At 36.7% G+C, this 72089-nt stretch overlaps 2 protein-coding genes across 2 annotated transcripts; one reads left to right on the plus strand and one right to left on the minus strand.

The window, feature by feature from the left end:
- The first annotated feature begins 6430 nt into the window (after nt 1-6430).
- UVR8 (Regulator of chromosome condensation (RCC1) family protein) lies at nt 6431-30067 on the plus strand. Its single transcript, XM_089996977.1, has 12 exons — nt 6431-6699; nt 8545-8731; nt 9974-10120; nt 11239-11320; nt 19745-19900; nt 22495-22668; nt 24474-24545; nt 26092-26163; nt 26275-26393; nt 29114-29199; nt 29280-29329; nt 29773-30067. The coding sequence occupies exons 1-12, from the start codon at nt 6612-6614 to the stop codon at nt 29857-29859; spliced, it is 1320 nt and encodes a 439-aa protein (XP_089853103.1). The 5' UTR covers nt 6431-6611; the 3' UTR covers nt 29860-30067.
- A 24325-nt stretch (nt 30068-54392) lies between these two features.
- On the minus strand, nt 54393-57166 carry LOC149847389 (amino acid permease 3-like). Its single transcript, XM_089998404.1, has 6 exons — nt 56880-57166; nt 56542-56775; nt 56321-56414; nt 55977-56191; nt 55754-55893; nt 54393-55239 (listed from the first exon to the last, which is right to left on the minus strand). The coding sequence occupies exons 1-6, from the start codon at nt 56998-57000 to the stop codon at nt 54583-54585; spliced, it is 1461 nt and encodes a 486-aa protein (XP_089854530.1). The 5' UTR covers nt 57001-57166; the 3' UTR covers nt 54393-54582.
- Nucleotides 57167-72089: the final 14923 nt, after the last annotated feature.

Genomic DNA, 72089 nt, shown 5'->3' on the forward strand with positions numbered 1-72089 from the left:
GGAACTCACCGTTGGATCGACATTGGTTTTTTGGCAGGGGTCCTTCTGGTAACCTCCTTCGGCCTGTTCGGAGATGCCCAGGTAAGCAGTACTTGTTTCCTATCTTCTTCCTCTTTTTTTGTTTTGTCTGCCGCTACAGACAAAACATGACGTTGGTTAGGCGGCAACCCATCGCGCCCACCTCCGGCAACTTCCTACGGCCTATCCGGCGATGCCCAGGTACGCAAAAGCTTTTCTCCTTTATCTTTCCTTTTTTTTATTTTTGTCTGTTGCTGCAGACAGAACACAGCGTCGGTCAAGCGGCAACTCACCGTGCCCGAGTCAGGTCGATCGGTGGTCGGTCAGGAGACAACTCACCGTGCCTGATTCGGGTTGCTCGGTGGTCAGTCAGGCGGCAACTCACCGTGCCTGATTCGGGTTGCTCGGTGGTCGGTCAGGCGGCAACTCACCGTGCCCAAGTCGGGTTGCCCAGTGGTTGCCACACATCCCTCTGACGATGAGGGGTTTTGTGGGTGAGTGATTTTTTTTTAATGGATTCAGCTTACACCCCTTTAGGTGTTTTCCTTTCGGTTTGAGCCACTTAGAAAGGGGAGAGAGGAAAGAGGGAGTCAAATCCTCGTTCTCTTAATTTTTTTTTCATTTTCTTTTCTGGCACTGCGACTAGCAAAAATTGAATGGCCTGGCGCATAGAGAGAGAGAGAGAGAGAGGGTTAGTACAACTGGGCCACCACCGATGGTGGTTTTTGTTCTCTCTACCCGAAAAAATAAAAAAAATAAAGAGGGTCGAACCCTCTTCCTTTTTTTTATGCAAATCAGGAATGCTTGGTTCGCCGATATGTCTAAATCAGAAAAATAAGAAATTGACCTCTTATTTTGATTTTTGATTTTTTTATGCATTTTTTTTTACGATGAGTCATTGCCATCACCGACGTTCAATTTCTGCGTCAACACGCCTGCACTCACAAACTGATTCCGGCACCGACAGGTATCTGTCGAACCTGCTTTTGCTCTGATACCAATGTTGGGACCAATATGCCGGAATGCAAAATTATAGCGGGATGAAGATGTCGTTGTCATACTCAAAAATCACCAGGGAGTCTGAACTCTCAACTCGTTCACAAGACTGAATGCCTTTATAATTGTAATTGTGAATGCTTGTATGATTTCTGTACTTTCTTATACCCTAAATCATAACATTTTTACTGCATTTATAATTGTGAAGAGTTCTAGTTTTGCGACACACCCCTGAAAGAAATCCCTTCGTCCCTTTCAAAGGTACATCTTTTGAATTTGAACAATGTAACAGTTAAAAAGGCCCTCCAATAGTTACCTTGTAGCCACATGGCCTTACATCACCGTCAAACAGTCATACCTGTCTCTCTCTCTGGCTGTTGGTGTCCACCGGAAGTCTGTCTTCAACCACCGGCCACCCACCAGTGGCATGAAACATTTGGTGGCCACCCTTCAAACCAAAAGAAAAAAACCCTGCAAGAAACCAACCAGCGAAGGGCAGCCACCAGATGTTAGATGACTGCAGCGGCCTGCCATTGCCAGTTCTTAGGGAGTGGCAGAGCACTCGGCCACTCGATGGCAGCTTCGGAGGAGTGGTCGAGGGAGAGACTTTGGAGAGAGAGAGAGAGAGAGAGAGAGAGAGAGAGAGAGAGAGAGAGAGAGAGAGGTCTTGCATCATCTAAGCCGTCCAATCGAACGATCCAGATGATGGTGGACCATCTTATTGTTGGACTATTACTCTTCCTTATATATATATATATATATATATATATATATATATATATATATATATATATATATATATATATATATATATATAAAGGGTAGGTGCCTGACATTTTTTTGTGCCTACCACGTAACTACCAAACTTTGGAAAGATAGTTTCGATTTTTTTTAAAAATCTAACCCTACAGATGCAGTTTACATGCTTGATTTTGTGTAAATCCACTTTTGGATCATTCGATTTCAACACCAAGTTAGGTTTTTATAATATTTAAAATTAATGATTTACAATTTTAAAAAATATTGAATGCTTTCTTAGTGAATCGATCATTCAGAATACATCTGTAGGGTCAGATTTTTTAAAAACAACCTGAAACCCCTATCCAAAGCTCAGTAGGCACAAAAGCATGCCCTTTTCTCTCTCTCTCTCTCTCTCTCTCTCTATATATATATATATATATATATATATATATATATATATATATATATATATATATATAGTTTGAATCTCACTATGCCAGTTGCTTTGACACAATCTAACCTCGCATATGATAGATGTTTTCAGCATTAACCATTTAGTAAGAATAACTCTTGGATCATGTTCTTTGGACCAAAAAAACATGTTTTTATGAGCCAAAAAAATCAATGATTTCATGGTTGTTGATTTTATACAAGTCAGATGCCGACAATTCAAGAGTCAGTTCCAGAACATGTAAATCACATTGTGTTAGATGTGAAAAACAAAATAAACAAACAAGGGAGTTCCACATCATTTGTTTGTTCGTATGTGAACAAACGATTGTAGCAAACCTTAACTTACATATATATATATATATATATATATATATATATATATATATATATATATATATATATATATATCACCGGGTAAGAATTTTCCTATGAATGGGGGGCATTCTAGTTAGTATGATCCATTTGTTAGAAATTAATGGGCATTTGTTACACTTACACTCAAGGGAAGCCTGATTTCTTTGAAAGGGCCAAAGTGCTTATTTGAGGAGAACCCATTTGGATAGGAAAGCTGTTTTTTTACATTTAGTACATGAGCCTCATCACATATTTATGATGGTGATATTTGTTTGATCGTTTTTAGGAAATATGTTTTATTTCTTATAAAAGTCCAAAGAAAGGGCATGAAACAGTAGCCTTCTAACCAGAGTTAGTTTGGATTTTTTGACAAAAATAAAGTTTTAAAATTTTTTAAAAACAACAAAAATTGCGAGTTGTAGATTTTTCAAACAGTACAAAAAACGTGTAATCAAATGATTGGAAGGCGGTTCCTAAAAATCCAACAACATAGCCTACAAATCTTTGAGTAGATTCCATAATAAATAATATATATATATATATATATATATATATATATATATATATATATATATATATATATATATATATATATATATATATATATATATATATATATATGAGTAAAGCATAGGTGCCTGAGATTAGTGCTTGATAGGGTTATAAGGTTTATTTATTTTATTTTTAAATTCTGATCTTATGTACTTGATTTTATAGGGATAAATTATTGCAGTGTTTTAATTTTGTCACATGGTTGAGTTTTTATAAGGTTTGAAAAATCAACGGTCCAAAAATCTTTGTAAAATTTTGAGGCTCCAAATATCATTTTTTCAATGAAAACATATGATCCAGGTGTCATTCCTTTTAAATCAACCATGCCCAACGCATCTATGGGGCCTTAACTGCAAAAAAAACAATACCAAAAAACCTGAAAAACCCATCAAACATATATCGCAAATACCTAAATGTTCAAGCACCTATGCTATATATATATATATTGGGCCACAATATGGTAACAATATATACTGATATTCCTAATTTGCACCATTTTTTCTCCCTCTATTATGTGTGTAACTGTCCATCCAAAGGACGCAGTAGATAATCCAGTGTCCAGTACTTTTCAAGTTTTCACTGCAAAAAACACACCCTTCTGGAGAGCATGATTGAACTGAACCAAGGGGTTTTTTAGACTGAGGACCACACCTCTGGTGTTGCCATTAATTGCTTCATTGTTCAATGTGCAGCAGCTAAAAGAAAACATCGGAATCAGGGTACACCAACATGGCAGATGGCTCACTTTTCATTGCATGACATAACCAGTGATCTGAGCCGAGCTGAAGCTCAAGCTCAAGCTCACAGCAAGCCTTAATAAATGAGCCACAAAGTAACGTGCAATACAACTATTTATTACAATTCAATTACTGTTAGATCTCAATAATTTATTTCAGTATCATTTAGTTTTAAATATTTTATTTAATCTTAATATCTAAACCTAGATTCACATTTCTATTTCTTTTTCCTCTTATTTATTTTCTTGTAATTTTTTTAAAAAAGATTAATAAAAATCAAAAGCTATCTACTTGTTTATACTCTAAACTTATTGCTTGCAAGCCAAACACTTTCACCATCTACACTCTTCATATAACATATCTTTATTATTAATTATCGACTTTACGTAGGCCGAGCCAAGCCGAAACCTCTCAAACGACGGGCTTCTTGAAAGGGTCCTCCTTAACTTACGGAAGAATTATCGAACGACAAGCTTCGCGGTGTCCAACCGCTCGCGTTCACCAGTTTGGTTATGCAACTTCCTAAGTTAGAGGAGTCCGACCACTAATCTGTTGGTTATGCCACTTCTTAAGTAAGCATTCTTAATCGCTGACTCAGGGATGGCACCTTCGCCAGCTTGCATTGTTGCTCGGTCGCTTCGCTCCCTAACTTCTTTTCTTTTTTATCCCAGGAACGAAAACCAAAGACATCGGTCGCTTCGCTCCCTAACAACTTTTATTTTTAGTCAAGGGTAAAAACAAAAGAAAAGATTGGTCGCTTCGCTCCCTAACAACTTGAGTTTTTTAGTCAAGGGTTAAAACCCAAGAAAAGATTGGTCGCTTCGCTTCCGAACTGATTGAGTTTTTTATCAAGGGAAAAACTAAAAAGATTAAATCGGTCGCTTTGCTCCCTAACTCGGAGGTAGCTTTTTTAGGCAATGGTTTTTATCATGGATAAGCACTGAAATCCGCATGCTTTCAATGGGAAATCCTGGAATTAGGATGTGCGGACTGCAACTAGGTTTCACCCCTTGCAAATAATTTTAGCTCAAAAAGGGTGCATCTATGTCCAGGCAGAACCATTGAGAACTGCGGAACGAGAAGGCAGTGCCTGACTCAAGAAAATCTTAGGGATGCCTAGCCCTAGAGAAGTATAGTCGGCCGTGTACGGTGGGTGTATCCCCTATGACCATGCATAATCTAAACTAAGCGCGACCGACGTCGGCTCCATACTCTGTCTATGGACTATGGTGGCTTTAGTTGTTCATTTCATGAGGAGTAAAACAACAAGCAACAATGCAGAAAGCACTAAATAAGGTTTCTTTTGGGTAATTCCTTTTGGGAATTCCCCAAAAAGGTTAAAGTTAGGTTTCTTTTGAGGGCATTCCTTTCGATAATTCCCTCAAAAGGGGTGCATAAGGGCTCTTTGTTGGGCATTCTCCTTTCGGGAATTCCCAACAAAGTTGCACTATTCAAAATTTCTCAAAATTTTGGTAGCTTACGCTCGGGTGCCTCGCTTCAGCTTCAATTCCCAGGCCCAAGGCCTGGGTTTTTTTGTTGACTGAGCAACGGGGGTCCTCCCCCCCGGACCCCCCACCTACTTGGCTGCACCTCAGCTCCTGCTTCCCCAGGGGTACATCAGGTGTTTCGGCTCCGCAGTCGCCCTTTCGATCCTGTCTCTAGAGATACAGGATCTTGGGCTCCGGGGAAGCTGCAGAGCGGAGGGATTAATTTATTAATTTCGAAGCGGAAGCAACAAGCAATCGCTGACTCGGGGGCTAAAACCCCTTCGTCAGCTTGCTTTGTTTTTATTTTAAACCTAAAACAAAGCCAATGCGCATGCCACCCCTTGATCGCTTATCTGCGGATAAGCTTGTTGTTGCCCGCAGATCTAACGATCTGCTCGTTTAACTCCTGTACTGCTCCCTCCTTTAGAACCTAATCGAAGGCTACGCGCCTTGCGCTCAAAAGGCCTTGATGCGCCTATTTGAGCTCCAGTCGCTTCACCTTCTTTTATGGGAAAAAAGGACATGAAATGAACAACCAAAGTCTCCTCCATACAGAGGAGGTGAGATGACTCAGGGATGGCACCTTCGTTAGCTTGCATTGTTGCTCGGTCGCTTCGCTCCCTAACTTTTTTTCTTTTTTATCCCAGGAACGAAAACCAAAGACATCGGTCGCTCCCTAACAACTTTTATTTTTAGTCAAGGGTAAAAACAAAAAAAAAGATTGGTCGCTTCGCTCCCTAACAACTTGAGTTTTTTAGTCAAGGGTATTATTTTATTTTCCGAACCTATTTTATGAGTTTTATTTTAGATTTATAACCCAAAGAAACCGCAACCGACACAAAGACCTAGTCGCGCTGGCTCAGCCTGCCATACCTACTGTTGTCATGCCGGCGGCTGGGAGCGTAAAACTCCGAAGGAGTTTGAACGAGCTCCTTATTAGTCAGACAAGAGCGGGCCGGAAAGCGGCTTGTTTGGTTTCCCGGTTTTTTTTTGTCAATGGACATGCGTGGCAATGCAGTAAAAAGAGCGGTCACAGCGACGACGACACAGTAATTTCCGACTCTGTTTCGTTCTGATTGCTCATAAATTCAGTATGGTTGGGACTGGAGAGAGAGGAACGTACGTCACATGGGGAGCTATAAATGCGGGGGTCAGCCCTGTTTTCTTGTCCGAGAGCGGAAGGGGGTGGGCTGATCGATCGCCATTCATACCGCTCAACGTCTCTGATTTCGTCTCTCTCCGGTGGTGGTGGAGTCCGCAAGTACAGTAAGGGATGGCGGAGGAGGAGGTGAGTAGCGCCAGAGGCAGGCGGAGGGTCGTCCTCATCTCCGCCGGAGCAAGCCACTCCGTCGCTCTCCTCTGTAACCTCAACCTCTCTCTCTCTCTCTTGTGGTGGCAATTGGGATTGTGTTCTTTTCGGCAGTGGTTTCGTTTCTTGTCGTTCTTTCTATGAAGTAGTTACTGAAGAAGTAGTGTTGAGGGTGTGTAGAACATATTTGCTTTTGCTTTCTTTCTTTTTTTGGGTCGCGGACTGCTCAATCAAGAGAAACGGTGGGTTTTTTTGAGAAGGTGGCGAGTTGGAATATCGTTGTTTTCTGTTTGATTTGATTTGGTGAGTTCTTGTTGGTTTCTTTGAGCTTATGGGAGCGGAAACTTATCTGGAATTGATGGCGTATTGAATAATTTGTTTGGTGGGCAGGGAAATTTGGGTGGGGATTGGTGTGTGAGATTTTCCATAGCTATCTTTGAATTCACTCTAAGATACTCTAAAATTAGTTGAGATTATCCGATTGGTGATTTCCACTTACGGTTAAGATAATGGCTAATGCTTGGATTGACTTAACATTCGGAATTTGCTTTCGAGCTGTGCCCGATTCGAGGTTCGAACCTGGGAGGAAAGTAGGTCAGAATTCAGAAGCCTGGGGTCTGTGACAGAAGTCTAGCAGATCTGCTTTGTGTACAAGTTTAGATGTTTAATGGTTAGGACTACCAACTTCAATGGGATTCTAGGTTGAAACTATCCCAAGTCCAAATGCACACTTAAGAATTTGTAGACACTAATATCGTGCTTCATTTGGATCAGAGCATTTCGCTTACAGGTTGGTTCCAGCCTGCCCGTTTTCTAGTTTCAAAGATATGGAGCCTTATTAGTGCTGGAGGAAGAAAGGAGCAGGACATGGGTAACAGTACCTAATTCGGTATGGGGCAAAGATATGAACCATATAAGTACTAGTCATATATGGAATCGACCTATATCCAGCTCGCTTTTACGTACATGCTTCATGAGCTTGGATTTGCATCTGTCTCATCTTTGGTGATTCAATGCAACCTATATCTAATCTGCTTTAAGCACCGTGCGTGGTGTCCCGTTTCAAATATGGATCTGCCGAACGTACCAACCTCTCTCTCTCTCTCTCTCTCTCTCTCTACACACACACATACATACACACACATGCACTTTTCTATTTAAGTGCATCTAGTCCACTGATTTTTGGATTAATGACATGAAATTCTCTTGTAATATTTACGAATGTTTCATTGCTAGAAGTTTTTTTTTCCCTTGCATGCTTCCAAGCCCGGGGTTTTTTATTTGCCTTTTAAGAATTTCAAAAATGTCATATAAGAACTTATGTGTACTTTGTAAGAATGCAAGGCACAATTTGAATTTTGAATTCATCTTTCATGCTCGTGTTTTGTTTTTCTATATAAATTAAGTATTTACTTAAGGAAAACAAAAATATTAATTTGATATGTGTGTGTGTGTGTGTGTGTGTGTGTGTGTGTGTGTGCTTTTTTGCCAGTGTTGGGGTGACTGACATGAACCCTCTTTTATCATGTATAAAAGTGCCATTACTAAAAGGGTTTTTCTCTCTAATGATCATCGGCCTGGTTTGGCAGCCAACCTGAGACACCTTGGCTGAATAATATGACCCTACTGTCCATTTTATTCCTAGTGATTCTTGGATTTATTTCAAGTTCAAATCAACTTGTCGTTATTGGATTTTTTTAGCAGTCCTACAATTATGACTTGGAACTTTTATTTTTCTTTTCATTGTGCTTGCTATGGTTCAAATTTTGCTCTTTCTGCACTATATGAATTAGGAAATTCATTGTCAGCTTTGTAAAAAGTCTAAGGTCTTGATCTTGTGGACAGTTTTCAGTTATTTACAACACCGATTGTAGTAAGAATAGTTTAATGATTGCAGCTGGTAATGTTGTGTGCTCTTGGGGTCGTGGTGAGGATGGTCAGTTAGGGCATGGCGATTCTGAAGATCGACTTCTCCCAACTATTCTGAGTGCACTGGACGGTCATGAAATAGAGTCCATTACTAGTGGAGCTGATCATACAACAGCCTATTCTGAATCCTTGTTGCAAGTGTACAGTTGGGGATGGTAATCATTTTGCCATTTATGATTTATTTGCTGCGTTAGTTTTTTTTTTCTTTTTCCCTACTGTGCAGTGCTATGTTACATCGGTAATTCTATTAGGCCCTTGTACCAGTGTCGTGCCTGTGCCAGTAATGGGTACTCTGGGTATTAGTCAACTAGGTTTCGAACTTAACCCATTTTATCCATCTTATGATCCAATTGATGTGTAGTCTATGCTTGACATGAAAAGTGTCTACTGCTAAATATATATTTGTTGGTCATTATTGATTAGTTAACTGTCAGATTTAATTCTTTTTCTTCTTAATTTTACAAAATCTTAGTATCTTGCATCATCCAAAGGTGCAAAAGATCATTTTATCACTTCATTCCCAACTGTGGATTGAGGTGATGAAATTTAGATGAATACTTTGTGTTTTGAGTGATGTCTTTTTGTTTTGATAGAAACCTAATTAGTTGAAATTACTGTAATGGCGTGAACTGGTGCTGCATTGATCTGTACACCTCCATTGAAGCTAAACTTCAGAGCAAGCACATGTATTTCAGAATGTTCATCTGCTTTGGAGCTCAAGACACTGCTACTATTGACAACTATCTGTAAAGTTGTACACACACACACACACACACACACACACACATATGTATGTATACTCATGTATGCATATGTTTATAGTATGCGTATACATATATTAATATATATATATATATATATATATATATATATATATATATATTTTGTAAACTATTTTTATTATTTTTTTGTTTTTTGTTTTATTTTCTATTGTAGCTAGGTCTACTAGCCGTTAGGACTAGCCTAACAGTTAGTTTGGGCTGTTCCTTGTGTATATATAAGGGATTCTCACCCCTCTTGTATGATGCTTTCTTTGAGCATTTTACTCACTTAATAAAATTAATTTTTCAAGTGCGTGTGTGCTCTCTTGTGACTGTATTCTTGTGTCCTTAGTGACTGTTGCTCTTGTGCTCTTGGTGGCGATTGTGCTTGTGCCCTTAGTGGTTCATTTGTGCACTCTTGTGCTTGTGATCATGACCTTGGTTCCAGTGGACTCATCTTATTGGTGACACTTCATTACATTATCTTCCTCCACAGCTTCTTTTCTTTTAATAATGCTTTAAGGATCTGTCATTGCAATATATATTGGCTGGGTGATGAAAGCAACAATGTGTTGTTGAATTATTTTTGTTGTGGCAGTGATGATGAATATTTGTAACTACTATTTGTGTTTGCAGGGGTGATTTTGGTAGACTCGGTCACGGTAACTCTAGTGATGTATTTATACCCCAACCTATCAAAGCATTACAGGGCTTACAAATTAAGCAAATTGCCTGTGGAGATAGTCATTGCTTGGCAGTGACTGTAAATGGTGAGGTCCAAAGGTAATCTTGCTTTACTGTCTTTCCTTCTGCTAGAGATCTTGTTACTGTTTTATGTTTCAAGCTTCTTATGTCAAAAAGCTTCTTATGCCAAATTTAGTTATACTTCGTTTTCCAGTTTTTGGAATCATGACATTTTTGAAATATAATCTTTCTTATCAGTTGCATGTTTTTCAGTTAAACATGAATCTCTAGGGTTTTTGACATGTTAAGTTGAAAGATTAAAGGTGCATATTGCAGTTCTTGCAAAGAAAACCATGCTGGCAAAGATATCTTTAGCTTCTGTATCCCCTTCTTCAACCAGTTCCTCTAGAAATTAAAATCCAAAATATTGCTTTTACCTGTATGCAAATCTAGTAATCACTCATCTGTAACCAACCTTTGTAAGCTTGTAGCCATTAATAATAAGCTTTTCCCAGTGTTAGCAACACAGTAGTTAGAAGTTAATGCTTTGCAAATGTTGTCCAGCCTTGAGTTTTTATCAAATTATTATGTTGAATATAGTGATGATATCAACAAAGCAATAGAACTCACTTTACTTTAGTGAGCACAACAAGAAATGCAAATGTAGGAAATGTAGAAATGAATAGAGGTTGAAGTTCCATTCTCAAGCACTCTCATCATCTCTTTTACTTGGGAATAAAAATCCACCATTGATTTTCAATGGTGGAGAGTAGGTGTTTGTCAGAAAGGGTGGTGGGTTAGAAAATGTTTGTTGACAATAGTGGGTGGAATTTTATTAGTCCATATTGCAATATTGCTTATTCGTAATAAATTAGATGAGCATCCAACATTGTTGTTGAGTTAGGAAACATTAGTTTGCTAATGTTTTGGCTTTTCTTAGTATAAACTTTTCCTTTTTAGGCCCTCATTCTTTATGCCTTCATACTAAAAACAGAGTATTAAAATTGCAATATGTAAAGGATTATTTTAAGGTACTGATGAATTGGGATGTTTAGCTTTCGAGTTTAGGCCTATTTTATTGTTCCATTAATATTTAGCATGAAATACTGATGGTGATACTTTCATTTTCGGCTTTTTTTATGTGTGAATAAGATCAGGTCTGGCCTCTGTGCTTCCTTTAAAGCATGGATCAAGTTCTAATTCTTTTTTTTTAACAGTTGGGGCCGTAATCAGAATGGCCAACTTGGTCTTGGTAACACGGACGACTCTCTTATTCCACAGAAAATTAAAGCCTTTGAGGTATATCATGAGAACTTCTGAATTATAATTAATCAATGACCTTTTGCTTGTTTCTAGTGTTGAGGGATAGTGATCGTAAGAAATATTATGTTGGAAAGCACATTGTTTGGTGTATGGTTTCCTGGGGCTTGTAACTTGAAAGTGGTTATAGTCATATTAGCTTTGTATCTTAAGGTCAAATTTTAGTTTGACTTGCTTCTGTTCGGTGAAAATTTTAAACTCTTCATCCTGCAAGAGCACCGGTGGATTTTGTTTTTTCTTTTTTCCTGTAGCCTAATAGCCTTCATGTTGGTGTCCTTTGATATCTTACCACTGGATATGCTCATAGGCCTTTAGCCCTCCTCTTTTCTCTAAAATAGAGGTGAGATTTTCTTTTAGACTTCAATCATGAAAATTTCAAATAACTATTTTTTGGTTGTTGTCCTACAGTCCTGCCATCATCATGGTCAGAAATCTTCTGCTTGCTGTTCAGTAAATGTCATCAGATACCTAATGCCATTGCTTTACTGTTAGATGTCATAAGAGTTTTAGTTTAGTGAAGGAATCTTTACAGGTACTTTTGGTTGTCCTGTTGTCCTTGTCATCATCATTATTACTCCTGTTCCCTTGAACTTATGTGACCACCATTCTGTCTGAAACGTTGTTCTCTCATCATCATCATCATCATCATCACAAAGTTTACTGTCTCAAAATTATGTAATTTTATTTTCAAAATATTAGAATCTCGTAGTCAAAAGCGCTAGGTGCCAAGTCCATAAAAGGCCTGGGCTGGACCTAGTTTGCTGACTAAATTCCAAAAAAAATTGTTTTAAAAATAAGAAGCTATATTAAAATGTTAAAATTAATAGAAAAATACATTTGAGAGAGAGAGAGAGAGGTGGTGGCTTATTCCTGCTTTTTGTATACAAAGTGCATAGGGAAGAACAATATTAATTTCTCCCACAGTAAGAAAATAAACAACTTTTCCTCTTTGGTATAAAAAATGGTGCTGTTCATCCCACCAACAAAAATTCTAAGAGGATCTTTCAGGCCATACTAATTTTGCCCTTATTGGAGATTTTGATCAGCTGTCCTGTTCAAATAACATTTTGCCCCTGTTCAATCTTTAAGATGTCCATCCACAATCTCTAATAGATTGTGGATGGACATCTCTTCTACAGATTGATTTGGATTATTTGTTATAGTGTATCCAAATTGACTTAAGTATCCTAATAAGAAAATTCTCATGGACCATTCTTGATCAGAAACTTAGTCCAATAAGATTTTAACACTATATTGCAAGAAAGTTACAATGTTGTGTTTTAAACATAGTCACATGTATCATTCAAGGTAATTTCTCGGTGAGGGTTTCTCTTGGAGATATTTTCAAAAAGTGATTTTTCTTGGGAAAATCTTGAAAGATTTAAAAATTAAAAAAATACAGCGAATAATAAAAAAAGACAAGAAATAATAGGTTTTGTGGTATTTTTCTGAAAAATATAAAGGAAAAATTAGAAAAAATTTAAAATATAAAAGAAACAAAAAAAGATACTTAAAATATATAAAAAAAGATGATTTTTGAAAATCTTGGGGAATATCTTTGGAAAATATCATGATATTTTTTATTCTGGCAATATTTTAAAAATCTTGAGAAAATATCAGATGACCTATGTCATAGGGACTCTGCAAAAGGGGCCTCGCACCTGCGTCAATGCGATGCGATGCAGGTGCCGCACCCAATACGGCAAACACGAGAAAAAAAAACAAAATGCCTCCATCGAAACCCTTGATTTTGTCTCCTTGATCTCGCTCCCCAAACCCTCGTCTTCCCCCTCCACTCTCGCACTCTTTTTCGTATTCCCTCTCTCTCGGTTCCCCTCTTTCCCCTTTCTCTGGTTTGGAAAATGAGAGGGAAATAGGGATAGGGGGAAACGAGAGAGAAGAGAGCGAGAGAGAAACGAAACTAGAGAGATGGAAGAAGAAGGACGAGAGAGAGAGAAGAAGAAAGAGAGGAAGTAGTGGAGAGAGAGAGGAGGAGGAGGGGGATGTGTAGCTGACTTCGTCTCTCCTTCTGTCGGTGCTGGAGGGAGAAAGAAGGCAGTGTTACCACGATGGTCAGCGATGCCTCCACCGCTACCACATACGAAAGCACCACCTACTGCAGAGCCATCCTCTCTCTCTCTCACTCATAACACCTGACACAAATCAGGTGTTATGATAAGGCCAGATTCAGATCCAGATATGTTTCTCTCTTTCTCCGAATCCGGATCAGTTTCAACCATAGCCACCAATGCTAAAAATAATTTCTCGTCGAGGGTATTTCTCGGAGAGATTTTCAAAAGTTGATAAATCTCGGGAATATCTCGGTAATATATAAATAATTAAATACTTTTTAAAAAAAAGTAAAAATACTGAAAATAGAAAAATGAAAGAAAACTAAAATAAAGACCTTAAAATAGACAAGATAAATTGATAAATGAACAACTAAGTTAGCTTTTAAAGCCATCAAAGCACAACACTTTAAATCAGATTGGGTATACAGAGCCAGGTATGTCCAAGATTATATATATATATATATAATAAAGTATGCAGAAGAATTCAAGAATGCAAATGCATTCGCTATGTCCAATACCGGACAAAAGAAACAAGCATAAGAGAGGAAATCCACTAAGGGATATACGAAAGGCCTTACAACAAGGCTACACACATAAATTAAATACTCCTTTTATTGGAGAGGAGCTCTCAAGAGCAATACAAAGATACAAGGGGGTTCCCCCTATTTATAAGCAAAGGGAGACTAAAAGGGGCTCCCAATAAAGTCGTTGGGAGCCCCCAACGACTCCATTGTGGGGCCGCTTTAGTATCTCAAACAAAGATTCTAAAAAACAAAAAAAGAAAAATAAAAAGAAATAAAACAAGTACCCCTATCGGGTACTTGTGAAAAGACCATAATACCCCTATCAGGTATTATGGTGAATATAGATGAATATATCTATATATATATATTTATAAATATATAGATGCATTATTACATATGTTTTAACACCCCCCCTCAAACTTTACGGGAGATGACCGAAAGTTTGCCAAGGAGAAATAAGAAGCGAGGAGCAGGAAGTGCTTTGGTAAAGAAATCTGCAAGTTGATATTCCAAAGTGACGTATGGTAGTGTAACTGTCCCACGAAGATATTCATCACGAACATAGTGACAGTCCATTTCAATATGTTTAGTCCTCTCATGAAAGGTGTGGTTGCTGGCAATATAGATCGCACTTTTGTTGTTGCAACAAAGCTTCGAAGCACCGGTAATTTCGTCTCCCATATCTTGAAGAAGACTTCGAAGTCACACAAGTTCCATTGTAGTAGTAGTCGTGACCCTGTACTCAGCTTCAGTGGAAGACAACGAGACTTTCTGTTGTTTCTTGCATCTCTAAGCAATTAGCGAATCTCCTAAAAAGACACAAAAGCCAGTAGTTGAGACTCGATCATTTGAGTTTCCTCCTCAGTCAGCATCAGTATAAGCAAATAAATTTAAGGAAGAGAGTGAGGATAGGAATAACCCTTTAGTTAAAGTATTTTTTTATGTAGTGAATGATCTGAAGCACAACACTCATATGCACAATTGTAGGGGCATGCTGAAATTGGCTTGCAGAGTGCACAACATGAGCGATATCAGGCCTGGTGATAGTCAGATAGGTGAGGGAGCCAATGAGTTGCCCGTAGGGCGTAGAATCATCCAGCAGAATTCCATCCTCCAATCGTAGTTTAGCATTGATAACCTCGGGAGTCTCCACCTTTTTGTCATCTGAAATCCCAGATTTGGAATATATGTCTGCATCAAGCTTCATTTGTAATAAAATATACCCCCGAGGAGAGCACGCTACTTCTATACCAAGAAAATACCTGAGAAAACCCAAATCAGACATATCAAAATTATGTTTTAACATATTTTTAACATTAAGAATACCACTTTCATCATTGCCAGTGATGATCATATCATCAACATAAAGCAGAAGGATGATAATACTACAACCTGCACGTTTAACAAAAAGAGAAGTGTCAGTATAACATGAACGAAATCCCAATTGGAACATGATAGCACTAAATCTATCATACCAAGCCTTAGGGGCTTGTTTAAGGCCATATAAAGCTTTTAATAATCAAAGAGTTTGACCTTGGTTAACATTAATTCCCGGTGGAGGGTCCATATATACTTCTTCATTCAATTGACCATTAAGAAAGACATTTTTAACATCTAATTGAAATATAGGTCATTTCTTAGATGATGCTACAACAATTAGAGTTCTAGTACTTGTCATGCGAGCCACGGGGGCAAAAGTCTCTTCGTAATCAATGTCATATTCTTGTGAGTATCCCTTAGCAACTAATCTAGCTTTATATCGTTCTAGGAAACCATCACTTTTTGTTTTGACTTTGTAAACCCACCAACATCCTATAGCTTTTTTATTTGGAGGAAGTTGAACTATTTCCCAAGTTTTAGCCTTATTTAAAGCATCTAGTTTAACTTTCATTGCTTCAACCCAATGAGGAATATGTTTTGCTTGATTATATTGAGAAGGTTTATAGTAAGAATGCAAGACTATTAGACAAGCTCTATAGTTAGGTGAGAGAGTTTCATAAGAGACAAACCTATTAGGTGAAATTGATTCTCTAGAAGATCGCCTAAGGGAGGTTTCTTCTAGATGTTCATTAAGCCGCAAGAATTTTTCTAAAGCACTAATAGGTTGCACTTGCTCACGTCGAGTGTATACTTGGAGATTGTCACCATTAGTTGGTGATACCTCAATATCATGAGAATCATCATTATGAGTATTTTCTAAAAATTCTGGATGACTTAAAGAGTCATCATTTGAATCTTCTAAAAAATCATTGATAAACATATAATCAATTTCATTTGGTTTTTCCAATATTTCAAAACCATTTTCATCTTTTAAAAAAGTCACATCTTTGAAGACAAATAACTTATTGTTTTTATAGTCAAAGCATCTATAGCCCTTTTGATTTTCACCATATCCTAAAAACACACGTTCAATTGCTTTTGGTGATAATTTATCTCTTTTATGCAAAAGAACAAAGCATTTACACTAAAAAATACGAAGACAATTGTAATCGGGTGTTATATTAAAAAGCTTTTCATGAGGAGAGATATTGTTCAATTTTGAAGATGACATTCTATTGATTAAATAGGTGGAGGTTAACACGGCTTCGGCCCAAACATTTTTAGGAATATTTTTAGAAATGAGTAATGATCTAGTGGTTTCTAAAATATGTCTATGTTTTCTTTCCACTAAACCGTTTTGTTGAAGAGTTCCTGGGCATGATTTTTTATGATAAATGCCATGTTGTTTTAAATATGATTGAAACTCATTTGACAAGTATTCTCCACCCGAATCGGATCTAAGAATGGATATGCGACTTTGAAATTGATTTTGAACTTTTGCATAAAATTCTTTGAAAAAGTTAAAAACTTCCGATTTAAAGTTAAAAAAATAGATCCATACATATCTAGTATAATCATCAATAAAGATAACATAATATGAATAACCACCTTTAGATAGAACCGGAGATGATCCCCATACATCAGAATGCATCAATTCAAAAGGTCTTGTTGACACAAAGGTTCTTATAGGAAAATGAATAGACTTCATTTTTTCAAAAATGCAATCTTTGCAATTGATATCTTTTTCTTTATAAAACTTGTTTCCAAAAGGAAAAAGATACATTTTAGAGTAACTTGGATGTCCAAGCCTTTTATGCCAAGTTTCAATATTTTTATCTTGGACATAAGTACAAAAAGATGTATTAGGGTGCGTTAAGTGATCCATAAAATAAAGACCTCCCTTCCTATGGCCTTGCCCAATCCGCTTCCCGGACCGGAGATCCTGCACAAAGCACCCTTGAGATAAGAAAGATATTTCACATCCATGGTCGGCAATTTGGGAAACGAAAAAAATGTTAAGATTTAGTTTAAGAACTATTCTTACTTTTGGAACAAGAAAATTTTGAATATTTTTAGAATCAAGAGTTCCAATACCATTTATTTTGAGGAAAGTTTCATCGGTCGTAGAGACACAAGATATTTTTGAATTGGTGCTCATGTTGGTTAATGCATTTTCATGAGGAGTCATGTGAAAAGAGGATCCGGAATCTAAGATCCAAGAGTACGTACCGGGAGGTGATGATGAGGCAATGGCGGCACCGGAGGTGGAAGAAGTGGCCTTTAGAATTTGTTGGAGAGCCATGAAAATTTGACCAAGAGTATTCTTGAGATCCTCGTTTTTGCCTTCATCTTCTTTGGTGGAGGATTCCTCAACGGAAGCCACCTTTAGCTTGAATGTTCCATTTAGCTTTGGGCAAACGGGTTTAATATGTCCCGGCTCATAACAATGATGACATATAATCATTTTTCTTCCACCACTCCCTTGCTTACCAAAATGAGGTGACTTATATGTTTTAACATGATTGCCGGGTTTAGATACGACAAGAACTTCATCTATGCTTTTACTCATGCTATGCCTAGTCTCTTCTTGAGTGATTTCGGCAATAGCCTCCTTTAAAGGAGGAAATGTAGATCTATGGAGGAGTGAGGATTTAACTTGTTCAAATTCGGGACGAAGCCCAAATAAAAATTGAAACAATCTATCTTGTTCCATTTGCTTTTGTCTTAGTTCCACATCCTCCGTAGCCACCCATTTAGGCTCTAAAAGAGACAATTCATCCCACAAAAGATTTAGAGCACTATAGTAGTCTTGTATGCTCATATCACCTTGTTTTGTGGTTCTCACTTTTTCTTGCAAAAAGTAAGCTCTTGCAAGATCCTTTTGGGTATACATACCCTTCATAAAAAACCAAGTTTCATTTGCCCAGCAAAATTTTGCAATATTTGTACATACCTTAAGTTCAACGTTATTCATAAACCATGCTAGGATTTTTGCATGGTTGCTCTCCCAATCTTCCATTTGGTGATGATAATCTTCAATGGCCTTGAGACGAGCATCACCTTCAAGTGCTTTCTCTTGATCTTCTTCCATCTTTGTGAGCTTAAGTTGGGGTTCTGGAACGGTTCCCATTACATAACCCCAAAGCTTCTTACTTTTGAGATTATTCTCCATTACGGATGCCCACATCATGTAATTTTTCCCATTAAGCTTGAATGATAGGTCGATCTTGACTTCCATTGCTATAAAATGAAGATGTGAAATAGAAAGGAAGTAGAGAGAGATAAGATTTCACCTTAGAGAATCGTATGGCTCTGATACCATGTAATGAAGTATGCGGAAGAATTCAAGAATGCAAATGCATTCACTATGTCCAATACCGGACAAAATAAACAAGCATAAGAGAGGAAATCCACTAAGGGATATACGAAAGGACTTACAACAAGGCTACACACATAAAATAAATACTCATTTTATTGGAGAGGAGCTCTCAAGAGCAATACAAAGATACAAGGGGGTTCCCCCTATTTATAAGCAAAGGGAGACTAAAGGGGGCTCCCAATAGAGTCGTTGGGAGCCCCCAACGGTCACAATTGTGACCGTTGGGGGCCCCAACGACTCCATTGTGGGGCCCTTTTAGTATCTCAAACAAAAATTCTAAAAAACAAAAAAAGAAAAATAAAAAACAGGAAAATAAAAAGAAATAAAACAAGTACACCTATCGGGTACTTGTGAAAAGACCATAATACCCCTATCAGGTATTATGCTGAATATAGATGAATACATCTCTATATATATTTATATATATATATATATATATAGATGTATCATTACATATGTTTTAACAATATATATATATATATATACCCTCTCGCACCCCTGCACCCAAGTTTTTTTAAAGTGCCGTATCGCCGCACCCGCACCTATGTGACGTAGCAGATGACCTTGAAATAATACCGTGATGTTGTCAAAATATTGGTGATACTGGTTTTAAATAACATCCACATCAGTATGTTGCCCATAATTAATGTCATTTCCACGTGGAGCATGACTATGCCCTAACTGTAGAAAAAGATTATTTGACCATTCATGTTTTTGCCTCTCCTACCTTGATACGATACTTAGATGGTTTCAAACTTGTTTACAAGAAGGTGGAGTTCCTAATAACTTTCATCTCCGTTTGAGTCTATAAGCAATAGGAGAGATGTTATACTTTTCCTTCAGAGTTATTGATACTCTTCATTCTAAGCTAGTGTTTTCTGTGGAAACATCCATTGCTTAATTACATTTATTGCTCATGAATTGGATATTTTAGGGGATCTTAGTTATTGATTCTTTTTTGAGGTTGAAAGTTTATTTATTACTTTTATTTTGACACGGGAGATGCCCGTTGATGAGAAAGGACTTGAACTTTTTCCCCTCAAGTATGATATTTCCTTTTCTTTTTATGTGAAATTAACTCACTCATAATTCATTGTGCCTGCTGTAGGGAATATCTGTGAAAATGGTTGCAGCTGGTGCAGAACATACAGCCGCTGTAACAGATGACGGGGAGCTCTATGGATGGGGCTGGGGTCGATATGGGAACTTGGGGTTAGGTGACAGGAATGATCGCCTTGTTCCTCAGAGAGTTGATGCCACAGATGTATGTTTTCCAACTGAGATGGTTTTTCCAGTCATGCATACAACCCCCACCACCCCTTCCCCCTCCCCCTCCCATCCCACTCTCTCTCTCTGTCTGTCTCTCTCTTTGTTTTTAAATGAAATCACAGGTGTACTATGTTGTATAAATGGTTCAAGGGTGCCATCATCAGTTCAGTTATGGTAGTTGCCAAAATAGTGTTATTATTTTCTCGCATTAACTTGCTGTGGAGTCACAAATTGACACTCAAATTCCTATTCAATGTCTTCTGGATATAAATATAATTATGCAAGCACCATTCAGGATATATGTAAACTTCTCTTCACATGGTTTTAGTTTGGTGCTTGTAAAGCTGTTTGCTAATAGTTATAGATGAAATTTCCTGAACCCCTGTGTTGTTCCTGTTTTCAGTTGACAGTTATCTACCTTGTCTATGGATTTATTCATTCCATTCATTACACTGTGACAGTTCTTAAATTTCGTGAGCCTGTTACCTGAAAGCATGGATACAAGTGGTTATCTGATCATTCTGTATTTGTGACTTAGGTTCTCTTTTCCTTTTCAATAGGCTTGCAATGAACGATATCCCTTTTCCTTTTTTTTTTGTTTTAACCTACTTGAATTATATCATTCAAATAAGGTGTAGTTTATATCACTTCAAATTTTTGAATAGTTAGACTCCTGATACAAGAATTAAGCTGTTATTTTATGTGTGATTTGAATATTGTGGTTTCTGATTTGTTGTTTTGTTACCGGCATGGTCTATGGTGGTGCAGAATGCACATATTTTGCCTATTTAAATTATGTGTTAAAGTTGTATCTTGAAAAATAAGTTTATTTTTTTAGAACATTTATTTACATGCCTGAATGTTAAAAAACTTACCGACTAGTTATAAATTAGTTGAAATTCCTAGCAGGCCATTTATAAATGCCATCATCTTTGGAAAAGCATTGTATACAGAGATGAAATTTTTGAAGCTTAGTTCCTCCCTTCTGTATTTGAGTTTACATTCTAGTTAGTTACTACAGATGCTACCATTGGTTATTTATTACTAGTACATTATAATGTTTGAGGACTAGCTCGATCGCTTATCTTCTACTTGGTAAGAATTGGTGCATTTTTTTTTTGATGAACAAGAATTGGTGCATTTAGTTTGTGATAAATCAGATTTCAGGCTCTATCTGTTTCCTAAACCCTTTGAGTTTTGTGTGTGTGTGTGTGTGTGCACAAAGAAACTTGTGCTTTAAAGTTATCAGGTGTCATATCAAGTTTTATATTCATTTTACTGCTTTGAATTTTGTCTGAAGAAACTTCTACTTCAAAGGCTCTTCATGGTGGTGATTGAGGGTAGTTGTCACCTGGTCCTTATTTTGTTGCCTTCAATTTTAAAGAAGTAGCTTTTATGCCTCCTATGTCAATATTTTCTTGTTGACCATCTAATTTAAAGTATTTCAGAATAAGTTTTTTTCCTGCTTTCAAAACCTTTCTGCTATATTTTTGCCTTTCATTTTTGAGAGCAGGTAAATGGATGTTTAGGCTGCTAAGTGTTTGTCATGCCCCTTGCTAACTTATATGGAATTGAAATGAACACATGTGCATATCTCAAGATCCTTGTTTGTTTGCAGTGCTTCTGCATAAAGGTGTTCGATACTTGACGCATGCATTTGCAATGTTACTTCCATTTAGTTTTCTATATGTCACAATGATTGGAAGTTTCTCAAATTTCAATATTCCTGGTCATTCTTCTCAATCACCACCTTTGGTTGCATGTGATGTTTGTAACTTTCAATTTGCAATTTTAAGATCTATCCTGATATCACGTCAAAGGAGACAAGTGTTTGATAGTTTGTTGATCAGTACTATGTGAACATGTTCTATCCTCTGTATAGCTTTAGATTGCCTATTATGTAATTGATTCATATATCCTGCACAGTAGTGCCTTTTTAAGACAAGGCCATGTGCTGAACCTGGTAATATTTGGATAAGCAGCAAACACAGAATGTTCTGTGTTTGATGTGTCAATTGTGAGAGGATTATGCTGGCAACATGTTTGACATTCGTGCTCTGCTGTTGCATTATGTCAATGATCCTTTTCTTTCTTTTTCTTTTTCTTTTTCTTTTTCTTTTTCTTTTCAGAAGCCAGTTGATGCTCATTAATTCTATCTGTTGTACTCAATCCTAACCAGCTGTGCTATTTCTGAGTTGTGGTAATTAGCATTTTAAATTTGTTCATGTTATCTTAGTTGGATTTTATTAAATAAGCGTACGCATGACTTCTGGATCTACCATATAGAAAACTGATGCTAATGTGGCTGTGTCATGCTGTTTAGTTTGATATCATGCTTTCCATAGATTATTGCATAAACAAGTAGCTGTTATCAGATAAAGTTTTAAAAGTGATTTATTGCTTGAAATGTGTGAGTTGCTCATTCTATAATAGATTTAGGTGTGTCAATGATATTTGCGAGGAAGTCCTCGTTCAAATATTTTTCTGTTTTTTATTTTAAAATTCAATTTCATACAGTTTTATGCTCCTTAATAAATTTCCAGGGTATATTAATTTCTTTGTTTCCATTGCTCACTTTGCCTTTTATAGGGACAGAAGATGACACTAGTTGCATGTGGATGGCGCCACACAATCTCAGTTTCTTCTTATGGAAGATTGTATACCTATGGATGGAGTAAATATGGTCAACTAGGACACGGTGATTTTGAGGATCACCTCATTCCTCATTTAGTGGAAGCCCTCAGTACTTATTGCATTTCTCAGGTCAATAAAGTCCTTTTCATCCACACATTAACATTAGCATCTTTGACACAGCAGTGAACATTTAATTTCCAATTCAATAAGTTATTATTCCCTCTAATTTATGTCAGTGTACCTTTATGCTTAATGGAATCAACAGTGAATGCATAATCTCCAACCTATAGAAAAATCTTGTTAGCGGTCATATTTGTTTAGGGTTTAGCATGATATAGCAATGATAACAGTGAATAAGGCAATCTAGTTAAATATTAGCATATGCATATCATTGTAGGACTCATTATGAAGAAAATCTTGTTAGTCATTAGAATGAGCATATTTTGCTAGGATTTAGCAGGGTTCTGTCTGAGTTCCACAAGATTTCAAACATAGCATCTGAAATTTCTTTTTTCTTTTTTGGTGTGTGTGTGTGTGTTAAAAGGGCTGTAATTCTCTGAGATATTCATAGAACTTGAAAGCCATAACGTTTTAAAAAATTTATAATACTTTGTCTTTTGTGTCCTTAAGGGTTAGTGTTAATGGAAAGCAAATGATTCTGTTCTGAACCGATTAATTTTTCTAGCCAGAGTGGAACTACAAGTTTCAACTTCTTTTGTTTGATTCTGCCAAAAAAACATGAAAAGTGTTACCATGGTGTTCCACTTTCCCCATTACAAACATAACATTAATTTTGTGTGAATTTTCTAGCAAATGAATTTTTGTTTTATTGTATATTATAGTGTGATAATCAAATACTCATAATACTGCATGCTGTTGAATTGACAAATCTGCTGGACTGATCATTGTTCATGTTTATGATTCAATATTAGCCAGTAACGTTTAGGTGTGTCAATGATATTTGCGAAGAAGTCCTTGTTCAAATATTTTTCTGTTGGACTGATCATTGTTCATGTTTATGATTCAATATTAGCCAGTAACGTTTTTTATTTATTATACTATAATGCATGATGTTATGATGACAATTTATTCTTATAATTTGCACACAGTCGATGTCTTTAACTGTAAACTTGAAATTCGAACCCAAAATTTTTGTCCCAACTTAGTAACGTTGAGGATCTCAGGCTTTATGTGATGTCTTTAACCCAAGAAATTTTCCCCTTTTCTGTTTTGTTTTCAAAGAAGATTCTGCTTTATGTGATGATCTTGAATCTGTAGATGTGATTTCAATATGAAACATTGTTTTCTGTTATTACATGGTTTAGTTTGCTTTGTCAATTAGGATTTTCTATTTTTTTTCCTAGGCTGGTGATAGCTTAGTACATGGCAATTGTTTTCCTGTTCTTTCATTGAAATATTTCTTTTTCATTATCTGTGTTTGACTGAACTTTTAACTAAATATTAAATATGTGGTGATCTTCTAACAAAATAGAAGTGAATTTTGTTGTCAACTAGTGTTATTTATAACTTGTTGGTTTATTTGTTTCTGGTTGAAATTCCTGTTTTCTTTTAAGGAATATGGTTGTAGGTCCCGTTGATTCAATTTTCTCCATGTGGTGATTTTGTGCTTGTATGTAGAACTTTGTCAAAACAATTTCTTTCTATTTTTTTTTTCAAAATAATACCAACCGAAATGAAGTCTTATGTTTATGTAGAAATAAATCTTACCAAAATGTTCAATGAAGCATTGTGAAATATATATTTCTTTGATTTACATCAATATAACATGAAGTTTCATATGTTCTTTTCAAGTAAAATGGCATAACTTGTTTGATCATTGTGTATTGTAACAAATAGATCATCTTAACAATTATACAATTACTTCATGTTTTCCTTTTAACGTGTTCCAATAACATCTTGGTTCTCCTCTGCAGATATCTGGTGGTTGGCGACATACCATGGCTTTAACATCTAATGGAAGACTTTATGGTTGGGGATGGAATAAGGTCAGAAGTTCTTGTTCTTGTTATTATTATTTTCTGAACCTGTTCATTCTTTTTTATTCATCAGTTGATTTTATTTATTTACTGCTACGAACTTGCCAATCATCCATATCATGTTTAATAATTATTCTAGAGTTTCCTCACCCTGCATATAATGGTTCCAAAATGCTTATGCACTTGACCCATAAACCTTTTTATGTCTGTATCTGATTTCTGTTTTGACTAGTGTTGTTTCAAGAATGTGTTTTTGTGGATCTCGTGGTGGGTTTATTTTGTCAAAGACTTTTCTTTCTGGGTTCTTGCTTCTTTCTAATCTTTCTCCTTAGTCATGGTTCTCTCTACTTTCTATAATACCACCTAGATACCTCTTTTCTTTGATCTGCTTGATGGTCCCAACAGGCCTTCCATTTCCTATAAGCTTTCTAGAATTCTTACACCTTTTGTGTTGCCTTTCGAGAACATAAGTAGAACCTACATGGTTGCGGTATTAGAAAATCAAGGAAAGAATCAGGAGGAAGAAGGAAATGGGAAAGAAGAAACAAAGACAGATAGGGAAGATGGGAATTGAGGTTCTATATACTGTTTATTTTTCATGCAATAAAGTCTCACAGGGTAGCTATTTACTGATACCTTTGAGACTGTCATGTTTGACATAAAAAGTAAATTTGATTTGCACAAAAAATTGACAAAATGACCAAACTGCACCTCTCAATTACATAGTTTGATGATAGTGTCCCCATAAAATTCTATTATTCAATTCTTTTATAATGTTCCACTTAAAGTTGGGAAAAATAACTACTGAGTATTACAAGAATACAGAAACAAAATCATGCAATTTACAAAAATGCTACCAGATTGGAGCCACACATATTACACCTTGTCTCTCACAATACTAAGCTTTCTAGAATTCTTACACCTTTTGTGTTGCCTTTCGAGAACATAAGTAGAACCTACATGGTTGCGGTATTAGAAAATCAAGGAAAGAATCAGGAGGAAGAAGGAAATGGGAAAGAAGAAACAAAGACAGATAGGGAAGATGGGAATTGAGGTTCTATATACTGTTTATTTTTCATGCAATAAAGTCTCACAGGGTAGCTATTTACTGATACCTTTGAGACTGTCATGTTTGACATAAAAAGTAAATTTGATTTGCACAAAAAATTGACAAAATGACCAAACTGCACCTCTCAATTCCATAGCTAAGCCTTCAATTATTTCTTATGTGATCAAAATACACGGAATCCATATTGAACTGTAAACTGTCATTTTTTATGGCCTAGCTATGGATGAACGTGGACTTTGATAGATTTAGTATTGTGCGCTCAAGAGTGCACTAGGTATCATATAAGATACTGATTAATACTGCATACCTATTTGGTATTTCTTGATGACTGATGGTTACAAATGATTCTGTTGTTTTATACTTTCTGGTGCTTGTTCTGTTTTGCATGATAGTCTTGCTCGATAATGTGGATTTTTTTGGCAACTACTTCATGATGGATGGTCATTTAAAGTGCTAACAATTTCATGTATTTTTCCTTTTTTACAGTTTGGTCAGGTTGGTGTCGGTAACTTTGTTGATCATTGTTCTCCCCAGGAAGTCAAATTTCCATCTGAACAGGTGCAATCTCTTTAATTTTTTTAAAATGCCTGAGGTTTTTAAGTGAGTAGAATTATGTGTAGTTTGGTGCCTTATTTGTTCTGTGCTTTTCTTGTTTTCTCCTGTGAACAGGAAGTAACCCAGATCTCCTGTGGGTGGAGGCACACCTTAGCAATCACTAACAAAGAAAATGTATATTCCTGGGGTAGGGGTACGAGTGGTCAGCTTGGGCATGGTGATGCCATTGATCGGTAATTGCAATTATCTTGAATAATATGTTCTATGGCCTGGAAATTATTTGACAGTCCATATCATCTTTTATGATTTGTTAGTTTAGTTTGTCCATAGGATTTATCTTGATCAACAAAAAAATAGTTTACTGGTTGTCAATGCATAGTACTAAATGAGTTGTACTTTATCAGGCCTTTCTTTGGGCCATTATTTGATACAGTTTATGTTATTGACTGTTCAGGCAATTTGTTCAGATACTCTTATATGGTCAAGATGCTTCAATACATCTACTATGTCTTGGATGTATGAATTTAATTGTGGCTTCTAAGAAGAAATTAGAACCTGTCCCATCAGGGCATGCTTGGTTACTCATTTGATTCACATTTCATCATATCAAGATTTAACTGCTGGTATCTAATCTGCATAATGGTTTGATTAAGTTACTTGCTTGAACTTAAGTAAAAAAAAAATAGGTAATTTTGATATACTACCTTACAGATTTTATGCTATTTGATTTGCTGTCTTTGAGATTAGAATCATAGGTGTCTATTCAATTGAAGAACACAGATAAGTTTCCTTACAGTAACTAGCTCCAGTGGGGCATGGTTGTGTTTCTTATTGAACTTTTCAGTGAGAGAAGAAATTTACAATATAACTAGTTAAATATGGATGGTCTCTTCTTTTTATTCAACTACTTTTTTATTGAAAATTATCTGTAGTATCTTGCATATGTGAGACAATTACTCCTTTTCTCTTCTTCCTTGGAGAATCTGATTGTTTCAATCAACTAAGGAGGTGGCGCTCTACTGTGGGAGAACTGATTATGGATTAAGGGAACTATCCATAGGCCTTTGTTTGATTGAAGGAAAGTGTTGATTGAAATATATGCACTGCTGAAGGTAATATAGTTTTTTGTTAAAATATGCTCCTTTACTGCTACAAAAAGATGGTTAAGCTATTGGAAGGAGTGCATTAGCCAATTTGACAGTTATTTGGAGGTTGGATATTATTTTGTTGATGGAAGTTGGAAACTCTGTCCAAGATTTTGGATGCCTTGCTCTCCTCTATGGAGAACCATCAAGTATTGTGGAAGAGGAGAAAAGGGAGGACGAGAAGGTTGTGGCTGTGATAGTCAGCCCACTCTATGTTTAGTTCTCATGAGAGACTTTTCTTTAATATTGCGATCAGCATTTGAAAACTTGCCAAAATGCCCTTGATAAGATTACATACTACATCACATACTTATGTCTTTACATAGAAAAAGATCAGAGATTACATGAATACCATAACCACTTTGACTAGCAGCCCCTAAGGCTGTGCATTGGTAAGGAACTAACTTGCCTATGGATTCCAATGACGTGCTGCAAATAATGCCTTAGAAAACAAGCCTTTTCTCGAATGTTCATTGAATAGATATAGTTTTCAGTTCTCCTCTCTGTCAGTGTGTCTTGTTTTATTATGTTGAACTGGATTCATTGAAATAACCATTGCTTGCTCATTATTCTAGAGCAAGATTGAATGAAATATTGGCTGCCCAAGAGTGATAGGTGTTTAATGATTAATCCATGATCTCTCTATTGTGCCTAGTACCATGGAATGGTATCCAGCCTTTACACACACACACACACACACACACACACTAGACACCATCAATCCCAGGGCTCCTTCATTTGAATACTTTACAAATGTCTCCAAGAACTTTCTGAAAAACAATATCATCAACATATTGGAGATTCATAGTTATTTGGAATCTTTATACGAGAACAAGGATTGATCGACTTAATTGTGAATAAAATCCTGGGATTAAGTAATTTAATGCACACTTTCAGGCCATGCATGCAAGGCTTGTTTAGACCATAATAGCTTTTTGAGTCTATGGAACCACTTCATATTTTGTTAGTTGTGCCATGTACACTTCCTCATGCAAGTGTTCATGGAGAAAGCACATTCTTGACATCTATTTGTTACCTGACCCATTTATAGCCTACAGCTAATAATAAAACTATGTGAATGGTACACATCTTTATGACTAGACTATATTCGTTTTGTTGTGTTTGCAACCAGATTTGCCTTCTACATTCAGTGCTATCATAATATTTATATTTTACGTTCTAAACCCATTCAGCGCCAACTATTGGCTGGCTGGTCTCAACAATTTCCAGGGTGTCACATCAATCTGAGGTCTTAAATTTATAATCCATAGCTTCAACCCATCCATGGATAAATTTTTGTTCTTTTATTTCAGGTGACCTCCTTGAAGTATCGAATATTGGAGGAATGACATTAGACGACCTGCCTTTTCTCTCCTTTTCACAAATAGGAAGGAGTTATTTCTTGTTTAATTGTACAAATGTGGTTTTTCATTCTTATCATTTTTGCATAACTGTCTGGAAACCAATTGAAAAGTCTCATAACCTGTCAATTGGCTTTTTACTTCAAGAAAAATGTGTCAGATTTGCGCTTAGCTTTGTGATGTGAGCAACACTGCAATGGGTAGATGTTTTAAGTACTTTTTGGCTGTTGCAACATGTTTTGAATTTCTGGACTTGTTTGATTCTCAAAGATGCTTGGCATGAAAGGAAAGAAATAATCTCACTATACGTTAGTCAATAAATTCATGATGTTGTAAAAAATGAAATAAAAAATCCAACGCCTAATTCCTTGTTACTCTGTCAGGTATTTGTATTTTGTGCTGGCATAACTGGTTTAGCATACATCTAACATCATCCATGCCTTGCAGAAATCTTCCCAAGGTTATTGAAGCTTTGAGTGTAGATGGATCTGGTTGTGAGCAGATGGAGTACTCAAGATCTGATCCATTATCAGGTCTTACTATATTCAGTTCTTAGGAAACTGCCTAGTGTTTCCTGTACGTGCTAAATTTGTACTTGATGTTGCATTTTCAGGCAAATTGGTGTCACCAACAGATCGATATGCAGTTGTCCCTGATGATAATGTATGCTTCATGGTTCTAGAATCACTGCCATTCCCTATTTTTTTCTTCTTTTTTCTCATACTATGTCTTGCTTTTTTCCCTTGTGCACCATTTTATTGAAATCTCTTTTCCATGTTCCAAATAGTATGAGAATTAAAACTCAACTAACTTGGTAGTTATCCCCTAGCTGATATGGTAGGAATCTGATTTCGGGATGGCCTTCTATCAAGAATTTGACCAACCCAACTCAAGCACTCAAACCGTCGACTCTTAGGCTGAGTTGCACCCTCTACAAGAGGTCCATCACTCTGTAAACCAAGCATGAAAAATAAGTTGTTCAAGGCACCTTCAGTTCCTAGTCACTCCCAGTCACTACATAGGCCGACACTGCATCTGCTTACTTTGAGTTCTTCCAGTGAAATTTGTTTGCAAATTACTAACTGCATTGCTTTATTCCTGTGCAGCGGACAGGATCACCATTCATGGAAAATAGGAGCACAGGTGGTGATGCTAGTGTCCCGGAGAGTGATGTAAAGCGAGTTCGAGTATAGAGATGTCGGAGCTGCTATTCTCATAAATATGGTTGGATTTCTTGTGTTTATTTTCTCCAAAACTCTTCTCTCTCTCTCTCTGTATACCTAGAGTAGGCTGTGCATGGCAACCTTAGTTCTCCCCTCGTCATTCTTGGAATTATGCTGATGACATGTAGTGGATAATGCAGGAGTGTTGTGTTCAGAATTCCCAGTTTACATTTTGAAATTTTCTTTTGTCTCTGTTAATCTGTTAGCAGGTTAGCCTTAAAGATCAGGTACAGGTTGGGTGACGGTGCACAACCCAATTTGAACTACCTGGATGACTTTCACAATGGCCGTTATGATGTGGCCACATGATCCAAAAGGGTCATGTGAGTTCACTAATCCAATGCATATTGCTTCTTCAATATTCAAATTTTCACGTTGCCACTTCATCTTGGAAACCGTCTATTTCTTCGGTTGTTTGTTGATAGGTGTCCTGCATCAGGGTCAATGTTTTAATTATATTACCTATTTCACACAAATTTTGGGTGATACCCCCGAAAAAAATAATGACAAAAAGAGAAAGTATGCTGTTCAAAAGGAACCTCAAGGTAGAAGCACAGCTTGGATGTGATCCATGATTATTATAATCTTCAGATTATTCATACTGTTTATAAAATAATAATTAAAAGTTTTGTAACTCTTTTCCTCTGTTTTTTGTTCTGCATTTTTTATTTTGAGCTACATGAACAGAAAATTCTCCTAAGTTGGTTTGCCAAATTATTGGTTCATATGATAAAAACAAGCTTTTGGTCTGAAATATCTTGGATAAAATTCGAACTCACACCTATGGCTATTTAGAGATTGGCTTTGACCGAATTTTAGATCGACCTAATCCGCATTCAATCTTGGAAGGTAAAAAAATGATGTATGCCTGGATGTAATTACTGTTAATGTCATATATTTGTAAATTATCGCTTGAAAATTTCATCCTTGATGATTTTTGTTTTCACATTTTCAGTAAGAAATTTAGCATAATTCGAGTTCCAATTTGAAGGTGAATTTTCCTAAAACTCAGGTTTTCAGATCGGTGACATTTCTCACTAAAACCTTTATTGTATGTGTCATTTTCTTTCAGTAAAAAAAATGTTTCGTTATTTTCGGCAATTCAATATGTTTTTTGATATTTACAAGGAGAAACCACCCCAAGATCAGAGACCTAGCTGTGTTGGCTTTGCCTGCCATACTTACGGTTGCTGTCCTGGCAGTGTAAAACTCATTGGGCTTACCCCTTGCCTGAGGGAGTCGCTACCCTTCAGCTTGTACTAAGGGGTGACGATGATGCCCATGGGATTTGAACCTAGACTACCTGCCTAGTGGCGTAGGTCGCATCCCACTACGCCAAACCCCTTTGGGGCAATTCAATTTTTGTTCTTCCATATTCTCCAATTCAAATGGTAGAGGACAAGTTAGTCTTAGTGGTCTTAGCTAATCTAACATGAGGCTGCTCAGTTTTATACTATATTTTAACCATGCAAGGGCTAGAGTGGGACCAAGAATTACTGGAAAGAGTTTAGAGGGAGGCCACACGGCTAGAGTTTTGTTTTTTGTTCTGTTTGTTACACAGATTCTCCGCATTTGAGGTCGGAGACCTGGTCACACTGGTCTTAGCCTGCCATACATGTGGTCGCCATCTCGACAGCGTAATACTCCATGGACGCTCCCTTGACCCTCAGGGAGCCTGCTGCTTCGCCTTATCGAGAATCAAACTTGGGATAGGGGAAAGCTCCTTTTCTACAATCCCTAAGACCATGTGAGCAACCCTTTGGGGTTCTATAGTGGTTGAGAATATCAACGTGTGCTCTCAAATGTGTTATCTAAATGGTGCAGTGGTGCAGCTTGTTATTTGTAGGGATGCAAATGGGTTGTACTCAGGTCGGATCTGATCCATACCGAGTCTGACTTGATTAGATTTGTCCTAATCGGATCTAGATTCAGTTGATGGGATCAGCTAAACCCGAATCCAGATTTGATTATCTTAAAATATCTTAAAATTCAATATTTTCATGTGTTCGAATTCAGATTCTAGTTATTGGCATGATCTCTAAATATGCAACTTACTTTATTTTAGAGCATCTTCGTAGGACTGCTGAATATGAAAGTTAAAAAATTCTGATGAAACTGGATTTTATGTAATATTTTTGTTCAAGGAATCTGAATGCTTGAACACTAGTTCTAGCTTTATTAGAGTCAATAGGATCATCCCTATGTCAAATAAATTGGCCCTGTATCAAGTTAGTAGTGAAACTTATTATTGGACAGTACAAATTAAATACTTGAATCAGCCTCTTGTGTGATCTGTGTGGGAGGGCTCATCAAGGATCCATAGGAAACATTATTTCAATAATAAGCAATGACCAAATAGAGCATCAGCTAGATTGCTGCACTGCAGCACTAAACTGTTGTTCCTAGACAGGGACTCCATAACAAGCTTTGTGATGCATCACTTTGGACACCAAACTTCTTTACAGACAGCAGCTGTAACAGAATAAATGAAGACAAACCTGGACTGGGAACTGTGGTATACTTTGTATTTGTTGATATTTTCATCTAATAATTTGAAAAAAAAGAAAAGAAATTGTAACCCACTCCGGCGAGATCACCGGTGGGGATAAACAAAAAATCTATATATAAAAGGGGAAAGTTGGTTTCCCAATTAGGAAAACCACCTTTCCCACGAAAGGTTGGGGATGAGGATAAACCTCACCCCACGATCATCGGGGGATGAGGTGAGGGTTATCCTTAACCCACCGTGAGGGCTATAAATAGCCCTCATGGTGCGCGCCTCCCCCTCACTCGAGCAAGAGGAAGCAGAGAGAGAGAAGATGGAGGAAAAAAAAAAAAGACGGAGCTTACCGGATTCCTGCACCGGCAATGAGGTAAAATCCTCCACCTTCTTCATCTTCTTCGTTCTGCTTTCTTTTTCAGGAAAGAGAGGGGTCGGCAGCCATTGTTGCCGGCGAGATGCAGGAAAATGAAAAAAAAAACAGAGGTTAAGAGAGAGAGAAAAGGGGGAGGGGACCAACCGATGTCGGTGGCTGACCACCCTACCAGAGAGAAGGACAGAGAGGGCCGACTCTGGTGGTCGACCCCCCTTTGTTTAAGAAGAAGGCGGAAGGGGCGATGCCTCTTTTCCCCTTCTGTCAGAGTTTTATCGGGGGGGACCGGGTTGGTCCGGGTGTGACCCAGACCAAACTGGGTCAGTCTAGGCACAACCCAGACTGAACCCGTCAGTCTAGGTCGCACCCAGACCGAGACAGACCTTGGTAGAAAAAAAATTAGGTTGAACCAGTTCGGGTCGAACCGGTTTAGACCCAAACCAGGTCTAGCCGAATTGGGTTATGTGGGTCGGTTCATACAGAATCAGTCTGAACTGAACCGGTTCAGATCCACTTGGTTCAAACCAAACCGGTTCATGAGAAATCGGTCCAAACCGATTCGGGTCTAAGATGAACCAGTTTGGATCAACTCGAGTCTGACTGAACCGGTTTGATCTGACTGGATCTGGGTTCTTAGTGTGAATCCAGTTTGATCTGGACCTGTTCTAGATTTAGACTAACTATTTCGGATCTGATTGGATCAGTCTTGGATTCATATCAGAACTGGGTTTAGATCAGACTGTTCTAGATCCAGTCAGACTATTTTGGATCCAGTTAAAATGTCTTAGATCCAGTCAAACTATTCTGAATCCAGTCAAACTGTTTTGAATCTAGATGAATAATGGATCTGGATCCAAGTAGACAGGGTTAGATCCAGATCATAAATGAATCCGGATTGGATTGTAAGATAGTCTCGAATTGTACCAAAATCCAAAATAACCATAATACCCTTTTGGGTACCTGAGATCCATTTTGGTAAAATAGACATAACTTTGCACCTCGAACTCAGAATTGAGTGAGATTTGGTGAGTTGAATTCATATCAAAGAGATGAATCTACTTACTCAGTAGTTTTGGTCAAATTAGTGACACAAAAATTAAAGTTTCATGAGTCAATTCGAGAGAAGTATTTTAATAATTCTATAAGAAGTTTTGTGCATTAATGCGAGTATGTTTGTGTAATGACCAAATCCTACTGTTAGAGCACCTTAAGACTCGATTGCGGTGAAAGCATAGTGTTTACACTTGAAGTAAGAGATATTATAAGTAATTTTAGATATAAATAAATATTTTTCTACGTTGCATGTTATTGTAATGTTGTGAATGAAATGAGTAGCATGATAGTCTTTGAGTGAGATCATGACATGCATAAAATTTTCATGCTTGACATTCTGAGTTGAATTCTTATACATGTTATTGTGATATGCATGTTAGTTGTGGTTTGTCATGCATGTTAGAAAGAGAATTGATTTGTGAACGCATGTCTATTTGATTATTAATATCATGCATTGTGATGAGATTATGTTTAGATTAGAGTCTCTTTTATTCTATTTATATTGTATGAATGAATATTTTGAGATCAGCATGCAGGACCCCTTAAACCCTAGAAGTAGCTACCTGTGACAAAGGATACTTGGTTCACGGCAAGAGTGCAACCACCATGAAGAGTGTGTTGCCGGTGGTTTAATGATGTAGAGACACTACATCAGTGCATGCTTAATAAAAGTTGTGTGTGAGTCATAAAGTTATCATGAGATTTAATAATGATATTCATTTTGATTAGTTCACGACATCACTCATGAGAGAATGCGTGAATTACGAGTTTGAGAATGTGGTTCAATGTGTTGAACTTAGTCATGACTTAGGGTTACACTCACACCGGGTATGGGACTCTGGAGGACCATGGATGGTTGATAACCATCATGGTTAGGATGTAGCATGAATCATACCGAGATTGAGAGCTTGAACTCCCGGCTAGCTATTGGTGGGGTTCCCGTAGTGGTTCACTACAGTGCCTGGTGGTCTGTGGACCACTGAAAGTGTATGGTTCATTGTTTGACCAACATGTAGAATTGGGGTGTTATACGGGGTTGCTATGTCCATAGACGACTATGCCCCGTATAGCCAACTTAGTGATAGTTGTTTTGAGAGAGTGTTGAGAAAGTTAATAGGGGTAATTAAAATATATCAACTTTTGTAGTTTATCGAAAATTAAACTAAGACTAGGGGCTTAGAACCCACTATAATTGTAAGTTTAAATGTTTATTTGCTTATAATTATTTCTTACTAGGTTGTAGACTCACCCCCATGTTTAATTACAACTGTAGGTTGCAGGCACACCAACACAGATAGAACTTGATCAGTTTCTTCTTCTTCAGCAAAGCATTTTGTAGATTTTATTTTTATGTCATTGAATAATTATGTAATTATTTTTCCTTTGTTATGAATAATGGACATTATTAAGAAAAAGTTGATTATGAGAATAAAATGAAAATAAAAATCTATGTTTTCTCTATGTGAACTTTGTACTCTTTCCCTTTGGGAAGTAATACCAACCGAACTCGGACTCCCAAGGTCCCAGATCGGGGTGTTACAAAAATGTACAATAATTCTATCTTGATAGTAACCTGGGATTATTATGACTGTTAATCATGGTCCTCTACTTGTTGGGGCATGCCCTTGTAATGATCATGCAAGTCATGCATGAGAAGTGTGAGACAGTGTTGTGAAAAACGTTGAGGCGTAGCGAGGTGCTCCACCAAATATCGAGGCGAGACGTAACCCTCGAGGCGTAAAGCGTAAGCCTCAAATTTTTTTTTGAAAACTTTGAAAAAATTATAAAATATATATATAAAACTATAAATAAATAAATACTTTATTGATGAAATAACAACCAATAAAAAATAGAAAATCTCAAATAAGTACTAAAAAATATGAGATTAACATATAAAAGTAACTAAAAACTGATTATATAACTGAAAAATATATGAGATTAACCAAAAAAAGTTAAAATTTATTAAGAAATTGATTACATAACTGAAATAACTGGAAAATATATGAGATTATTTTAAAAAATATGAGATTAACATATAAAGTAACTAAAAAAATGATTACATAACTGGAAAATATATGAGATTAACCAACAAAAGATAAAATATACTAAGAAACCGATTACATAACTGTAAAATATATGAGATTAACCCACAAAAGTTAAAATATATGAGATTGTTCTAAAAAATATGAAATTAACATATAAAAGTAACTAAAAAATTGATTACATAACTGAAAAATATATGAGATTAACCATAAAAGTTAAAATATACTAAGAAACTGATTACATAACTGAAATAACTGGAAAGTATATAAGATTAATCTATAAAAGTTAAAATATATGAGATTATTCTAAAAAATGTGAGATTGACATATAAAAGTAACTAAAAACTGCTGAAAACTATATGAGATTAACCAACAAAAGTTAAAACATACTAAGAAACTGATTACATAACTGAAAAATATATGAGATTATTCTACAAAAGTTAAAATATATGAGATTATTCTAAAAAATATGAGATTAACATATAAAATTAACTAAAAAATTGATTACATAACTGAAAAATATATGAGATTAACCAACAAAAGTTAAAATATATTAAGAAACTAATTACAAGACTTAAATAACTGAAAAACATACGAGATTAACTAACAACAGTTAAAATATAGTACTATACTAATAAACTTATTACATAACTGAAATAACTGGAAAATATATGAGATTAACCTACAAAAACTTTGTTGATGTGTTGTAATATATATATATATATATATATATATATATATATATATATATATTTATTTATTTATTGTGCCTCAGGCTTGCGCCTTGAGGCACAGAGGGCGACGCCTCAAGGCAAGGCGCACCTTTTGCGCCTCAAGGCGCACTTTTGATAACACTGGTGTGAAGATTAGTTCTAAAATTTTAAGAAGTTCAATTGAGACTTAACCTCTAATATCCATTCTGTTTAAATCTTAAAAGTGCATATTCCAACTAAGACTTATCCTGCTAAATATATGCAAGGGAAGTCCTGGGAAGGTGTGAGATCATTCTTGAAAAATATAGATTTGATGCATGAAATACACTGAAATAAGCCATGCTATAGAGTTTTTTATTGTTGTCAAGCTGGGGTTAGGCAGACCCCTACCAGTTACAGAGAATAGTAGAGCATTTGTTTTTAATACCATGGTCATAAATATCAGCGATATATTCAAAGACCAATAAAATTATAAAAAAAAATTAAAAGAGATATTTTAAAATGTTACCTGTTTTTAAACATCACATTTTTATCACAATATTGGCATTTTTTTGTCTTTATGTTTTATAATTTTCTCTTGTTTTTATGTGTTACATATAGAATTTTATACATGAAAAATGAATTTGTTAAATTTATAGCAGGATTTTTTCTGGTTTATAAGTATGTACTTTAAAACTAAACCCAGGTCCGGACATCCATCACTCAGGTAATGTGTGTGTCCTCTGCGTAACTGTTGGACCCATTGCAGTTAACCCAAACATCGGTCCTATCAGGAGCACGGATCAGGTGCAATGTGATTGCAGAAAAAAAAATGCACCCCACATCTCCTTGACAAACACCTGGTTCAACCAGCCAATTTTGTGGGGTCCATGCAATCAGACAGGTGTCATTTAGAGAGATAGGCCAGCACATTTTTTTGTGCAACCACATTTCCCTTGATCTGTGGGCATGTAGGTAGGGATGGCAGTGGACCGGGGGAAAGGGGCCCCCGCCTCGCCCCGTTTGGACCGGGGATGAAGGGTATGAGATGGGGGGATGAAGGTTAAAATCCATCACCGTGCGGGGATGGAGGCGAGGATGCACTTATGCTTTCCGCCGCCCCGCTCCGTCCCTGTCACAATCCCCGCCTTGCCCCGCTTCACCCCATCCCCAATCCTTCTAAAGGATGGCAATAGACCGAGGGGAAACGGGCCCCCGCCCTGCCTCATTCCCGTTTGGACCGGGGATGGAGGTTAAAATCCATCCCCGTGCGGGTATGGAGGTGGGGGTGAAGGTTCGAATTTTGAGACGGGGCGGGGGTGTGAAGACCTTGTCCCCCATCCCCGCCCCGGTCCATTGCCATCCCTACATGTAAGAGATGACTTGTTAAATAATGTAAAGTACAACTGCGTTGAACTTTGCATGACATTGGGGAAGAAGAGTTAGCAAGTACTCGAGTTGCCCCGGCGACTCCCCGAGGTGAGAGGTAAGCCCTCAGAGTTTTATGCTGTCAGGACAGTGACTGTAAGTACGGCAGGCGGAGCCAGCACGAGTAGGTCTATGATCTTGGGGTGGTTTCTCCAAGTAAAAAAAAAGAAAGTAACGGAGTCATCATGTTTAGGTAAAGGGCTTCGATTCCAGTCAAAATCCAATATGTTAGAAGTGAAATCTGTTTGGAATACTTCTAGAGAAGAGCAGATCCAGTGATCGGTCCCAAGTAGTTTACAAAATACTCGGGCCACACAAAACACAGAAAATCACTGTGCGTGTAGCAATTTTCTGTGAAATCACTCCAAGGTAGCGATTTTCTGGTATTTTGTGTTTTGTGTGTCCCGATCACTTTGTAAAGTATTCCAGTCCGATCACCTTATCGTCTAACCCCTCTTGGAGTGGATCTGTATCCAACCGAATAGGAGGGCCCCACCTGATGGTCAGACCTGGAACCGACCTGACTCAGACTGGCTCTAACCTTAAACATGATATAATATGGGGAAAATATGCTATGAAGAACTGATGCTGTAGGTGAACATTGAATGTAGTTCTCTGATGGCTTGCGTACAAGTCATATATAAAAATATGCCATTCTACTTTTGGTGACTCAGATCCAGTGTACTTTGGTTCATTGATCAATATGGCTTGAGATAATGATCTAAAGGTTGCTTTCTGAGTCAGACTTGAGTACTGAACTGGATAAGAATTCCATTCTCGACATTCTAATATAATACCACATCTTGCAGATAATATGTGGAATTCCTAAACTTTTCATATCCAAAGAGCATATGCATTGTGAAAATGACTTTTGATGACACTGCTTAAAGTTCGAAAGTTGTTAATTATGGAGCAACTCTCTCTCTCTCTCTCTCAGCATATGCATTGTGAAAATAACTTTCGATGACACTGCTTAAAGTTCAAAAGTTGTTAATTATGGAGCAACTCTCTCTCTCTCTCTCTCTCTCTATCTATCTATCTCGATGGGTGAGGACAAAGTGCAAGTTGATATGCCTAAGATAGAAAAAATTGTACCTCTCTATCTCTCTCTCTCGATGGGTGAGAATAAGGTGCAAGTTGATATGCCCAAGATGGAAAAATTTGTGCCTCTCTCTCTCTCTCACACACACACAAAGTGCAAGTTGATATGCCCAAGATAGAAAAGATTGCACATCCCCTTCAATGAATTCTTAAATATACAGTAGTTTGAACGTTTTGTCGTAGTTTTTTTTGTTCCATAAAGAGTGCATTTCGTGCTGATCTCCCTAAGAACATTTGTCCTTTAACGTTGAACATGTTTACTTGGTATATGAGAATGATGCCAGCATTTATGCCTAATAAAGTTTGCAGCATTAAATTTCAAAGTACACGTTACACGATAGACGAGAAAAAGAATAGTGGTGCACAAGATTTTAACGTGGTTCAGCTCAGGTTGAGCCTACGTCCACGATCTGATCTCTCTCTCTCTCTCTTCGAGAGAGTCTTTCTCCATTCAATTTAAAGAGAGCTCAAAACAGTTCCCTTGAAAAAGGGATTTGATACAATCTCATAACAGCCCATATTTACTAGTTCATTATTTTGAGAACTCACTAGGGGTGTCAATGGTTTGGGTTTGACCTGGACCTGACCTGTACCAAACCCTATAGGGTCAGGGTTTGGTGATAAATGAGAAGACTTGATTAGAATCCGGCTCAGACCCAAAGGTTCAATTAATATATGGATCCGGGTATGATTTATGAAATTTCATACCAAACTTGGGTGACGATTAAGATCCACAATTTTTTATTATAAAACTGATAAAAATATATATTTTATCCAGTATAGTCATGGTCTGGTTCATGTAATCCTCATAGGATTCGGGTATGGTTTCTCTTATGGTGGGTCCTATTAGACATGGGTCCTGACCCGGTACCATCATCTCCAGTCAGGTTTGGGTCTTGTTTCACATGGGTATAAACCAAACCGGATCCATTGACACACCTACTCACGTTTGGAACCCATCCTTAGCTGCACACGGTTTCCAAAAACCTCCTTAGCTGAAGATATCTTGAGAGGAATCTCATCCTGATTATTTTTAGAACCACTTTCCTGATTAGGGATGGTAGTGGACCGGGGTGGGGGACAAGAATTTCTGCCCTCCATCCCCGCTTTCATCCTGGCACGGGTTTTGATTTTAACCTCCATCCTTGCCTCCATCCCCGGTCGGCGGACATCCCTAAAGGTATTTTAGTTATTTTACTAACGGGGATCGGGGGCTGGCGGGGCTCCATCTCCTTCTCCATCCCGGTACGGTTTTTTATTTTAACCTTCATCCCCGCCTCCATCCCCGTTTCATGTCCTCCATCCATGGTTCAAACAGGGCGAGGCAGGGCGGAACCCCATTTCCCCCTGTCCACTGCCATCTCTATTCCTGATCTGATATGTTCTCTCTTTATCACGTGAAGATCCTTCTCATTATAACTGACCCGATCCAAAGCACCAACACTACATACAACATGATGCCAAAGGAACATTTAATTACTTAAAAAAGCAATATTTCTGACATAGTGTTTGAACGTCACAGTGCCACAAATTGTCAATCAGCTCTCGTTGAACTCATCTTGCTTGAGCTAAAAGAAGTAGGCTTCCATAGCCCCATTAGTAATACATTCACCCTAATTTACCAATCTACTTAATTATTTAAGGAGCATTTAAAAGTTTAGGTCTAGGTCCTAGGAAGACATTTAGTACTGAAGCACAACCAAGATCTAGGGCTGGTAAACGACCTGAATGAGCCAAGCTCAACTCATTCTTGCAGCGAGCCAAGCCGAGTGAGACCTCATAATGAGCTCGAGTTAAATGAGTCAAGTTCAAGCTGGCTTCCTTGTAAAAAAAAATGCATTGTTTTAGAGCTGAAAAAATAGGTTTACAAAAAACACATGTAAAATATATATTTTACCATCTAACAAGCTTACGACTCGAGCCAAAATGAGTACCTGCTCATATTCAGCTTGCTGAGCCTATTTTACAAGTTCTAACAAGCTCTTCATGAGCTGAACATGAGCCGAGCCACGAGCAGCTCAGCCTTTTCCCAGTTTCACTTCTTTCACAAGCATACATTAATTTCATGGGTGAACATATTCTACAAGATGCTGAATGCCCCCAAAAGAATTAGTTCGTGCTGTTCATAAATTGCACTAGAATGAATATGTTTCATAACTTTCCAAGTCAAGATTTTGATAACCCAATTGAGGATAGGTAGGTCCCACCTTCTGGCTTACTGCAGCAATTTGCTTCACGGCATGAACTTACTCAAGATCAATGAAGAAAGTAACGTCTGCTTTCATTAAAGCAAGGGCATATATTCTTAATATTATGGTGGTACCAATGGTTACAAGGGTGAGTCCTAGTTGCAGTAGTCCTACCCTTATTCCTTGTCGAAAACCTTGTCAAAAAACTAGCTTAGATCATGATTATTTCTCATTTTATCGTCTTTGAGGGTTGAGGGTTTCCATGAATGCAAAAAGACAACCCATCTGCTATCAATGCCTTTCGCTTGCAGCTCTTTTTTCAATTGGAAAGTTGAGAAAAGAACATCAATTGATGGGGATCACAGTATGCCATCGAATTTATGCAGATCATAGTGTTCCATTGTTGCAGGGACAGTCCTCACTCCTTTCCATCATTCCCTAATTATAAAGGAAAAAAAAATGTAAAGGTGTTATCCAAATACCACACATCCCTTTTGTAAGAGTTTCTCTTGCCCGCCCCATATAAACAAGGCTTGACTAAGATGATGAGGATTGACTCTCTCTCTCTCTCTCTCTCTCTCTCTATCTATCTATCTATCTATATATATATATATATATATATATATATATATATATATATATATATATATATATATATGAGTAATGCTACTGTGCTCTGAGAGCACATACTCTCATGTACTACAAATCATAGTTGTAAGTTATATCTTCTCAATCAGACCTCATGTCCTCAACATAGTTTAATTGATAGGAATCATGCTTTGGATCTTGTTTTTGGACATAAAAATAGGATTTTTTAAGTCAAGAAATTTTGATACATTGTTTTTTAAAGGTCTTAAAAACCTACATGTATGTCATAATCACATGATTGAAAACTTGCTCTCTACTAAATAATGCTTATAGATCATATCTATAGGGTCTGATCAGCTAAAAAAGTTCATGAAATTTGAAAATCTAAAGCTTTTATTAGGTGGGAGTAGGTGCTCCGGGAGCACCCTATCATTACCATATAAACCATTATTGCAGGCTGCATCTTCTCAATCAAACCTCATAGTACATTCAATATAATTCGGTTGACAGGAATAGGTCATGTTTTTTTTATGTAACAATATGATTTTTAAGTAATAAAATTTTGGTATATTGTAGGCCCTTGATCTTTGAAGAACTCAAAAAATCTATATGCACGTTGCAATCACATGATTTATAATTTGTTTTTTCCTAAGAATATATGTATATCATATCTGTAGGGTTCAATTGACAAAAACCTCAAATTTTATAAAAATTAATGGTTTCTGTTAGGTCAGTTGATACATTGAATAGGAAGATAGTTCCTAAGCTTTATGAAAGTCCATGCCCTAGTGTAGTTATGAACAAATTTACTAGAAAATTAATGAAAATAACAGAAAATTGCAAGCAAACAACTAAAATCATCAATCTCCCTCTTCTCTACAATGAGTATTTACAGAGAACAGGAAGATACCCTAATCTTAGTTTGGATTTAAGATAGATCAGATCACAAACTATGATAAAAAACCATAATCCCAACCAAATAATTATAAAAAAATGATAAAAATGGATAAAACAGGTCCCATAACCTAGATTATATGCTATCCCCACTCCTGCATCATGAGTGAAGTTACACCCAGTCCTTAATGTATATATGTACTAGAAAACGAGCCATCTTGAGTCATGTACATATACACACACACAAATCAAATATGATGAGTAAAAAGAATAACACACACACAAATCAAACATGATGAGTAAGGCTTAATCTAGAATGTAAATGGTTCAAATTAGAGTCAGATGTAGCCAATACCATATCCAACTAATTGGATGTTGGCTAAAGAGATTTTAATTTTAATTATGATTAGAACAACAAAAAGCTCACACAAAATCCAGTTTTTTATATGTAAGCAGATTCAGATTTCTGCCAAATCCAGATATTTGAAAGTTTCAATAGCAAAAAATCAAAACCTCGATTATAATTGGATATGGTTTTGGCTTATCAAATTTGATCAAATGAAGTTGGAATCTGTTGGAAATCAATAAAATCCAATCTCTCTCTCTCTCTCTCTCAGGATACCTATTTGAGTAGCTTTCTTAATTTATCGCTTTCATAAGATGCCTCATAAATAGCTTTCTTAATCTCTCTCATGTAAATCGGAGGCTGATTTATGAGAGATTTCTAACCAACTACGAATTATCTAGAGAAGCAAGAAATAAATCTGAAAATAGTTAGGAATTTAAGAAAATTGATCAAAAAATAATGGGAAATTATAGAAAATGAACGAAAACAGGAAATAAACAAAACAAAGTGGAAATGACAATTTTTGAAATCCAACTGGAGTCTTCTTAATCCTAAATCTTCCCTATACTTGTAGGAAAAAAACTTAATCTAAGTAAATCCAACATACCAATTTTGAAAAACATCAATTAAAAAACTTGTTAATCCTAATGAACTACTAAGTTGGAATATGGATCAAGTATTTAGATCTCATGTCCATTACATGAGATTTAAGTAAAAGGAAAAGATCTAAAATATAAAACGGATCCAAATGAACCCTGTGGACCCAGAATTTTGGCGTTATGCCCCTGCATCATTTTCTCCGAGTTGGAAAAAGACTCAACCTTGAGTCTAGTCTGCTTTCATTTCATCCAGTTTTACTCAATCTTCTAAAAATCATGAAGGTGACGCTATCTCTAACAGGTGTGAATTAATACACTGATTCAAAGAAATTAATGATGACAAAATCCATTTTGCCAATAATCCAAATAGAGAGTGTATGAACCTTGTTTCTCCTTGGTGGTTAGTGTAATACAATACTAAATGGATCCACTTGCAATATTTGAGTCAAAATAAAAGGTCCAATAGTAAAGGCTTTTGGATCCAAATATAATTGATTAGATCCAAAATAGTTTTATCTGGGTCAAATGGGTACTTCAAGGGTTGTTTAGGTAGTGGATAGGTGTGCATGGGTATTGGTGGATTTTGGATATCATTTAGGTGTAGGCCCATTTAAGAGATTGTGTTAAGTTTGGGTTAATTTTGACTTGATTAGGATTCAGTTGGATCACGACCAGTACAAGAGGATATTGAGTCGTCGAACTCGGATTGGTATAAGTTGGATACTCGATCAAGCTTTGAGGGTAAAAGATCTGGCTAAGACCTGATTCATCTCCAAAATTATGTTGAGTCTAGTTTTGCTCTGGTCTGAATTGGAACTGGAGCTCCGTTCGAGTTTGATTAGGTCCAGTTTGGGTTTGGATATAAGAATTAGGATCAAAATCAGGGGTTTGGGCTCAATCCACATGTTGGGCACCTTGGACCAGACCCACAAGGCTTGGAATTGGAGCCTCTTGGTCAAAATCGGGCCGAATTTGGTCCGAGAAGACCCATAACCAGGTTCTGAGCTAACAAACTGGTTTGAAAGGGTTCCAATATCAAACCAATTTTGGTGAAACCTATTTCTGATTTTTTCCCTACTTATTTTCTTTGCTATTTTTTTTGAATTATTTTTATTGAATTTTTCATTGAATTTCAAGTGTTCGTTTCAATTCCATTAATTGCAAGTAGATTAATTGTTTGTAGTGGTAGATCTTCTTGTAAACTTGTTGGGGTTTACATTGATGCACCTTCAATACTGAAGATGCAAAGAAAACTCTGCGTCACCGTACTCCTACACACTAAAATCAAAGAAAAGAAGAAAAATAATAAAAATTAAAAAAAGTAAAGAAAATAACAATATTCAATCATCCATCTCCCTAATCCTAGAACTTTCCTATATTTATAGGAAAAGAATCTTAATCTAAGTAAAACCAACATACCTATTTTGATAAACATCAACTAAGAAACTTGTTAATCCTAATGAACTACTAAGTTGGAATATGGATCAAGTATTTAGATCTCATATCCATTACAAGAGATTTAAGTAAAAGAAAAAGATCCAAAATCTAGAACAGATCCAAATGGGCTCAGTGAACCCGAAATTCTGTCACTCTGCTCCTGTATCACTCTCTCAATGCTACGTCCCTATAAAATGCATTTATATTACAACTAATTTAGTAAATCGCAGTAATTAATCACAGCACTCCGTTGATATTTAACAAAACCATGCATGACTAGGGTACTCCTATAAAAGCAAAAAAAAAAAGTAAACAATTTAATTTAATAAATTACATTCAACCCCAACCATTCTCCGTTAACATTTTTAAAATACTACAAATAAGTTTTTGCTTGCTCCCTAATGCCCCTCATCCTTCGTTTGTAAGTGGTCTCTCTCTCTCTCTCTCTCTCTCTCTATATATATATATATATATATATATATATATATATATATATATATATATATATATATATATATATATATATATATGTGTGTGTGTGTGTGTGTGTGTGATACTATTGAAGGCAAGAAACTATTGAGTTAAAAATCATAGTTCAAGCTTTAGTGACTCAATCTGACCACATAGAGCATGGTTTGCTTGCTAAGGATCTAACCTTGGATCATTCTATTTTGGTCAAAAATGCGATTTTCTGAGTTATGAATTTTGTTGAATTTTGAAGCCCTTAAAAACTTGCTTAATGTCTCATTCAAATTATTGAACACTCATTTTGGCTTCAACAGTGGGAACAAATTGTTTTTCTTAGCTATATATGATATATATTATTGTTATAGTATCATGATAATTTTAGTTATTTTTAATTTTTTATTCTATTTTCTATATTTCAGGTATGTTTTTCTTCTTTATTACATATTTGTATATTTTATTTACATTTTTATTACCTAAACATATTTTTTCTTACTATCCTATTATTTAAAAAAAATTTAAATGATGATTTTGTTTTAGTATTCAAAAGCACTAGGTAACACCTGACCCAAATCAAACTTATTATCAATTATGTGAAATTAATTGCATATGTGTGTGTGTAAGTGTATTCCCATGCTATTATTGTAAAATTCTTTTGTCGCTTGTTATATATCCACACAGAAAACTGTATTTATACCCATACTTATTTGACATGACCAAGAAAGTTATCCACATAAAGCCTAATAATTATTAAAAAACTTATCTTTTTCAAATTTGAGAAAAAACTATTTTTTTAGTCCTAAAAGGGAGAGATTAACGTTACATGTGTGGTAAGTAATGAAATGATAACACATTCCTAATTTGGGTTCAAAAGTGGGAATAAATTGTATTTCTTAACTATATATGAAATATCTTATATATTAAATCTGGGAAAATTGGTAGCTGAAGCTTAGGTACTACCATTAGTATGATTTCTTGAGTCCTACCATTAGTATGATTTCTTGTTCTTACTAAAAGCAGCTGACATTTTCCTTTATTGGATCCTTTCTTAACTCAAATCTTAAAATTATAAATACTATTTTCCTTTTGCCTTAAAATCAGGACAACAAGATTGATCTTTGTTTTTTGTATGATCTATCTGTCTAGAGAGAGAGAGTAATTTTTATTTTGTGGCAAAGTATGCATTAGTTACTCATAATACCATTGAACCCAATTATTATTAAATATGATTAGCTTAGTGTGAACATCCACAGGGCTTGACTGTTACTAAACATTGACACCTTTTTTCTTTGATTGCATGTTTGGCCCTCATATATAAAACAAAGAATCTTCCTGTATACGCAACAGAAGATGTTTGTGAGTGCATTCTCTCTCTCTCTCTCTCTCTCTCTATATATATATATATATATATATATAGAGAGAGAGAGAGAGAGAGAGAGAGAGAGAGAGAGAGAGAGTAATGGGTCGGTGCTAAACCCATTTGGTGCTAAATGGGGTTTTTGGGTTTTTTCATTTTATTTTTAAATTCTGACCGCACAGATGTGATCTATGTACTTGATTTTATAGGGATCAGCTCTTGAAGCGTTTGATTTCAACACATGTGTGGGTTTTTATAAAGTTTGAAAACTCAACGGTCCAAAATCTTTGTAAAATTTTGAGGCTCCAAACATCATTTTTTTCATTGAAAACACGTGATCCAGGTGTGGATTCTTAGTAAATCGACCTTGCCCAACACATTTATGAGGGCCGGAACCACATAAAAAGCACTGGAGAAACCCGAAAAAACCATTTAGCACCAGATTTAGCACCAAATGGGTTTAGCACCGACCCATTTTCATATATATATATATATATATATATATATATATATATATATATATATATATATATATATATATATATATAAGAAAATAAATAACGGTTTTACACCATGATGCCATACGGCAATACACACCTGTTTGCATAGTTCTAGCCACCAAATGGTAAATCTAACCAAACAAATGAGTTTAACATGATTTATTTGGTATGTTAAAAGGTTTTATCATATTTAATATACCATAAGATTTCATTTTTGACAGTGAAAATCAATTGCTCATAATTCATGAAAATAAAGGTGGTTTAAAAAAGCTATAAAACATCACGTTTGAGTCAACTTTAACACATGAAATAATAAATAGAATATGATAAACTTGATCCATTTTGCTTTTTGAGCTTAGATCTATGCAAATGAGTGTGGCAGTGTAATCTATGGTGGTATACAACCACAGAAGCCGCTTATATATATATATATATATATACAAGGGCATAGCTAGGGGGGGGCAGTAGCCCAGTCCTGCCTCCCGAAACAGTTAATTTTTTTGTTTTTTTTTTTAAAAGCCCAGTCCTAGCCCAGCCCTGATTCCATATGAAATAGATTTTTATCCATTTTTGTAGCCCAGTCCAGTCCTAGCCCAGCCCTGACTGCAGCAAATAGTTTGATTTGTTCATATGAAATAGATTTTTATTAATAATTGTAGCCATTTTTTATTTTATCTCAAAAAAAAATTTCGGGGCCCCCCGAACCCCCAACTATCTCACAAATAATTTTTTTTCCTACACCCCTGTTTGTCCCCCCCCTCACATGAATCCTAGCTACGCCCCTTATATATATATATATATATATATATATATATATATATATATATATATATATATATATATATATATATATATATATATATATAGAGAGAGAGAGAGAGAGAGAGAGAGAGAGAGAGAGAGAGATTTCAAAGTTGATAAATAAACTACACTTGATTTGCATATTGAAACAAGACACTGTGTGACATGGGCGGGCATCTGGATCCATGACAGCAATTACAGGACAGACCAGAAGCCACGGCTTCAAGAGTCACACCCCATGGATGCTTGAGAACGACACATTGTCACAAGAGCATCCTAGTCTTGGGGGTTTCTTTTTCAGGAATTCATGCAGCCACTTGCAAATGACCTTCTTTTGCCTGTACCTATATCAGAAAAATGGTCAGAATATTAATGTGGGGGCTCTTGATAATGAAAAAGGGGAGTCTACTCTTAATGGTCAGACCATTTAAACTTTTTTTTTCTTGTTGGGTCACCCTCCATAAGCCAACTTACAAGACCAAGTTAGTCGGTTCGCTGCATCCCATCACAGGTAAGACAACAGCAGCCAGGTAGCCAACAAAGCCCTCAAAGAAATAAATAAATTGTGATTACAGGTGTGATAATGTGATCATATACTTTGGGCAAGCCCATAATGTGGGCCATATGATCTTGAAATTTGTATGTCCTCAATATGTCAAGCTTTTGTGGACAATGTTCTTACTCAAAAAGCATGTGTAATCTCCACCATGCATCTATGTAGCATATTATTATTATTATTATTATTATATTTAGTGGTTACCATTAGAGATATTGATGGTTCGGATTTGGGGCAGATATATGACTAATTCCAAATCGGTTTAGCCAGATTCAGTAGAGTAAAGAGGATCCATTGGCAATCAGATTTGAATTTGTCTTGGGGTTTTACATCTGAATATGAACCCGAGTCCAACCGGTTCTATTTTATGCTGGTTGGATTCAGATTCCATAGTGTTCTTTACATCTAAATCCAAATCCGATTATGAGGGATTCAGTAAAGGCTACACCTGAACTGAATCCGATTCATTTACATCCCTAATCAATCTTACTATTGTGAGACTATCCAAGCCACATAAGCATTATTGTTCACACTTCACATATGCCCCAAAAGCCAAGAGAAGCTTTGATTGTAGAGAGCACTGTTTACCCTTTTTTTTTTAAGGTTCCTTGACCATCTTAGCATCCCTACGCATGCGTCCTTGTTACAGCCATTTGCTTTGCATCCATCTTTTTGTACTTCTTTAGCTTATTTCCCTTGCTATCACACATTTTTTCAATGAAAGATATGTCCAATGACCAGAAGTCAATAACCTAGATACTGATAGGATCCGTGACGATCGACTCAAAAGGACCAAGACAATTTAGTGGGACCATAGATAAATAGGGTACCCCGGCTCCATAATTTAGTTCACAAGAAACAAATGACAATATATATATATATATATATATATATATATTGCAGAAGGGTGGCTGTACAATCAAAGGTCCAAAATATACAACCGAAGGTAATCAAAGGCATTTTTTCTCTAACGATCAAGTTTTTTCATAACTCCGCCTGTGTATAACTGTTTAGTTATACATTGCCGGTCCCAAGCCCGGATAAAGGAGGAGGGTTGCGGTAGGCCTGTGACAACCAGCATAAAAACTTAGTCATACTCTATGAATATGACCCAATATGAGAATTTCATTGGGGCGTTCCCTACTGAGCGACGCACTGTACTCTATAGGCCCGGAGGCAGTGATAAATGGGCAAGGGTTGCTAGGTCATTGTCTGAAAGCGACGCGTCACACCGGCGCCCGGGTGTGGTGTCAAATAGGCAAGGGTTCCTTCACTTTGTTGGACGGGTAGGGGTAAAGAAGTTAGTCCAAGATTATAAAATTAGGTTAGCCACTTGGAACATAGGGTTTTAAACTGGTAAGTTGGTAGAGTTAGTAGATGTTATGTGTAAGAGAAAGATTGATATTTTATGTCTTCAAGAGACCAAATGGGTAGGTGAGAAAGCAAAAGTGATAGAACCTTGGGGATATAAGATTTGGTATACAGGAATAAATAGGAATAGGAATGGAGTAGGGATTGTTATGAGTCGTGAGTTTATAGATTATGTAGTTGAGGTCCGTAGGAAGGGTGATAGGATTTTACTTATTAAATTAGTATTAGGTACAGATATTATTAATATTATTAATGTTTATGCACCTTAAGTAGATTTAAATGATTCCATTAAGCATCAATTTTGGAAAGATTTAGATGGAGTAGTACAAGGGATATCTTATGGAGAAAGGCTTTTCATCGGCGATGACCTTAATGGGCATGTAGGCATTAGTAGGAATGGATTTGAGAGTATCCATGGAGGCTATGGTATAGGAGAAAGAAACAAAAGTGGAGAAAAGATTTTAGATTTTGGTTTGTCCTATGATATGATCTTAGCAAACACTTGGTTTAGGAAGAGGGAGTCTCACCTAGTAACTTTTAAAAGTGGGGTTAATACGAGTCAGATAGATTTTTTCCTACTTAGAAAGAGAGATAGGGGTTGTTGCATCGATTGTAAGGTTATACCGGGAAAAAGTATAGTTACACAACATAGAGTCTTAATTTTAGATCTTAGAATTAGACAATGTCACAAAATGGATAGACATATGATAGATCCTAGAATTACGTGGTGGGCACTGAAAGGAGCTAAAGAAGGAATGTTTGTAGAGCAGGTAGTTAAGGAAGTTGATTGATGTCTCGAGGAGGATTCAGAATCAATGTGGAAGAAGATAGCGGGTGGCATGAGAAAGGTGGCTAAGGAGGTATTGGGCGAGTCTAAAGGCGGTGCACCGCTAGGTAAGGATACATCGTGGTGGAACAAGGATGTCAAATTAGCTATTAAGGTTAAAAGAGAGTGTTATAGAAATCTAAGAGTCGTGATAATGAGAATTTGGAGAAGTATATGATAGCAAAGAAGGAAGCTAAAAAAGTAGTTCGAAACACGAGGGATAAGGTATATAAGGAGGTTTATGACAAGTTGGATACCAAAGAGGGCGAGAATGATATTTATAGGCTTACAAAGATGAGAGATAGGAAATCGAGGGATCTGGGTATGGTTAGATGTATCAAAGATGAAACACAAAGGGTTTTAGTCAAAGACGAGGAGATTAAGGAGAGATGAAAAGATTATTTTAATAAGCTATTTAATGAAAGTCATGCTCAGGATCTTGGAGACTTCTCCATTCCTTTTCATGAGATGAATCATGACTTCATGCGCAAGATTCAAAAGAAAGAAATTGCAAAAGCTTTGAAGAAAATGAAATCAAGAACGGTTGGCTCAGATGATATACCTATCGAGGCTTGGAAATGCTTGAGAGAGAAAGGTTTAGAATGGTTGACAAATCTTTTTAACTTGATTTGGCGAACAAATAAGATGCCTAATGAGTGGAGGAAAAGTACTTTGGTGCCTTTATATAAGAATAAGGGTGATATACAAGATTGCACAAACTATCGTGGTATAAAACTCATGAGTCATACTATGAAACTTTGGGAGAGGGTGATTGAGTCTAGGTTGAGGAAGGTTGTCATGATATCGGAGAATCAATTTGGTTTTATGCCTGGAAGATCAACTATGGAAGCTATACATTTTCTTAGACAACTTATTGAAAGATATAAAGAGAGGAACAAAGATTTGCATATGGTTTTTATTGATTTAGAGAAGGCATACTATAGAGTACCTAGGGACGTTCTCTGGTGGACAATGATGAAGAAAGGTGTTTCTCTCAAGTACATTAGTATAATTAAAGATATCTATGAAGGAGTAGTAACCAATGTCTGTACTTGTGGAGGGGTGACAACCAATTTTCCGATAACGGTTGGGTTACATCAAGGATCTGCTTTAAGCCCTTTTCTATTTGCGATAGTGATGGATGAGCTTACGAGATCAATTCAAGAAAATGTACCGTGGTGTATGTTGTTTGCTGATGATATTGTTTTGATTGATGAGTCTAGAGCTGGGGTTAATGCTAAGTTAGAATTATGGAGGCAGACATTGGAAGCAAGAGGTTTTAAGTTGAGTAAGAGTAAGACAAAATACATGGAATGTCGGTTTAGTAAGCAACGAAGTAGTGATGGGAGTGTAGTGAAGCTTGGTGAGAAAGAAATATCGGTGGATGATTGTTTCAAATATTTGGGATCTATCATTCAAAAGTATGAAGAAGTTGATGAAGATGTAAATCATAGGATAAAGGTTGGGTGGATGAAATGGAAAAGTGCAACTGGAGTGTTGTGCGATCGTAGAATGCCATTGCGGTTGAAGGGAAAGTTTTATAGGATGACTATTAGGCCCGCTTTACTATATGATACAGAATGTTGGGCTGCCAAAAGATATCATATTAAAAAATGAGTGTAGCTGAGATGCGTATGCTGAGATGAATGTGTGGAAATGCAATAAAATATAAGATTCAGAACGAGGAGATACGTAAGAAGGTAGGCGGTTCACCCATTGAAAATAAGATAAGAGAAAATCGTTTACGGTGGTTTGGACATATTTGGCGAAGGCCTAATGATGCTCCAGTTAGAAGGATGGAGAAATGGGAAAATATATTAGTTAAAAGAGGTTGGGGTAGGCCTAGGAAGACATGGATGGAGGTGATAGGAAAGGATATGAATGCTGTGAACCTCACCGAGTACATGGCATTGGATAGAGATGATTAGAGGATAAGGATTCATGTGGAAGACCCAGAATGATTTTCTTTTTTGGTTCATATCGCCGACCCCAATTGTTTTGGGATGAAGGTGTAGTTGTTGTTGTTGTTGATCAAGTTTTTTCATCTTGGACTTTACATATTAGATTTTTTATCACTCATTTAGTGAGCGACATGTTTTGAATTATGAATTTTTTAATGTTTAGATGTGTTTTTTAAAAAGTTAAAAATCAATGACACAATGTTTTTTATTGTAAAGTTTTAAATGCATTGTGAGCCATTGATTTTTTTCACGTTTCAAAAAATATGTCTATATGTTATAAAGTCTTCGTGTAAAGCATATTTTTTAATAAATAAATTATAAAGAACAAATATATGAGGTCTGATCAAGGAGATGCTCAAGCATTGGAGAATGAAGCCATCTGATCGTTGTAGATTTTGGACCTTGTTTGGTTGGATGGTTCTCTCTCTCTCTCTCTCTCTCTCTCTCTCTCTCTCTCTCTCTATATATATATATATATATATATATATATATATATATATATATATATATATATATATATATATATATATATATATATATATATATATATATATAGAGAGAGAGAGAGAGAGAGAGAGAGAGAGAGAGAGAGAGAGAGAGAGAGAGAGGTTAAGTAGATAAAACTCACTCACTCATGATCTCGCCTCTACAAACCAGAAATGCACTCAGCTTAGGCCTCTCAACAAGGACTGCCGACCTGTGGGCTTCAGATTCATGGTGACATTCACAACTCGCCCCTATTAGATGAGCAAAGCCCTCGTGAGTAAGCCTGGCAAAAGATCCAAAGAAGCCGAACTTGAAGTGTTCTGGCTTGGCTCATTCTTGCATTGAGCCAAGCTGATGAGTTTGAATTCATAACGAGCTTGAGCTGAACAAGCCGAGCTTCATCTAGCTTGTTTACAAAAGAATTACATCGTTTCAGTGTTACAAGTAATAAGATTATAAAACAATTTGTTATTTCAGAGCCAGAAGCTTAAGATTTGATCTCTAAATGTATTGCTTACAAGCCAAATGCTTCAATCATTTGCTCCACACTATATTATGTGACAATAAAAATATCAAGAGCACCAATGAGGGCTCCGCTTGTCTGGTAGGAGCAGCTAGTGTACGTTACCTTCTGTTGGGACTTTGCAAGTTCGAATCCCAATGGTATAGGAGTCTGCTTAACCCCAGCTTGCTTATCAAAAAAAGAAACATATCAATAGTACATTTATTATTACTTAACAAGCCTATACGAGCAGAGCAGAACACCTACTGTTCATGTTTGTCTGTATATTTTACAAGTTTAAGCATGTTCTATACGAGTCGAACACGAACCGAGTCACAAGCAGCTTGTCTTGTTTCCAGCCCTACTTATATAGGCTATGCCAATACATGTTACATTATAATAAACAGGACATTTGATCTCATTTTGGAAGGTAGTATTGGAACTTGGCACAGACTTTTATGATTACAAAAATAAAGATTGATACAAGGCATTGAAAAGTACAAGATTCTATCTCATGTGGTTCTACTGAGTTTGCATGGTATATAAAATTTCTCTCCATCGTAGACATCATCTACAAGTAGCCATGTGTGCCCCCAGCAAAGGTTATTTTGAGGGCTGGGACAACTCTAGTAGCTACTCTTAAAGGGCTTATAGACCTTGAGGTCCAGGATCACCCCTGCTATAGACCCAGCAGCAGCAGCAATGGAGATAATGAGGCAAGCCAAGCTAAGTATTTGCAGGCACACCCATCTAGAGCTCCACTTTGGTATCTTCTTCTGTGATATGTACATCTCCACAGGGAAGTAGACAGTCAGAGGCCAGAAACCGAATGCGCCAAGGATGCCGACGACGTCGTTGAAGAAGGGGAGAAGCATGGAGATGACCGTCGTCAAGATCACAAAGATGGTTCGCCAAACAAGGCGAAAGAGGTTCAGGTTGTAGGTCTTGATGGTGCAAGGGATGGGAATTTGGATCTCCTTGGTGATGAAGCTGCTCTCAGGCCATTTCTTCTGTGCCCACTTCTCTATAAAGGCAAAGAGGGGCTGGCAGTAGACTTGGTAGGCACCAATTAGGTGAATCACAATGGCTGCATTGGCTATGTCAAGAAGCCAGTAAGGGTTGTAGAACCCAAACCCAGTGAGTAGGTTGGAGGGTGCATTGTCTCCAAATGCAGCATAGCCCATACAACCACACAGCATGTAGAAGATGGTAGTCACTGCCACACTTAAAAGTGTCGCTTTTCTCATGGTCTTGGCTTCTGAAGGGGGAGATTTCACTGTGTCCTGCATATAACAAAATGATAAATTAATGTGATGCACTTGTTTGTCTAATGAACTTACCATAAGAAAGCTAATCAGACCAAGTACATGGGAAGCGAGCAAAGTTTCCACTCAATACATGTTACCATACTAGCTTTTGTACTAAAAGATATGCAGATATAACATGAAAATTATGGCAAAAGACTTTAAATTTGAAGAATTTTCTGTACTTGAACAAACTGATTTATTGTACACTAGGTGGTGTAGATCAATATAAGACTCCATTATTCTTGAGAAAAGTTTGGAGATAACAAAAAAGTATAGTCCATGGGCTACTAAAGGGTACATACTACTATTCAGCTCTGGACTAGTGAATTTTGCAAGTGCTTATTCAGAAAATGTCTTAGTTGCTGAGAAAATTATAAACCGCGTACGGAGCATATGCTGCCACTTGGCTATGTAATTGAGTGGACAGTTCGCGTCTCACAACAGTAGAAGTAATAAAAACTGAAAATTACCAAGAAGGTAGAGTTTTTACCTGAATCTCAATCAAGATGATGGAGTAGGAGTAGGCAAAGGCTATGTCACCAAAAGCCTGCAAACTTCTCCATATCTTTTGAGCCTGAGTCACTGTGCCTATGGTGACTCCTGTCAGGCTACCTGCAAACTTTCCATGTTCTGAAGAACAGGCAGAGGGATTAGACCTAGCCTCAAGCCTTAGAGGAACAATAAAATTAACAGTGATAGAAGTGGTAACACACCTGTTACTTTGCCAATGCCCAAGGACAGGCCCACTGTGGAGTATGTGAATGACATGATTGCTGCAAGAATGGACAGCCACCAGATCTGGTCAAAGTCTGGGATTTGGGACAATATTATTTCAGAAACACCAAAAATGATCATGTAAGGGTTGCTTGACATGTGACATGGCTTCTTTCCTCCACTCTCGTGGAAGCAATTGGACCTCTTGATTGCCCTGCAAGAGAAAACCATTCACACATATATGGTGTCAGTGATGCTTTCATTAGCAAGAGGTAAAAAACAAAAAAAATATTGACTAGGGATAATAAGATAAACATAAAACTCAAAGAAGACTAGTACTCACATCATACTAATGGATGCTGCAATTGTGTACCCAATTGCTACTCCAAAAAGATTCAAGTATTGAATCCACCCACAGATCTTAACTTGAGCACCACCTACAAATTTCATGACAGTAAGTGTCAGCCTCTTGTGCTGGTCACAAATTAAGCTCTCTCTCTCTCTCTCTCTCACACACACACACACACACACACACACACACACACACAGCTGCAAAAAACATACCTAAGTTAGCCTTGACTGCATCCATGTAAGTATAGTTTCTCTTGCCATATACAGGGTCACCAGATCTATAACAGTCTGAGAGCAGGGTGGAAGTATAGTAGATAACAAAGGCGAACAAGAGCATCACAGTAGGGCCTGCAACCCATCCCAATTGAGCAATGGCCCATGCTAATGACAGCACTCCAGACCCAATCACAGCTGTGATTATGTGAGCACTGGCAGTCCAAACATTGCCTGCAGAAACAGAAACAGAGCAAAAAGACACCATCTTATAACCACAACTCTTTCCATTAGCAATATCACAGTAATTCTACTCAAACTTATGCTCTTTCTCTCACCTGTCCTCTTGAGGCGCCCATCATCATCAAAGCATTTAGATGGGCCTTGTTGAGGCACATCAATGGCAAAGTCCACTTCTAGGTACTGCTTTGGCACACCCATGTTCATGTTCTCACCCATCCCTGACCAATTTGGTTACAAGTCACAACACCAAGAAACCACAAAATCAGTGGTGGAAGAAAGGGAGAAGGATGATAGGCTGTGTTTATTTCTGAACCAGAAATGTGTGAATTAAGAGAGATTTCTGTGCCTACTCTACTGACACAGGTAAGATAACACTCCCCAAGACTTACAGGCACGCAAAAAAACAGATGGGAATTGGGAAACAGGGTCCCTAGCTCTCTATCAGGTGATCTTCTGAAGAAAACCAAGGACCGAGGACCAACTTGGGATACAGAACAGGAAGAAGAAGAGCAAATGGCTATGAAGCAATCTGCTGTGGGATGTAGGTATATATAGTGCATTTGGGAGGGAGAAAAGGTTACAGAAACACGTGGCAGAAAGGCCACAGGTCACTGCCATGTCAACAACGACCACGAAACTCTCTCTCCATGTCCCACAGTTTCTCTCTCTAGAATTGATGATAAATGCTAATACTTGATTCCCCAATCAAGAATAAAGGACAAGGCCAACCATCTATTTGTTATCAAACCGGACACCACGTTCAAAATATTAAACAAATACGTGAAAGGGCTCTTCGTACTTTGCACAATTGATTTTTCTATTTATTATTTAAAGTTGACTCCAATATGACCGTTTTTAAATGGTATTTATTTTCATGAATTGTGAGCTGTTGACAATTTCAGTCTCAAAAATAAAATCTTATGATATATTAAGCATGATACAACCTTTTAATATACTAAATAAATCATGTTAAACACTAACTTTATCATTTAGTGACTAAATCTATGCAAATAAAAATGTATCATGATACAGAACCACCATATATTTTTCAATAACTAAAACCAAACTCTTTCACATTTGTATCACTCTCAGTTAATAGTGTCTGGCTTTACTAACTTTTCACAACCATCTAAAAATTACTAAAAAAGATTATATGTTTACATTATTTAGGCCCAAATAAGTGCTTTTTCATTGATCAGCAAAATTAGGTTTGTAGCTTAGTAGCTAGAGGGTGATAAGAAATGGCACGTAGTTTAAAAGGAGTTGGAGAAAATGATGGTCAACAACTCACAGGGAGCCATTTGTTTCTTACCTATTTATCACACTACTCTATTCTTCTTTCTTCTTGCCTGGTGAGGTAAGAGTATGGGTTGAGATGACACTTCCCCACAAGTTACAACAAACTACATCTGGTAACTTGACTTTGTTCTCCATTTTATAGGCCTGGTAGAAGCATTAAATTAGTGATATCTGTATTTTTTGAATTTATAACCCAAAAAAACCGGCACTAAGATCTTGGCTCAACCTGCTATACCTATGGTCATCGTGTCAGCTGCCTAAAACCCCGAGGCTAGGATCCTGCCCCCAGGGCTTATTATAGGCATTGGCTTGATGCCCATGAGAATCAAACCTTGACTGCCGGTCTAGCAGGCAAGGCCCCACTCCACTAGGCCAATACCCCTTGGGGTGATATCTGTATTTTTTATCCCTAATTTTTTTAGCTTTATATGATATTTTTTATAATAAAAATTTGATCACACGTGTTGGCAGTCGACCTGGCACATGTGTGGCCTTTTGTCCATCCTTGTTTGGAAGAGAATAGGGTTCCCTCCGTACCTACCTCTCTCAAGAAATGTCAAAATATAGAGTATCTTCTTTAGTTGCCAAGTGGAATTACATGCTTCCCCTTGAAGTTTTATGATTATGATACTTGTATCCTTATTTCTGAAAAAAAATGAAACAATTTTATTTTGTTTTTTTTATTCTCATTAATGCTTAATTAATGAACTCAAAAACATGGGGGACCTCAAGGGTTTTACCAACCGGAGGCCAGCCAAATGGGTCTAGGAGGTTTTTCCCTTGGATTATAAAAAAAAAAAAAGGTTTTAAGTAATGAATTAACTCACAAGCTAGGGTACCATTAATTCTTCTAAACCAACACATACCAACTCTCTTAAACTAGTTTGTTATACTTTACAATAGTGCATGCAGGAAATTATAGTCCTGTTTTGCTATATAGTAAGTATTATAGGGTTACTCCTTGCACAAGCCCAAGTGTGGCGCCGGCTCCCTAAGGGTAAGGGGTAAGCCCATAGAGTTTTACAGAAGCTCTTGAGGGTGGTTTCTTCTTGTAAATATGAAAAAAAAAACATTTCAGAAGCTCCACTTCTCGGCTTTGATGCTTTTGAGGGTGGTGACCATAGATAGCTTGGCAGAACTTTTCAATGTGGTAGGTTTTTGGACCCTGCACCGGTTTCGCAGACTAATAAACAAACAAAAAAAAGCATTGTCAGGCCAAAAGTTGATCTTTTATTCTAATAATCAGTGCCACTCACAAGACACAGGAAAAGTAAGGAGAGAAATGACGTAGAACCAACAATGGGGCCAATTGGTGATTTAAGGGAAGTCAAAAAAGAAGTTTGAATCATACTCGACCTTTATTCCACTAAGCAACACCATTCAAACTCTAGTTTTGTGCATAAAAGAAGTTCAACATGAGTGAAGAGAGCACCATGCTTTTAAAAAACAAAAAATCCATCACTATGTGCAAGATAAATCATCACAAAGTACTTATTCTTTTTGCTCCCGAAGACCAAGGAAAAAAAATCACATGAGTATCTTTGAAGGTGATTCCATTTTGTTGTTATTAATCATATCAACCTCTTTATGATCATCTCATGGAATTTTGCACGTGATTCTATGATTAACATAGGTTAAAAAGATACTTGATGATACATTACTTTATATAAAAAAAAGGTATGGTTCTAGTTAGTTTAATATAGGCATATTAAGAAATCAAATTCCATGATAGTCATTCCTCAGCAGTGTTGTGAGAGGTCAGAGGCGAAGCGTACGCCTCAGAGGCGAAGCGCAGGCTCAAGGTACTGAGGCGTGCTAAGGTAAATATAAAAAAAGAAATCTGATTATGAGCATTAAACAAAGGTCGTTCTGAACTTCTGATGCAGTCGAATACGCATTAAATTCAATACATTAACATCCCTACAAAAATGCCACATATTTTTACGATATTTTAGATATACCACGGATACTTGAGAGTCTCACGTTGTGAGAGGCGTACGCCTCAGTACCTGAGGCGTACGCTTCAGAGGCGAAGCGCAGGCTCAACGCCTCGCTTCGCCTCATCGCATTTAACAACCTTGTTCCTCAGAGTCCACAGCACCTAAGTCAGAAAGATGTTTGACTAATCTGGAACCCTATTTTTGTATAATGTGGACAATAACATAATAGAAAAATGATCATCTCAATTATGCAGTCACAGGCACAACTAAGAGTGAAATTATTTTTTCTAAGATAAAAACAAATTACAAGAATGAGTTTGTGTCCTGCAAGGGACCATAAGAATACCCCAGCATATATTTGTGAAGGTGACCTAAATGTAGTTATTAGACTAATTAATATACACCAATAGGTTCAAATCTCATGAGCATCACCTCCTGTGCAAGCCAAAGCATGGCGACTCCCTGAGGGCAAAGGATAAGAATTTTACATTGTCATGGCAGCGACCGATAGTACGGCAGGCAGAGCTAGCAAGGCTGGTTTCTTTGAGTAAAAAAACAAAAGATTAAACCATGGCAACGCCACCTCAAGGCCCCATACCTAATGTTGTAAGTATATTGTTGTGAATCAGTGCCTGAATCGATTGGCCGATTCGCGGCATCTGGGCGAAACCAAGGTGATTCAGCTTATTTTTCAATTTTTTAAAAAGTAGTTTAAATTATTGTTTGAATATTTTGAAGATTTTTGTGATAAGTATCATTTTTTGATTAAAAATTGGCCGATTCAGCTCGATTCCGTTTAGAATCAGAATTGGCCGATTCATTGAATAGCTAATTCAAATAAGATTCTAACGACATTACCCGTACCCCCTCAACCCTAGTATCTATCGTTTATTATCATGTTATCTATTAATGTCTACTCCCCAACGGGCTATGTCACAAGGGTACGTGGATCGATAAAGGACACGCAACCCAAGTTTGAATGGTAAAATCGTTTTTTTTTTCAAATAAGACACGAGGCCACTGATTTTTTTTATTTTAATTTTGAATCAAGAAAAACTCATGGATATTTTTAATATTTGAAAATATATTTTATTAAAATCAGTGTTGTGAGAGGCGTACGCCTCAGAGGCGAGGCGCACGCTCAAGGTACTGAGGCGTTGCTGTGATGCGCCCCTCATCAACCTCCGACCAGTTGTGACCACCGACCACCGGAGTTGCTGTGCTGCAGCTGCTGCTCAGTCTTCTCCGACCACCGGACGACCGGCATATCCCTCGCTTCCGTACCAGCTGGGCGGGTGGTCCTTCTCTTACTGCCTCCCCTCCCACCGCTTCACTTCCATTCCAGTTGTGAGAGGCGTACGCCTCAGTCGCTTCGCCTCATCGCATTTAACAACCTTGATTAAAATATTATTAAACTGTAATAAAAAGTATTAAAAACATGAAAATAATAATGGCAAGGATCCAAATCTGAATCAGCGCATTTGTGAATGTTCACTCATGTCACTAGGGAAACGTCCAAAATGGCATGTCCTTGTGACAAAGCTGGTGGACAAGACGGGCTAGCACCCAGAGTTTTGCTGCAAAAAGAGGTGATAGTCCATAGAGCGTACAAACCCACCTAACCTAAACCAGTCTTAGCATTTTTTTGGATTTTTGTGTAAAAATAAAAAACAAAAACTACGCTTAGGGTAAGTTTGGTTGTATTTTTTAAAAATGAAAATATTGTTAAAAAGAGATTCACTATCTAAATCTCACTTTTAAATGAGATTCACTTCCTAAAGTATATTAGAAAGTGAATCTCATGTTATCCAACCAAAGTTTTATGTTTGGTTTGGTAGGGTACGTTTGGTTGCATCTCAAATCACATGAGATTTAGAAACTGAGATTTTTTTTTAGATGTTACCTGTCAACTCACTTTTTATGAAACTTGCTTTTGAGGTTTTGTACTAAGACAATTTTATGTTTAGATTGCTTTTGAGGTGCTGTTCAAGTGAGATTCATTTTCTAAATCTCATGTGATTCTAAATACAACCAAACAGACCCGTAGTTTATATGCACTGAATTATCCCAACAAGTTGCCCACAAGAGCTCAGCTCATCTGGTGGGTGGGGAGCTTGCAAATGTCATCAGGTTGGCCGGAAGTCACAATTTCGAAACCGAAGCTAGTTTGTACTCCCCAGCCATCATACTAGAGTACAAAGTGGTAACAGTTTTATTACTTAGCTTCTTGAGAAATTTAAGCTCTTTTCGTTTCTTTTTGGAACTTAATTAGATTTTAAGAATGTAGAATTCCTACAAACTGATATTGTTACTCATCTAACATCAAATGGTATGCCACTTTTACTAATTTAGTATCACATGGTGTCAAGTGGTCAATACATGACAGTTATAATATAAAAAAAAAGTATCCTAAACAAAAAATTAATGCTGCAGACTCCTAGAAGGCTTATTGGAACGTCCTTTGTGGTTATACCATTAGTTTTGGTCGGTATTTGTTTCATATTGTCACACCAATTTAATATATATATATATATATATATATATATATATATATATAGAGAGAGAGAGAGAGAGAGAGAGAGAAGTTTCCATGTTAAGTCCACACCCTTGGGAGGTAAACCTCGACCCCAAAGCTCATATCGAGCTCACCAATTAAAGGCACCCACCCGCACACCCAATGAGAGTTCAACCTTTTTTTTATTTTATTCGGAGAAACCGTTAGCGGAGACATAGCCGTGCTGGCTCAGCCTGTTGTACTTACGGTCTCTGTCTATGTCAACGTAAAACTTTGAGGGCTTACCCCTCGACCAACTTACTTAGGACGAAGGAATCGTCACCTTTTTCCTAAGCCCACTATCATTGGGGACACCCGGGTGGGTGTCTTCTTTATAATATGAAACAATAATTTAGTTTGACACCTGATATTTTCTTTTGATATCAACCTCTCTTTCTTCTTCTTCTTCTTCTTCCTCTTTGAGTGGTATACCGTCAAAGGTGACGCCTGAGCGGGTCCCCAACTTGCCCATTATTGTGATCAACCTCTCATCTATGTCACCCTACTTATAATAAAACTTAAAATATCTCATTCCCCATGTTTTCCCACCCTGCTCGTTTATAATAATATTCCTTTCATTTATTCACCAACTAATAACTTTACCAGAAAATAATTAAAAAGGAAGAACACCTTCATTTGTTTGGACATTCTTGTTCAGTTTTTATCCATGTTGTAAAGAAAAGTCTTCGAAAAATCGATTCGGGAGGAATCGTACTGAATCGGCCAAACTTTTAACCACAAAAAGATTAGTGTTACAAAAATATTAAAAAACTATTCTTGATCATTTTTAAATATTTATTTGGAAAATTAGCCGATTTAAGTCAGTTTTGTAATGATTTTCTGCTGATACGATACATACGGGTCGATTCAGGCCAATTTACAGAAGAAAAACTGATGTTTTTTTATGACGAGGAATCTTCGCTGAAGTGAGGAAAACCACGGTGGATCCCCATAACCACCCTGCCTTACGCTGCGTGCGCTCTAATTGCATTGGTGCTGGGAGGTCTGTCAAGCAAGTGACGCCAGATCCGACGTTTTGATTGGATTAGAAAGAACAGGGATATTGTCTAACGTTCAAGTGCAGTACATCACTCCTGTTTTTCTACTCTGTATTTTTCTGATGTATGACTGATGGTGTGATATCTTTTTGGTGGATCTTCATTGACTAATGTATCTGACTTTTTATTGTTAATGATATTATCTTTCTCTAAAAAAAAAGAACAAAAGAGAAATGATGTTGTGCTGGAGCATTCATACACCATCTCAAGATGGAAAGCATCTAACTATCATGCATCAATTTCCCTAGAACACTTTATTGCATGTTGTCCTTATCAGTGTTCCACAGGCCAGGACCAGGACAACAGGTTGAACTTAATTATTCCACTGACAAACAATATAGTCCAACTATCAGTTTTGTGCAACACCAGTGTTCAAAAGCTTGAAGTGGCAACTTTTCTCTTGAGAAACTGAAGCCTTTTTTATGTATCTCATGTTATTGTCAGATAAATATATTTTGAGGGAAAACATAATTAAAAAGTAATAGAATTATGTAAACAAATATCCAAAAAAAAATGTTTTCCCGTGTTTTTGTGGATAAAAAATGTAAATATCTTGATATTTTCAAAGCTGCATTTTGAAATGTGTGCAGTTAGGTGTAACACTAGTATAATTGCTTATTGTCATAAGCTTCTAGTTAACTAGCTCTTGAAGCTTTGTTTTGAATTTTACCTAAAAAAAAAAGAATGAAACAAGAACAATATGAAAGAGAGTGCACTACATATTCAGGTAAGGGGAAAGTTCCTGGCAATTTCTTTCTAAAGTTGTTAAAATTATGTCCAAACTCTTGATAAGGTCCGGGCAATGTAGATTAAAAGTAGTTTTGAGCCATACAAATAAACTTTTTATAAAGCGATTTTTACAGACCACTAATTAAGACAGGCGGGGCCGGTGGAAAGACACCCATCGCCGCCGGTAATAAAGGTGTTAGACAAAAAAGATCTAAAAAGATGATTTTTTAATGAAGATTAGTACAGTTCAGCTTGCTTTTCCAACAAAGTGGCTGCTTAAAGGGGGAACGATTTTCTTTCAATTGTGGCCTTAACAAGCTAATCAACTTTATAGTATAATTAAGATGCATATGGAATCAGTTAAGTGAATTTTTTAGTTGCAATCTATCTGGTCCATTGGTTTAGAAGATCTGTGGTCATGATGATCAATTGAACAATCATGTACCACAAGAATCACTAGGTTGTTTTTGACAAAGAGTAGGCCAAGCACTTTTGACCACCCTAGAGATGGATAAGTGGCAACCAAAACACAAATGAGGAATATATTACTATTATAGAAACTGGACCAGCACTATGCATGCGGTTATCTCCAATATCAAATGCATAGTAGTAAAAGGATTGCTTGGTGAACTTAGGTGACCCTAAAGCTATGGCATCTATGTCGAGATAGGCAGTCTTTGTCCACTGTTTAACCTATAATCGGTTGTCTGATGCACCATAATTATTAGCAAATCAAGCATTTCTTGTTGATAAAAAGTGGAGTATGGAAAATCATTCAGCAGTGGATAAAGTGTGTGTGTGTGTGTGTGTGTGTGTGAAAGAAAAGTTGTAGCTGTCTACCACCAGTCTACTGGGAGCAAACAAGCATTTTCTGATTGCTTTTTTGCAAATCTGACCTGTAGATGTGTTTGGCATGGTCCATTTGATAGGAAATGACACTTGAATTCATGTTTTTTGATAAAAACATGAACTTTTAAGCTTTTAATATTTATGAAAATTTTAGACTGTTGATTGTTAAATCTTATAAAAAACTACCTGCATGTTGAAATCGGACGATCCAAGAGTCTATTCTTATAAAGTCAACCTACACATCTGTAGGGTCATATCTAAGAAAACAGAGAAAAACCCATTCAAAAGCCCGATAAGCAGTTACCACCACTCTCTATCTCTATCTCTATCTATATAGAGAGAGAGATATCGGTCCATCCTAACCAACTTGGACACAGAGCATCCTAGTTTTTTGATGTTTTGTTGCATGTCTTTAAATCAAACTACACAAATATGATCTCTGTAAATTATTTAGTGGAAAGCATCTATTTGGTTAAGAGCTTCTTATCTGCAGGTTCAAAAAGAATTTCAAAAGTGCACATGTTGCACCAAAACCTTGTAATGAAAAACTTAAGTTCTTTCATCAAAACAATTCTATCCAAAGTATGCTTTTAATAAACATGCAATTATAAAAATATCTGCAAAGCTCTCAATGAATGAAAACACACATGTAGCTATCACTTTTTGAGGTGGTCCTCACCGATTGAGACCCGAGTTGTTAAGATCCATAAGATCCAAACCCATTGTGATAAGGTTGAATAACAGCGTGGATATATAACAGAGGTTGAATAACCGCATGGATAACAGTGTTAGCGTGATCTCAGGATCACAGTTGCTTCCGGAAGGCCTTAACAACCTCAACTGAATATCTTATTTGTATCTTATTTCAGTTGTATTTTTATCTTTCACTGTAATTTTAGTATTGATTATCAAGTAATCTCTCGCATGTATATAGTCTAAGCAGTAAATGAAAGGAAAGGCAACATCATCTATCATAAAATTCTGCCTTTTTGGTTGTCATTGCGCATTCCAACCGAGTCTTCTTCACATGCTTTCTTCCTTTAAAATTTTGGAGTGAATGCATTCTAACAGCAACATATCATATCAATCGCACCCCTTCTTCAAAATTGGGAGGCAAAACTCCGTTTGAGAAACTTTTCAGTTACACGCACCTCAAGGTATTTGGATGTTTGTGTTATGCCATCAACACCAGTGACTTCAAGACGAAATTTGATCCTTGTGCCTCAAAGTGTGTTTTCCTCGGCTATGCTCGTGAACAAAAAGCATATACAGTTTTTTATCTGAAAATAAATAAATTAGTTTTTAGTCAAGATGTTGTTTTTCAAGAACAAAGTTTTCCTTTTCATATGAGTAAAGAGATACCACCCGAACCGGTGCTGCCTTTACCTCTTTTGGACCAACATGATTCATCTCACCTTGTTCCAATGACACCTATCAATTCTCATATTGATTCCTCAAACCCAGAGCAAACCCATTTAGCTCAAGATTCACCCCCAACAAGTGAACATTCTTCTAACCCAATAATCGAGCCTTTGAATACTTCATACCCTATTTTATCAACACATTTACGATGATGCACTAGAGAACGTCAATCATCTACCCGATTGAAGGATTTTTATTGTGCATCGATTTATTCCTCGCCTCAACCTTCATCAAAATCAGTTGGAGGTACACATTTTCCTTTGTCCAATTTTGTTTCCTTTGATAAATTTTCTCCCTCTCATAAAGCCTTTCTTACTAACATATCCAACAAAGTTGAACCCACAACCTTCACCCAAGCTATGAAGCAATCTTGTTGGAGAGAGGCAATGGTTACTAAAATTTGGGCTCTTAAAGCAAACCATACTTGGACTATTACTAAATTACCATCAGGAGTCAAACCTATTAGGAGCAAGTAGATCTACAAGATTAAGTATAAATCTGATGGATCTATTGAGAGCTTTAAGGCTCGGTTGGTCGCTAAAGGGTATTCTCAACAAAAGGGTCTAGATTATCACAAAACATTTGCCCCTATAGCAAAGATGACTATCGTTCGATGCCTTCTCACTGTGGCAGCCACACAAAATTGGATTTTACAACAAATGGATGTCCATAATGCTTTCTTCTATGGTGACCTGGAAGAATATGTTTATATGTCTATACCTCTTGGATTTGCATGACAGGAGGAGCATCGAGTATGCAAACTTCATAAGTCCTTGTATGGGCTTAAACAAACACCTCAAAATTGGTTTGCCAAATTCTTCTTTGTCATTCTCAACTTTGGTTTTCGTCAATCTCAGGTGGACTATTCTATATTTACTTTTCAATAGGATGACACTTTCATTGCATTACTTGTATATGTCAATAATCTCATTCTTGTTGAGAACAAGGCATCTGTCATTCAAATTGTCAAAAAATATCTTTATAGTCAGTTTCATACGAAGGAGCTGGGTAATTTGAAATGTTTTTTGGGCATCGAGGTGGCTCACTCAAAAGAGGGTATATTTCTTTCTCAAAGAAAATATGCCCTTGAATTACTTGATGAAACCAATTTATTAGGAGCTAAACCTGTTAATTTTCCTATGGAGCAACGACAACATCTCACAAGTACTGAGAAAAAATTGTTGCATGATCAAATCATCTATCGACGTCTCATTGGGCATCTCATCTATTTGACTATAACTCGACTAGATATTTTGTTCTCAGTACATATCTTAAGTCGGTTCATGCATGCTCCATGGCAACCACACATGGATGCGGCACTTTGTGTTGTCAGGTACTTGAAGTGTCGCCCAGGTCAAGGATTGTTCTTGTCTTCTTCCTCTACTATTCAGATTCATGCCTATTGTGACTCTGATTGGGTTGCTTGTCTAGAAACTAGACGTTTGGTGATTGGCTATTGTGTTTCATTGGGATCTACACTGGTGTCTTGGAAGACCAAGAAGCACCCTACTGTGTCTAGATCCTCTGCAGAGGCAGAATATCGAGCCATGACTAATGCGGTTTGTGAAGTTAATTGAATTAATCTTCTTCTCTTGTCCTTAGGGGTATCTGATGTGCCACCAGCAATGCTATATTGCGACAATCAAGTTGCGCTTCATATTGCTGCCAAACTTGTTTATCATGAACGTACAAAGCATATTGACATTGATTGTCATATCGTTCATGAAAAATTATGTCAAGGACTCATTCACACTGCCTATATTCATACTTCAAATCAGCTAGCTGATTTGTTTACTAAGCCTCTTGGACATGATCTCTTCCTGAAGTTAACTTCCAATCTGAGCTTTCGTGATCTTCATGCTCTAGATTAAGGGGGAGTGTTAAGATCCAAATCCATTATGATAAGGTTGAATAACAACGTGGATAACAAAGGTTGAATAACCACATGGATAACAGCGTTATCGTGATCTCAGGATCACAGTTGCTTCCGGAAGGCCTGAACAACCTCAACCAAATATCTTATTCGTATCTTATTTCAGTTCTTGTATTTTTATCTTTCACTGTAATTTTAGTATTGATTATCATGTAATCTCTCGCATGTATATAGTCAAAGCAGTGAATGAAAGGAAAGACAACACCATCTATCATCAAATTCTGCCTTTTTTGTTGTCATTGTGCATTCCAACCGAGTCTTCTTCATGAGATCCGAGTTGATTAGGACAAATCATTAGACCTCTCTCTCTCACACAAGGGCACACACACACACACACACACACACACACACACACACACACACACACACACACACACACACACACACACACACACACACACACACATGTGTGTGTGTGTGTGTGTGTGTGTGTGTGTGTGTGTGAAAGTGGTAGCTGCCTATTATTTTTCTGGTCTACGGGTTATATTTTTCTGGTTGCACACAGGTAGATGTTTTTGGGTTGTTTTTTGCAAATCTAACCCAACAGATGCGTTTGACATGATCCATTTTCTAAGAAATGACATTTTAATCATGTTTTCTTTGTTAAAAGCATGATCTTTTAAGCTTTGAATATTTATGAAAATCTGAAACCATTGATTTTTAAAGTTTATAAACATCTACCTGTGTGCTGAAATTTGGCAATCCAATAGTTGATTCTTAAAAAGTCAAGCATGTAGGACACATTTGTACATTCAGATTTACTAAAAACATAGAGGAAACCCTTTAAAAGCTTCTTAGGCTGATGGTAAGCTAGAAAAACAGTAGGCAGCTACCACCTACTATATATATTATATGAATTTACTGCACTCGTTTGCATGTACAGTAATTTAGCAAACTTCTATTTCTTTTTTTATGAAAACTAACCCCATACATGTGATCTATACTTTTTTAGTAGGAATCGACTTTTGAATTGGTGGAATCCGACCATTGTACAGTTTTTTTAGCGACACAAAAATTAATGATTATAAATGAACCAGACTCAAAAAGACATTTTTTTTGTTGAGAAAACATGATCCATGGGTCAATTCTCACCAAATTGATTCTGCTAAACACATTTACAAGATTAGAGTAGATTCCAACTAGATTGTAATGCAATGCACTCGGCTTGGTACATTGGCCATAGGCCCAAGCCATGACTCAATTTAGAGAGAGGGTGGTGTATGTTCTCCCCTGATGATTCACTGAATCCCACGTCTGTGTTCGGGGGGATGAATGAGCGCCACGTATTTACGCACATGAGGCTCGTATTCTCGTGTATGTTGACATAACTTTGCATCGAACTCTGGTGTTGTTGCAAAGACTTAAGTACCCTTTCTTGCTATTCTTGCCATAAAACGACGGTTTGAGAAAATGACAAAAATGTCCATTCAAAAAAAGGAAAACAAACGGTTCAAAAAAAGAACAAACATGTCCTCCATCCAGAAAGTCCCTGCACTACAGGATTATCTGAGAAAGGAATCCCCCCTGAAAAAAGCCATGAACATCAACCCTCTCTATCTCCCTTTTCTTTCTGCTTCTGTGCACATCCAGCAAACGAGCCTACACTGCTCCAGCAAACATCGACTGACCTGCACACTGACTGTAGCAGGGTTCAACTTGATGAGTTGTGGAGTCAGATTCAGAGATTTTGCTCTTACAGAAGGGGGGTTTGGGGGCTCTCACCGGTCTGGGTAGCATCGTTCAACTTAATAAGTTGTGGAGCCAGATTCAGAGATTTTTCCCCTACAAGAGGGGGGTTTGGGGGCTTCTCCCGGTGCAATAAAGTGTTTTGTTTAATTGTGGTGCTCATGTTTCCTTTGGTTGTGTCTTGCTAAAGGTTTTCGTAACACCCTTTCCCACGATTTTTCTGTTCTTTTTTTCTGGTTTGAAGATGGTGACATCTGAAAGTTACTGTTCAATTTCAGAAAATGAACCTGTTATAGAGATCAGATTTCAAATCCGTAAAAAACAGTGTCTTTCTTATTGAGTCTATTTTGTTTTTAACAATTTTCAACAATTTTTATGGTCATTGTATTCCCCATTTTGATTAAAAACCAGACCCCTTTTATTCTGTATTATTTGAGTTGCATAGGTTTTTTGTTCATTTTGCAAGAGTCATATCTCTCTAACGGGAGATCATTTTCCAAATCTGCAAAAAAGGTTTTCTTCTTTTATTTGTTTAGTTTATATCTAAAAATTTTTATAACTTTTTATACATATTTGATATTTTAAATTTGTTAAAATTCAGGACTGGTTACAGATTAATCTTATTTCACCATGATTAAACAAAACAGTTCTAGTTTTTTAAAAATTTATAATATCAAATAAATATATAAAGTTATAAAAAATTTTAAATATAAACTAGACAAATAAAGAAAAAAACTCTTTTTACAGATTTGGAAAATGATCTCCTGTTGGGGAGATATGACTCTTACAAAACGAACAAAAAACCTGAGTATCTAAAATGATATAAAGTGTGACAAGGTCTTGGTTTTTGACCGAAAATAGGTATGAAATTATCATAAAAAATGCTGAAAATTGTCAGAAATAAACTAGACTCAATAACGAAGATGCCGCTTTTTACAGATCGGAAATCTGATCTCCGGTTAGGGAGATACGCCCCCGACAAGTTGGTCTTGATTCAAATAGCGATTTACGCGTGACAACTTACTGAATAGCGATTTGTAATGTTATTCAGTAAGCCGTCACGCATAAATCGCTATTTGAATCAAGACCAACTTGTCGGGGGCGTATCGCCCTAACCGGAGATCGGATTTCTAATCTGTAAAAGTGACATCTTCGTTATTGAGTCTAGTATATTTATGTCAATTTTTAGCAATTTTTATAGTAATTTCATACCTATTTTTGGTCGAAAACCAAGACCCTGTCATACTTATTATCGTTTGAGTTACTCATGTTTTTAGTTCATTTTGCAAGAGTCATATCTCCCCAACGGGAGATCATTTTTCAAATCTATAAAAAAAAGTTATTTTGCTTTATTTGTCTAGTTTATATCTGGAAATTTTTATAATTTTATATATTTATTTGATATTTCAAATATATAAAAAACTAGAACTATTTTGTTTAATCATGGTTAAATAAAATTAATCTGTAACCAGTCCTGAATTTTAACAAATTTAAAATATCAAATATATATAAACAATTATAAAAACTTCCAGATATAAACTAGACACATAAAGAAAGAAAACCCTTTTTACAGATTTGGAAAATGATATTTCATTGGAGAGATATGACTCTCGCAAAATAAACTAAAAATATGTGCAACTTAAATCATGCAGAATAATAGGGGTATGGTTTTTAATCAAAATGGGAAAACAAATGACCATAAAAATTGATGAAAATTGACAGGAATAAACTAGACTCAATAAGAAAGACATTGCTTTTTACGGATTTGAAATCCAAGCTCCGATTGGGGAGATACGCCCCCGACAGTTTGGTCTTCATTCAGATAACGATTTACG

Source organism: Nuphar pumila, chromosome 2 (genome assembly GCF_984573655.1).
Source record: "Nuphar pumila chromosome 2, dmNupPumi1.hap1.1, whole genome shotgun sequence".
In the NCBI taxonomy this organism is placed as follows: Eukaryota; Viridiplantae; Streptophyta; class Magnoliopsida; order Nymphaeales; family Nymphaeaceae; genus Nuphar; species Nuphar pumila.

Coding starts and splice junctions, on each gene's coding strand:
- UVR8 (XM_089996977.1), top strand. CDS start 6,612: ATGGCGGAGGAGGAGGTGAGTAGCGCCAGAGGCAGGCGGAGGGTCGTC. Junction 26,164..26,274: donor TCAAATTTCCATCTGAACAG/GTGCAATCTCTT, acceptor TCCTGTGAACAG/GAAGTAACCCAGATCTCCTG. Junction 26,394..29,113: donor CATGGTGATGCCATTGATCG/GTAATTGCAATT, acceptor CATGCCTTGCAG/AAATCTTCCCAAGGTTATTG.
- LOC149847389 (XM_089998404.1), bottom strand. CDS start 57,000: ATGGGTGAGAACATGAACATGGGTGTGCCAAAGCAGTACCTAGAAGTG. Junction 56,415..56,541: donor TGCAGTCAAGGCTAACTTAG/GTATGTTTTTTG, acceptor TGAAATTTGTAG/GTGGTGCTCAAGTTAAGATC. Junction 55,240..55,753: donor TCATCTTGATTGAGATTCAG/GTAAAAACTCTA, acceptor TGTTATATGCAG/GACACAGTGAAATCTCCCCC.